The 72,089-nt window shown below is 45.5% G+C and overlaps 1 protein-coding gene and 1 pseudogene across 1 annotated transcript; one reads left to right on the top strand and one right to left on the bottom strand.

Annotated features, from left to right (window-relative positions):
• Window positions 1-17,161: 17,161 nt before the first annotated feature.
• LOC125508341 (chaperone protein ClpC2, chloroplastic) lies at window positions 17,162-41,498 on the bottom strand. Its single transcript, XM_048673035.2, has 10 exons — window positions 41,338-41,498; window positions 29,793-30,375; window positions 21,643-21,758; window positions 21,429-21,551; window positions 21,167-21,352; window positions 20,006-20,221; window positions 19,632-19,849; window positions 19,191-19,266; window positions 19,022-19,111; window positions 17,162-18,544 (listed from the first exon to the last, which is right to left on the bottom strand). The coding sequence occupies exons 2-10, from the start codon at window positions 30,349-30,351 to the stop codon at window positions 17,366-17,368; spliced, it is 2,763 nt and encodes a 920-aa protein (XP_048528992.1). The 5' UTR covers window positions 30,352-30,375; window positions 41,338-41,498; the 3' UTR covers window positions 17,162-17,365.
• Window positions 22,598-24,308, top strand: LOC147970943 (uncharacterized; annotated as a pseudogene).
• Window positions 41,499-72,089: the final 30,591 nt, after the last annotated feature.

Raw genomic sequence — 72,089 nt, 5'->3', positions numbered from 1 at the left:
TAGTTGCGGGACGATGCATTACAGAACGAGTAAAGAGACTTGCTGGTAATGAGATTGAACTAGGTATGGAGATACTGACGATCGAATCTCGGGCAAGTAACATACCGATGACAAAGGGAATAATGTATGTTGTCATTACGGTACGACCGATAAAGATCTTCGTAGAATATGTGGGAACCAATATGAGCATCCAGGTTCCGCTGTTGGTTATTGACCGGAGAGGTGTCTCGGTCATGTCTACATAGTTCTCGAACCCATAGGGTGCGCACGCTTAACATTCGATGACGATTTTGTATTATATGAGTTATGTGATTTCGTGACCGAATTTTTTTTGGAGTCCTGGATGAGATCACGGACATGACGAGGAGTCTCGAAATGGTCAAGAGGTAAATATTCATATATTGGATGATGATATTCGGACACCGGAAGTGTTCCATGGGTACCGAGTGCATATCGGGTCACCAGAAGGGGTTCCAGGCATCCCCCCGGCAACTATATGGACCTTAATGGGACAAGAGGGGGAAAGACCATCCTCTCAGGGGCTGGTGCACCCCTCCCATATGGGATGGCAAAATTGGAGTATAAAAGGGGAAGGAGGAAAGGGAAAATGGAATAGGATTCCCCCTTCCCCCTCTTCCCTTCCTACTCTGAATAGGAATAGGAAAGGGGGAGGCCGAATTGGGAGGACCCCAAACTTGGCAGGGTTATATTACCCATGTCATGCATGTTGTCTTGCATTGCTTAGTTTTTACATCATATATGGATTGCCATCTGCTTACTTGCTTACTATATAAATCATATATTTGAATTATATCATGCCATCATGTTTACATAGTACATACACATCATCTATCTGAATTATGGCATGGCAACCCATTTAATAAAGACATCATATAGTTATATCATCTCATCCTGTTTAGTGTTTACAGTCATCATATTTTGAATTATGGCATTCTATCCGTGAATGTATGTGAATTATGGCATGCCAGCCTATTTAATAAACACATTATATAGTTATGTCATGTCATCCTGTTTACATAGTCTCATAATTTGAACTATGTCTTTCCATCTTTTTTAGTTAGCCATCATAATATGAAATCGTGAGGACCCCCTGAGGTCTATGCTCAAACTTGGCAGGGTTATATTACCCATGTCATGCATGTTGTCTTGCATTGCTTAGTTTTTACATCATATATGGATTGCCATCTGCTTACTTGCTTACTATATAAATCATATATTTGAATTATATCATGCCATCATGTTTACATAGTACATACACATCATCTATCTGAATTATGGCATGGCAACCCATTTAATAAAGACATCATATAGTTATATCATCTCATCCTGTTTAGTGTTTACAGTCATTATATTTTGAATTATGGCATTCTATCCGTGAATGTATGTGAATTATGGCATGCCAACCTATTTAATAAACACATTATATAGTTATGTCATGTCATCCTGTTTACATAGTCTCATATTTTGAACTATGTCTTTCCATCTTTTTTAGTTAGCCATCATAATATGAAATTGTGTCATGCTATCCTATTTAGTTAGCCATCATATATGTGAAATGTGTCATGCTATCCTGTTTGGTTAGACAACATAAATATGAATTATTTCATGCCCTCTTTTATTCCCCACTATCCATTGCATCTGTCTATCATACAATGTCTATACTTTCAATTACTTTTCTTGTTTATCAGCCATTTGAATTGGAGAGCGTGATGGCAGTATCTAAGGGAGTAACAACACGGTCTTCAGAAAAGATAGTGCTACCAGTTGATGCAGATAGAACCACGGTTGTACTTGCCCAAGGACCAGATCCACCACACATAACCCAGACTCTCGCAGATTGTACCCCTACCCAGTTGGACAAAGAACCAGCTACACCCCTTCTAACCCCAACCCCGACAGATAGTAACCCAGTTCCAGTTGACACAGCACTGTCTCCACCACAGAGCACCCAAACACGAGCAGTTAGTAAGGGAGCTGCAGTGCCCAAAGCACGAGGACCACCACTCCGAATCCCAACTCAACGCTTAAAGGAGAAGAAGATTTGTTCTCAGGTCAGGTTCTGTAGCTATGGTTCATACTCCTTTGCTCTTGCATGACTGTATTTACTCATACCAACTATTTTCAAATTTGGAGGATGGAATTGAAACTCCAATGGCGCAACAGGTATGTTTTAAACCTGTTTCTTTAACTGGTTTGCTATTGTAACCTGCTCTATGTTGATTTCAGTTTCAATTGAATAAACAGTTCTCATGTCATGCACATACAAGTGTTGTTATTGTTCTATAGTTACCCACACTTATATTATGTCTATTCTGCTTTGTCTTGAACAAATATTATTTGAACTGTGTCTCTATCTTGATTTGGCAACAAAAACTAGAATGGTATAGACCATAAAGTGACCATGGTACATAGATATATGTTTGTTTCATGCTGTTATCCTGTCCACTTTACTACTGAACTCATTTACCAAAATGAGTTTCATATACAACATGGTAAACATGTGATGTGTCTGCTTGTTTCTCTTTTAGAATGCGGATAAAATATTGGAGAACAGTACCGCGTTATCCAATGGTAAAGGAAATAATGCAGATAAGGTTCAAGATAGTGAGACATCCCTGTTGGTCTCCAAGAAAGCTGATAAAAACTATCTTGACGACGGTGAGGGAACCCAAAAGTCCTGTCTTTATGTAGTGTTCGAGTTACTGGCCACTACTGCTGGCACAAGCTCTCCGAACTAGCTGCCTGAATCAGTTCGTTTTCTTGAGTCTCAACTTCAAGTTGAAAGACATCGATCAGATGTGCTGCGACAGGAAGCTGAAGGACTAAGGAAGTCCCTGCAGAATTCAGATGCATATTTTCTGGTGTAACAGCAAGCGCTGGAGGATTTAAGCGCCAAACAAGATAAAGTTAGTAAGCTTGCTAAGCATCTTGCCAGCATTATGGGTACCCAGTATATTGTTTCTTGAGATCTTCTGAAGTGGTTTCAGTTCTGGATTTGTTTTGCTGCGGCGTTTATTTGCGCTGGTCGCCAACTTTGACAACCAGTGTATATGATATGTTGCTTTGTTCCCTATATTTGCACTGGTGGCGAACTTTGATGCCCAGTGGATGTAATATGTGTAATAGCCGTGATAGCCTAGCGTTAGTTGCTTGCTTATTTATTTCCTTGTTGTCTTGTTTATTTGTTTGCTTGTAGTCATTGCAGTTCTTTTTCCACAGTTAGCTAGTGGCTGCAATAACCTATTTTTTAAAACTAGGCCACAATAACCATGGGCTAATATTTACTGTAGTGACACTGGGCCTCCTACTGGCCGTAGAAACAGTGGGCCTTCTACGGGCCATAGAAACAATGGGCCTTCTACGGGCCGTAGAAACAATGGGCCTTCTGCAGGTCGTATTATCAATGGGCCTTATACGGGCCGTATTATCGATTGGCCAAACATGGGCCAAACAGACTGCATTATGGCCATAAACGGGCTAGAGTTGGAATCGTCCGTTCATGGGCCGACCATAATGGGCCATTGTTAATAGGCCGTATTTGATGACGCTATGAAATCGGCCCAACGTATTAACGGACCACAAATGGGCCGACCGTAACCACGGGCTGAATTTGGCCCACAAGCAGAAAATGACAGTAACGGGCCATAAGTAAACGAAAGCTAGAAATGAGCCCAAGAATAAATGGGCTCTGAGAAGGCCGAAAGATAACATGGGCTGGAAACGGCCCAACGGAATAACGGGCCGTTAATGGGTATAAAGTGATACACTGTTCATTACGGGCCAGTTTCACCACGGGCCGTTAATGGGTGTAAAGTGATACACTGTTCATTATGGCCCAGTTTCACCACGGGCCATTAGTAGGCCAAGAGTTACATAGGGCCTCATATGGGCCAAAAGACGTCATGGGCCATACATGGGCCAGAAGTGAAAACGGGCTGGAATCATATTGGATGGCCTAGATGACGCTACTGGGCCTAATTCGGATAGGGTGTAACAGGCCTTGGGTTAGCGGGCTGTAAATGGGCTATATTCGAACAGGCCGTTAACAGGCTTTCCATGGGCCGGCCCGCCAGCTTTTGACCAAGTCAAACGGGCCGGCCTTTTCACAGGAATGGGCCTCTGTTGGGTCGTGCCACGTGTCGACGTATCATAGGCGCCTTCCGTCCAATGAGTGGTTGACATCTGTCCCAACGATGAGCCTACATGTGTTTCCTCCAGCCAATGATGATTTTACACGTGGAAAATCCCCATTGGTCAGGGCTGTTAACGGGTTATCAGATCCAAAACCCGACCCGATAGCTTAACGGCGTTCCGTTACAATCGATGCCACGTGCCGGTCACCCTTGACGAAAGCACTTCTGTGACGCGCGATTTATCGTCATGCAAGTGGACACTTCCGTGATGATAATTTTGGTAATTTCATGGAACACTTCTACGACAGCACAGGTATGACTATCTTGATTCTGTCATAAATTTGTCATGGATGTACATGCATGACAAAAAAGGGACCTACTGTGACAAACACGTATCATCACGGAAGTGTATTTTTTTGTAGTGTTTGCTTCTTTTTGTCTCTCTTTTGCTAGTTATTTGATTGCTTGTTTGGATGATACTCTATTTATGTGTGTGTGAGATACTTGTATGGTCATGTGCTTGATCATATCATACTTTAATGTTTGTGCTTGGATGATGATATTCTATATCTTTTATGTATGATCATTCACACTTTGTCTTGGTGATGAGTGTATATTCCACAATTTATCATTTGGAGCACTCCACCAAGATGTATGTGACATGTAAGAGTAACCCATAATCCTAATCGGTTGTACATTTGCATTCAAAAACAAATTTTAAATAATGCACAGATTTAGGGGGTGCTCTTACTTATCACATACTTCTCAAAGCGAAGATGTATTTCATTCTTATTATCATTTTTCGAAGCTTTGATCTATATGTTGTCATCAATTACCAAAAAGGGAGAGATTTAAAGTGCAACTAATCCCTGGGTGGTTTTGGTAATTCATAACAACATATAGCTCATTGAACTAATATTCTTTCAAGATAATCATTGCAGAAAGTTCAATGATTGGCATGGCATGGACTAGAGATGTGGACCCCTCAAAATGCTAAGGACACATATTGGCAAAAGCTCAAGACTCTATATTTTAATTTTACTGATCCAAGATCACACTGAGTCCATAGGAAAAGCCAATACTATTAAAAGGGGATGAGGTGTTGCTTAATGGCTTGCTTGCTCAAAATGCTTAGTGATATGCTCCAAAAGCCCTCAACCACTTTCTCATTCCCACATATGTACTAAACCTAAAGTCAAACTCGGCCCACCGATTTGATCCATCCGGCGCCACCGAGTTCACTTGACACAGCCATAGCCAGAAACCCTAATCAGTTCGGTCTCACCGATAGGGATCTCGGTCTCACCAAGATGGGATTGCAAACTCTCTGTTTCCATTCGTAAAGTTTCGATCCAACCGAGTGAAGGAAATATGCCCTAGAGGCAATAATAAAGTTATTATTTATTTCCTCATATCATGATAAATGTTTATTATTCATGCTAGAATTGTATTAACCGGAAACAAAATACATGTGTGAATACATAGACAAACATAGTGTCACTAGTATGCCTCTACTTGACTAGCTCGTTGATCAAAGATGGTTATGTTTCCTAACCATAGACATGAGTTGTCATTTGATAAACGGGATCACATCATTAGGAGAATGATGTGATTGACTTGACCCATTCCGTTAGCTTAACACTTGATCGTTTTAGTTTACTGCTATTGCTTTCTTCATGACTTATACATGTTCCTATGACTATGAGATTATGCAACTCCCGATTACCGGAGGAACACTTTGTGTGCTACCAAACGTCACAACGTAACTGGGTGATTATAAAGGTGCTCTACAGGTGTCTCCGATGGTACTTGTTGAGTTGGCATAGATCGAGATTAGGATTTGTCACTCCGATTGTCGGAGAGGTATCTCTGGGCCCTCTCGGTAATGCACATCACTACAAGCCTTGCAAGCAATGTGACTAATGACTTAGTTACGGGATGATGCATTACAGAACGAGTAAAGAGACTTGCCGGTAACGAGATTGAACTAGGTATTGAGATACCGACGATCAAATCTCAGGCAAGTAACATACCAATGACAAAGGGAACAACGTATATTGTTATGCGGTTTGACCGATAAAGATCTTCGTGGAATATGTAGGAGACAATATGGGCATCCAGGTTCCGCTATTGGTTATTGACCAGAGAAGTGTCTCGGTCATGTCTACATAGTTCTCGAACCCGTAGGGTCCGCATGCTTAACGTTCGTTAACGATATAGTATTTATGAGTTATGTATGTTGGTAACCGAATGTTGTTCAGAGTTCCGGATAAGATCACGGACATGACAAGGAACTCTAGAATGGTCCGGAAATAAAGTTTGATATATGGGATAATAGTGTTTGGTCTCCGGAAGGGTTCCGGAATTCACCGGAAGGGGTTCCGGATGTTTCCCGAAATGTTTGGGCACGAGAACACTTTATTTGGGCCAAAGGGGAAAGCCCACAGGGTTTTTGGAGAGGACAAAAGGAAGTTTTGCGGAGTCCAGGGGCCAGACGCTACGGTCCCTGGCGTCTGGGCCCAGACGCCGGGAACCCTGGCGTCAGGCCCTGGAGTCCAAGAAGGACTCTTGCCTTTCGGGTGAAACCGACTTTGTGGAGGCTTTTACTCCAAGTTTCAACCCCAAGGCTCAACATATAAATAGAGGGGCAGGGCTAGCACCCAAGACACATCAAGAAACACCAAGCCGTGTGCCCGTCCCCTCTAGTTTATCCTTCGTAATAGTTTTTGTAGTGCTTAGGCGAAGCCCTGTGGAGATTGTTCTTCACCAACACCGTCACCACGCCGTTGTGCTGCCGGAACTCATACACTACTTTGCCCCTCTTGCTGGATCAAGAAGGCGAGGACATCATCGAGCTGAACGTGTGCTGAACGCGGAGGTGCCGTACATTCGGTACTTGATCGGGACGGATCGTGAAGGTGTACGACTACATCAACCGCGTTGATAAACGCTTCCGCTTTCGGTCTACGAGGGTACGTAGACATACTCTCCCCTCTCGTTGCTATGCATCACCATGATCTTGCGTGTGCGTAGGAATTTTTTTTGAAATTACTACGTTCCCCAACAGTGGTATCAGAGCCAGGTTTATGCGTAGATGTTATATGCACGAGTAGAACACAAGTGAGTTGTGGGTGATACAAGTCATACTGCTTACCAACATGCCATACTTTAGTTTGGCGGTATTGTTGGATGAAGCGGCCTGGACCGACATTACGCGTACGCTTACGCGAGACTAGTTCTACTGACGTGCTTTGCACACAGGTGGCTGGCGGGTGTCAGTTTCTCCAACTTTGGTTGAACCAAGTGTGACTACGCCCGGTCCTTGAGAAGGTTAAAACAACACTAACTTGACGAACTATCGTTGCGGTTTTGATGCGTAGGTAAGAACGGTTCTTGCTCAGCCCGTAGCAGCCACGTAAAACTTGCAACAACAAAGTAGAAGACGTCTAACTTGTTTTTGCAGGGCATGTTGTGATGTGATATGGTCAAAACATGATGCTATATTTATTGTATGAGATGATCAGGTTTTGTAACGGAGTTATCGGCAACTGGCAAGAGCCATATGGTTGTCGCTTTATTGTATGCAATCGCCCTGTAATTGCTTTACTTTATCACTAAGCGGTAGCGATAGTCGTAGAAGCAACAGATGGCGAGACGACAACGATGCTACGATGGATATCAAGGTGTCGCGCCAGTGACAATGGTGATCATGACGGTGCTTTGGAGATGGAGATCAAAGGCACAAGATGATGATGGCCATATCATATCACTTATATTGATTGCATGTGATGATTATCCTTTATGCATCTTATTTTGCTTTGTTTGACGGTAGCATTATAAGATGATATCTCACTAAATTTCAAGGTAAAAGTGTTCTCCCTGAGTATGCACCGTTGCCAAAGTTCGTCATGCCGAGACACCACATGATGATCGGGTGTGATAAGCTCAATGTTCATCTACAATGGGTGTAAGACAGTTTTACACACGCAAAATACTCGGGTTAAACTTGACGAGCCTAACATATGCAGATATGGCCTCGAAACACTGAGACCGAAAGGTCGAGTGTGAATCATATAGTAGATATGATCAACATAGAGATGTTCACCGTTGAAAACTGATGACCCACAAGTGTAGGGGATCTATCGTGGCCTTTTCGATAAGTAAGAGTGTCGAACCCAACGAGGAGCAGAAGGAAATGATAAGCAGTTTTCAGTAAGGTATTCTCTGCAAGCATTGAAATTATCGGTAACAGATAGTTTTGTGATAAGGTAATTGGTAACAAGTAGCAAGTAATAAAAGTAAATAAGGTGCAGCAAGATGGCCCAATCCTTTTTGTAGCAAAGGACAAGCCTGGACAAACTCTTATATGAAGAAAAGCGCTCCCGAGGACACATGGGAATTATCGTCAAACTAGTTTTCATCACGATCATATGATTCGCGTTCGGTACTTTGATAATTTGATATGTGGGTGGACCGGTGCTTGGGCACTGTCCTTACTTGGAAAAGCATCCCACTTATGATTAACCCCTATTGCAAGCATCCGCAACTACAACAGGAGTATTAAGGTAAACCTAACCATAGCATGAAACATATGGATCCAAATCAGCCCCTTACGAAGCAACGCATAAACTAGGGTTTAAGCTTCTGTCACTCTAGCAGCCCATCATCTACTTATTACTTCCCAATACCTCCCTCTAGGCCCAAACAATGGTGAAGTGTCATGTAGTCGACACTCACATGACACCACTAGAGGGATGACAACATACATCTCATCAAAATATCGAACGAATACCAAATTCACATGACTACTAATAGCAAGACTTCTCCCATGTCCTCAGGAACAAACGTAACTACTCACAAAGCATATTCATGTTCATAATCAGAGGGGTATTAATATGCATATTGGATCTGAACATATGATCTTCCACCAAGTAAACCAACTAGCATCAACTACAAGGAGTAATCAACACTACTAGCAACCCACAGGTACCAATATGAGGTTTGGATACAAAGATTGGATACAAGAGATGAACTAGGGTTTGAGATGAGATGGTGCTGGTGAAGATGTTGATGGAGATTGACCCCCTCCCGATGAGAGGATCGTTGATGATGACGATGGTGATGATTTCCCCCTCCCAGAGGGAAGTTTCCCTGGCAGAACAGCTCCGCCGGAGCCCTAGATTGGTTCCGCCAAGGTTCCGCCTCGTGGTGGCGGAGTTTCTTCCCGAAAGCTTGCTTATGATTTTTTTTCTCAGACGAAATATCTCATATAGCAGAAGATGGGCATCGGAGGGCCACCAGGGGGCCCACGAGGCAGGGGGCGCGGCCGGGGGGTAGGGCGCGCCCCCCACCCTCGTGGCCAGGGTGTGGCCCCCCTCTGGAACTTTCTTTGCTCAGTATTTTTTATATATTCTGGAAAGAACTTCCATGAAGTTTCAGGACTTTTGGAGCTGTGCAGAATAGGTCTCTAATATTTGCTCCTTTTCCAGCCCAGAAACCCAGCTGCCGGCATTCCCCCTCTTCATGTAAACCTTGTAAAATAAGAGAGAAAAGGCATAAGTATTGTGACATAATGTGTAATAATAGTCCATAATGCAATAAATATCAATATAAAAGCATGATGCAAAATGGACGTATCAAAAACTACTCCATCTCACGTGATGATCGGTCATGGTTTAGTTGATATGGATCACGTGATCACTTAAATGATTAGAGGGATGTCTATCTAAGTGGGAGTTCTTAAGTAATATGATTAACTGAACTTAAATTTATCATGAACTTAGTACCTGATAGTATTTTGCTTGTCTATGTTATTGTAGATAGATGGCCCGTGTTGTTGTTCCGTTGAATTTTAATGCGTTCCTTGAGAAAGCAAAGTTGAAAGATGATGGTAGCAATTACACGGATTGGGTCCGTAACTTGAGGATTATCCTCATTGTTGCATAGAAGAATTACGTCCTGGAAGCACCACTGGGTGCCAGGCCTGCTGCAGATGCTACTGACGACGTTAAGAACGTCTGGTAGAGCAAAGCTGGTGACTACTTGATAGTTCAGTGTGCTATGCTTTACGGCTTAGAACCGGGACTTCAACGACGTTTTGAACGTCATGGAGCATATGAGATGTTCCAGGAGTTGAAGTTAATATTTCAAGCAAATGCCCGGATTGAGAGATATGAAGTCTCCAATAAGTTCTACAGCTGCAAGATGGAGGAGAATAGTTCCGTCAGTGAACATATACTCAAAATGTCTGGGTACCATAACCACTTGACTCAACTAGGAGTTAATCTTCCTGTTGATAGTGTCATTGACAAAGTTCTTCAATCACTGCCACCAAGCTACAAGAGCTTTGTGATGAACTATAATATGCAAGGGATGGATAAAACGATTCCCGAGCTCTTCGCTATGCTAAAAGTGGCGGAGGTAGAAATCAAGAAGGAGCATCAAGTGTTGATGGTTAACAAGACCACCAGTTTCAAGAAAAAGGGTAAAGGGAAGAAGAATGGTAAATTCAAAAAGAACGGCAAGCAAGTTGATGCTCAGGAGAAGAAACCCAAGTCTGGACCTAAGCCTGAGACTGAGTGCTTCTACTACAAACAGACTGGTCACTGGAAGCGGAACTGCCCCAAGTATTTGGCGGATAAGAAGGATGGCAAGGTGAACAAAGGTATATGTGATATACATGTTATTGATGTGTACCTTACTAGAGCTCGCAGTAGCACCTGGGTATTTGATACTGGTTTTGTTGCTAATATTTGCAACTCGAAACAGGGACTACAGATTAAGCGAAGACTAGCTAAGGACGAGGTGACGATGCGCGTGGGAAATGGTTCCAAAGTCGATGTGATCGTCGTCGGCACGCTACCTCTACATCTACCTTCGGGATTAATTTTATACCTAAATAATTGTTATTTGGTGCCAGCGTTAAGCATGAACATTATATCTGGATCTTGTTTGATGCGAGACGGTTATTCATTTAAATCTGAGAATAATGGTTGTTCTATTTATATGAGTAATATCTTTTATGGTCATGCATCCTTGAAGAGTGGTCTATTTATGTTGAATCTCGATAGTAGTGATACACATATTCATAATGTTGAAGCCAAAAGATGCAAAGTTGATAATGATAGTGCAACTTATTTGTGGCACTACCGTTTGGGTCATATTGGTGTAAAACGCATGAAGAAACTCCATACTGATGGACTTCTGGAATCACTTGATTATGAATCACTTGGTACTTGCGAACCATGCCTCATGGGCAAGATGACTAAAATGCCATTCTCCGGAACAATGGAGCGAGTGACAGATTTATTGGAAATCATACATACTGATGTATCTGGTCTGATGAATATTGAGGCTTGCGGCGGGTATCGTTATTTTCTCACCTTCACAGATGATTTGAGCAGATATGGGTATATCTACTTAATGAAACATAAGTCTAAAACATTTGAAAAGTTCCAAGAATTTTAGAGTGAAGTGGAAAATCATTGTAAAAGAAAATAAAGTTTCTACGATCTGATCGTGGAGGAGAATATTTGAGTTACGAGTTTGGTCTACATTTGAAACAATGCGGAATAGTTTCGCAACTCACGCCACCTGGAACACCACAGCGTAATGGTGTATCCGAACGTCGTAATCGTACTTTACTAGATATGGTACGATCTATGATGTCTCTTACTGATTTACCGCTATCATTTTGGGGTTATGCTTTACAGACGGCTGCATTCATGTTAAATAGGGCACCATTGAAATCCGTTGAGACGACGCCTTATGAACTGTGGTTTGGAAAGAAACCAAAGTTGTCATTTCTTAAAGTTTGGGGCTGTGATGCTTATGTGAAAAAGCTTCAACCTGATAAGCTCAAACCCAAATCGGAGAAATGTGTCTTCATAGGATACCCAAAGAGACTGTTGGGTACACCTTCTATCACAGATCCGAAGGCAAGACATTCGTTGCTAAGAATGAATCCTTTCTAGAGAAGGAGTTTCTCTCGAAAGAAGTGAGTGGGAGGAAAGTAGAACTTGATGAGGTAACTGTACCTGCTCCCTTATTGGAAAGTAGTTCATCACAGAAACCGATTCCTGTGACACCTACACCAATTAGTGAGGAAGCTAATGATGATCATGAAACTTCATATCAAGTTACTACCGAACCTCGTAGGTCAACCAGAGTAAGATCCGCACCAGAGTGGTATGGTAATCCTGTTCTGGAAGTCATGTTACTTGACCATGACGAACCTACGAACTATGAAGAAGCGATGGTGAGCCCAGATTCCACAAAATGGCTTGAGGCCATGAAATCTGAGATGGGATCCATGTATGAGACACAAAGTGTGGACTTTGGTTGACTCGCCCGATGATCGGCAAGCCATCGAGAATAAATGGATCTTCAAGAAGAAGACTGAGGCTGACGGTAATGTTACTGTCTACAAAGCTCGACTTGTTGCGAAAGGTTTTCGACAAGTTCAAGGGTTGACTACAATGAGACTTTCTCACCCGTAGCGATGCTTAAGTCTGTCCGAATCATGTTAGCAATTGTCGCGTTTTATAATTATGAAATTTGGCAAATGGATGTCAAAACTGCATTCCTGAATGGATTTCTGGAAGAAGAGTTGTATATGATGCAACCAGAAGGTTTTGTCGATCCAAAGTGTGCAAGCTCCAGCAATCCATTTATGGACTGGTGCAAGCCTCTCGGAGTTGGAATAAACGTTTTGATAGTGTGATCAAAGCATATGGTTTTATACAGATTTTTGGAGAAGCCTGTATTTACAAGAAAGTGAGTGGGAGCTCTGTAGCATTTCTAATATTATATGTGGATGACATATTGTTGATTGGAAATGATATAGAATTTCTGGATAGCATAAAAGGATACTTGAATAAGAGTCTTTCAATGAAAGACCTTGGAGAAGCTGCTTATATATTGGGCATCAAGATCTATAGAGATAGATCAAGATGCTTAATTGGACTTTCACAAAGCACATACCTTGATAAAGTTTTGAAGAAGTTCAAAATGGATCAAGCAAAGAAAGGGTTCTTGCCTGTGTTACAAGGTGTGAAGTTGAGTAAGACTTAATGCCCGACCACTGCAGAAGATAGAGAGAAAATGAAAATTGTTCCCTATGCTTCAGCCATAGGCTCTATCATGTATGCAATGCTGTGTACCAGACCTGATGTGTGCCTTGCTATTAGTTTAGCAGGGAGGTACCAAAGTAATCCAGGAGTGGATCACTGTACAGCGGTCAAGAACATCCTAAAATACCTGAAAAGGACTAAGGATATGTTTCTCGTTTATGGAGGTGACAAAGAGCTCGTCGTAAATGGTTACGTCGGTGCAAGATTTGACACTCATCCGGATGATTCTAAATCGCAAACCAAATACGTGTTTATATTGAACGGTGGAGCTGTTAGTTGGAGCAGTTCTAAACAAAGCGTCGTGGCAGGATCTACGTGTGAAGCGGAGTACATAGCTGCTTCAGAAGCAGCAAATGAAGGAGTCTAGATGAAGGAGTTCATATCCGATATAGGTGTCATACCTAGTGCATCGGGTCCAATGAAAATCTTTTGTGACAATACTGGTGCAATTGCCTTGGCAAAGGAATCCAGATTTCACAAGAGAACCAAGCACATCAAGAGATGCTTCAATTCCATCCGGGGTCAAGTCCAGGTGGGAGACATAGAGATTTGCAAGATACATACAGATCTGAATGTTGTAGGCCTGTTGACTAAGCCTCTTCCACGAGCAAAACATGATCAGCACCAAGACTCCATGGGTGTTAGAATCATTACTGTGTAATCTAGATTATTGACTCTAGTGCCAGTGGGAGACTGAAGGAAATATGCCCTAGAGGCAACAATAGTTATTATTTATTTTCTCATGTCATGATAAATGTTTATTATTCATGCTAGAATTGTATTAACCGGAAACAAAATACATGTGTGAATACATAGACAAACATAGTGTCATCAGTATGCCTCTACTTGACTAGCTCGTTGATCAAAGATGGTTATGTTTCCTAACCATAGACATGAGTTGTCATTAGATAAACGGGATCACATCATTAGGAGAATGATGTGATTGACTTGACCCATTCCGTTAGCTTAGCACTTGATCGTTTCAGTTTACTGCTATTGCTTTCTTCATGACTTATACATATTCCTATGACTATGAGATTATGCAACTCCCGATTATCGGAGGAATACTTTGTGTGCTACCAAACGTCACAACGTAACTGGGTGATTATAAAGGTGCTCTACAGGTGTCTCCGATGGTACTTGTTGAGTTGGCATAGATCGAGATTAGGATTTGTCACTCCGATTGTCGGAGAGGTATCTCTGGGCCCTCTCGGTAATGCACATCACTACAAGCCTTGCAAGCAATGTGACTAATGAGTTAGTTATGGGATGATGCATTACGGAACGAGTAAAGATACTTGCCGGTAACGAGATTGAACTAGGTATTGAGATACCAACGATCGAATCTCGGGCAAGTAACATACCGATGACAAAGGGAACAACGTATATTGTTATGCGGTTCGACCGATAAAGATCTTCGTAGAATATGTAGGAGCCAATATGAGCATCCAGGTTCCGCTATTGGTTATTGACCAGAGAAGTGTCTCGGTCATGTCTACATAGTTCTCGAACCCGTAGGGTCCGCATGCTTAACGTTCGTTGACGATATAGTATTTATGAGTTATGTATGTTGGTAACTGAATGTTGTTCGGAGTTCCGGATAAGATCATGGACATGACGAGGAACTCCGGAATGGTCCAGAGATAAAGTTTGATATATGGGATAATAGTGTTTGGTCTCCGGAAGGGTTCCGGAATTCAACGGAAGGGGTTCCGGATGTTTCCCGAAATGTTTGGGCACGAGAACACTTTATTTGGGCCAAAGGGGAAAGCCCACAAGGTTTTTGGAAAGGACAAAAGGAAGTTTTGCGGAGTCCAGGGGCCAGACGCTAGGGTCCCTGGCGTCTGGGCCCAGACGCCGGGAACCCTGGCGTTCGGCCCTGGAGTCCAAGAAGGACTCTTGCCTTTCGGGTGAAACCGACTTTGTGGAGGCTTTTACTCCAAGTTTCAACCCCAAGGCTCAATATATAAATAGAGGGGCAGGGCTAGCACCCAAGACACATTAAGAAACACCAAGCCGTGTGCCCGTCCCCTCTAGTTTATCCTTCGTAATAGTTTTCGTAGTGCTTAGGCGAAGCCCTGTGGAGATTGTTCTTCACCAACACCGTCACCACGCCGTTGTGCTGCCGGAACTCATACACTACTTTGCCCCTCTTGCTGGATCAAGAAGGCGAGGACATCATCGAGCTGAACGTGTGCTGAACGCGGAGGTGCCGTAATTTTACTTGATCGGGACGGATCGTGAAGGTGTACGACTACATCAACCGCGTTGATAAACGCTTCCGCTTTCAGTCTACGAGGGTACATAGACATACTCTCCCCTCTCGTTGCTATGCATCACCATGATCTTGCGTGTGCGTAGGAATTTTTCTTTAAAATTACTACATTCCCCAAAACTGAGATGAGCGATCGGTCCCACCGAGTTCGCAATGCAAACTCTCTGCTTCCTTTTCGTAACGTTTCAGTCTCACCGAAATGAGCGATCGGTCCCACCGAGTTTGCCTGACCAACTCTCTGTTTGCTTATTACTGAAATCGGTCTCACCGAGTTGAAGTAATCGGTCAAACCGAGATCAAGTTATGCCCTAACCCTAACATCGGTCCCACCGAGTTGATCTTGTCGGTCCTACCGAAAAGCCTAACGTTCACATTTTGAACCATATCGGTCTGACCGAGTTTCAGTATTTGGTCCCATCGAGTTTGGTAAATGGTGTGTAACTGTTAGATTTTGTGTGGAGGCTATATATACCTCTCCACCCTCCTCTCCATTAAAGAGACTATCAAAACGTGCCTACACTTCCAGCATTCATTTTCTGAGAGAGAACCACCTACTCATGTGTTGAGACCAAGACATTCCAATCCAACCACAAGAATCTTGATATCTAGCCTCCCCTAAGTTGTTTTCCACTCAAATCTTTTTTCCACCATATCCAAATCTATGAGAGAGTTGAGTGTTGGGGAGACTATTATTTGAAGTACAAGAGCAAGGAGTTCATCATCAACACACCATCTATTACCTTTTGGAGAGTGGTGTCTCCTAGATTGGTTAGGTGTCATTTGAGAGCCTCCGTCAAGATTGTGGAGTTGAACCAAGGAGTTTGTAAGGGCAAGGAGATCGCCTACTTCGTCAAAATCTACTCCAAATGAGGCAAGTCCTTCGTGGGCGATGGCCATGGTGGGATAGACAATGTTACTTTTCCATGGACCCTTCATGGGTGGAGCCCTCCATGGACCCGCGCAACCGTTACCCTTCGTGGGTTGAAGTCTCCATCAACATGGATGTATGATAGCATCACCTATCGAAACCACGCCAGAAATCTCAGTGTCTACATTGTGTTTGCTCCCTCCAAACTCCTCTCCTTTACCTTTATATGCAATGATTTACATTCCGCTGCTATACTCTTAGAATTACATGTGTAGGTTGATTGCTTGACTTGTGTTAAGTTGATAAAATCTACCAAGACTTAAAATTGAAAAAATGCTAGATTTTTATTTGATGAATAGTCTAATCAACCCCTCCTCCTCAAACATACTTTCGATCCTACACCGGGCCCAAAATAGCCTGACCCGGATTGAAAAATTGAATAATTATTTAGACTATGCAGGACCCCTATATAAAAAATTTGATTTACTCCCATCTTTACGCAGTTTACAATACAAAAAACTGTAGAGAGGATAAGAGCAAATGCACCCTATTTGAAGCACCTGGATTCCACGCAAGAAGCGGTTTCCAAGAACATCACTGGTGCCTACTCCCTCCGTCCCTTAATATAAGGGTGTTTTGACACAGAGGGAGTATTTCACAAAAAAGAAAAAGAAAAACTCGAGCAGGAATCAGTGTCTGAACTGCTCAGGAGCAATGCACTTGAGTGGATCAATCAAGAGCCAAAGCCAGCAATGTTTCCTTTCCCCTTAAATTATATATGCATATTACTGTATATTTTATACATACAGTTATAGAATTATATACACCTGACCTGACTGCCGCACCTATGAAGAGATATGTGCTGGAAGGAAATGAAAACGCTGTATTGTATATATATGCTTAACAATCTTCTACGTATTCTATACAGTACCAACAACTAAACAGCGACCGCCGGGGTTGGAAGCTCCGGCAGTCCGCTCTCGCCATTCAGCACAATGACTTTCCCCTCCGGGTCCACATCAACGATGACAGAGTCGCCCTCCTTGACCTCCCCGCCCAAAATCTTCTCCGCGAGGCTGTCCTCCAGGAGCCTCATGATGGCCCTCCTCAGCGGCCGCGCTCCGTAGCTAGGGTTGTACCCTTCGTCCACGACCCGCTCCTTGAACTTCTCCGTCACCTGCAGGTTGATGTCCTTGGTCTTGAGCCTGGTGAAAACCTCCTGCAGCATTATGTCCGCGATCTCTTTGACTTCCAGCTTGGTCAGCTGTCTGAAGACGATCATCTCGTCCAGACGGTTGAGAAACTCTGGTCGGAAGTACTGCTTCATCTCCTCGATCACCAAGCTCTTGATCCTGCCATAGCTGCTGTCCTTCTCGTCCGAGTCGAGGTCGAACCCGATCTTCCTCCCCCCCTTCTCAATCACGCTGCTCCCAACATTTGATGTCATTATCAGGAGCGTGTTCTTGAAGTCCACTGTTCTCCCCTTGCTGTCGGTTAACCTTCCGTCTTCCAGGATCTGGAGCATCATGTTGAACACATCCGGATGTGCCTTCTCAATCTCATCAAAAAGCACAACGCTGTATGGCCGCCGTCGAACCGCCTCCGTCAGCTGCCCACCTTCAGTGTATCCCACATAGCCTGGTGGTGAACCGATCAACTTGGACACAGTGTGCCTCTCCATGAACTCACTCATATCCAGCCGGATCATGGCTTCTTCAGAGCCGAAGTAATATGATGCCAGAGTCTTTGCAAGCTCTGATTTCCCAACACCAGTGGGACCTGCAAAAATGAAGCTCGCAATTGGTCTGTTGGGGCTCTTGAGGCCCACACGAGCACGGCGAACGGACCGACTTATTGCTTTCACAGCCTCGTCTTGGCCGATGACACGCTTATGCAATGTCTCTTCCATCTTAAGAAGTTTATCAGATTCGTCAGTCGAGACTTTCTCCACTGGAATACCAGTCCATGATGACACAATGTGCTGGATATCTGATTCATGCACCATCGGCCCCGTCTCTCCCGACTCAGTCTCTGCTTTGTTCATCTCCTTGCTCTTGTCAATCAAGGCTGTTATCTGGGCCTTCAATTCCATTTCACGATCTCGCAACTCTCCAGCCTAATGGCATAACATTGCAACAGGCACAGCAACCATTAGTTTTTTTTCGATAAAGGGAATATATTAATAGCAACTATTAGTTAGCATCTATATCAAAGAAAGTGCAGATATATGGTGGTTGGCATCCAGAAAGTTGAGATCATCAACCCACATGAATAGAATAAACATACACTAGTGCGGTTTTTATGCTAGAGAAAAGGCAGATTCAAGGACACTAGTAATAATTTACTTGCAGTGATAACTATTTAATGTCAGAAGTATGACAAACATTTTTTATCATCAACTGAGACCGACCGCACCGACAAGAACTCCTAGATCATACTATGAAATTACATGTCATCTTCCAATTATATCAATGAACACTCTAAACAAGTTAAATATGGTGGATTAACATCCCACATGAAGTTTTTAAACAGTTGGGTTGCTCTATCAGCATTAAGAGAATTCAAAATATAGTAGTCCACCATAGGCTGATACCTTCTCAAAATCCTGGCCACGGACAGCTTCATTTTTATCTTTCGTTATTTGCTTAAGCTCCTTGTCAAGCTCTCTGGCTTCCTCAGGAACCTACATAAGTGATTCTGTTTAGATTTTGTGCGGGGCGTGCAGAAAATAGAAAAGACCAACATTTAAACACATTCTCTACCTGGGCATGTCGAAGCCTAACACGTGAACCTGCTTCATCAATCAAATCAATTGCTTTATCTGGGAGGAAACGATCACTGCAAACAAAACAATTCGCCAGATATTAAAAGGATACAGGATAGCAGCCAAGTTGTATATGAGATTCGGACAAGAAACATAGTATAATTTTTCTCTGCAATGTTTTTGAAGCCTGAGAATATCATACATCACATCACAGAGCATATATGCTCCTCATTTGGTTTTCTAAGTATTGATGTTGTAGACTCTGATGGTTATGTTAAGCTATTAACTGTCAACAAAAATTTGACCTTTTAATTCGGAATCTCAGCCACATTTTGGTTGCAGCACAGGTTCATTTTGTATCATAAACTACTTGGTAAGTTGTATTGTAATATTAGCATGACCAGCTAAGGTGATAGACTCTATCTCATAGTTCACATACCTGATATATTGATAAGATAGCTTAGCAGCTGCAATCAAAGAATCATCAGTGTAACGAAGTTTATGATGGATCTCATATCGCTCCCGGAGCCCTCTGAGAATTTCTATGGTCTCATCAACTGATGGTTCCGGTACCTTTACTGGCTGGAAACGTCTTTCTAATGCTGGATCTTTCTCAACATGCTTCCTGTATTCATCAAGCGTGGTGGCTCCAATACACTGAGAAGGTTAGTTGTAAAAAAGGTTCAGTAAAATCAAAAGAAACTACAGATTCAGCTTGATGGAATAATACCAGGCACTAGAAATGTTTAGCATAAGAAAGCAGATTGTTAGCCCTGTGTCCCAATACGGTGCCAAGTAATCTCATCGACATACCTGTAGTTCTCCTCTTGCTAAAGCTGGCTTTAAAATATTAGCAGCATCAATAGCACCTTCGGCGGCTCCTGCTCCTATGAGGGTGTGAACTTCATCGATGAAGAGAATTATCTCATCGCTCTGTTTGATTTCTTCCATCAGTTTCTTCAACCGTTCTTCAAATTCTCCACGGTATTTCGTACCAGCAACAAGAAGTCCCATATCAAGGGTAATGACCTGTAGTAAATGGTTTCGAAGATGATCATTTCCTTCCAATCTTTTCAAAACAATGCGGGAACACACACACACACAAAAAGTGACAAGTATGAAGTATAGTACAAATAAGGATCGTAGTCTCAAAAGGTCCACATCTGACTGGTGCAGATTGCGGGGCATGGACCTTGGAAGTTGGGACTATGGCCCCTAATTTGCACACATAACAGATATCGCACGTAAGTAATTTTTGAACACATAATTATTTATAATTTTCCTTTGTGTCATTAACCAATTGTGAAGCTGATTTCATACGGTTTTTTGTGTGTGAAGAAAACAGTAGGTTTCCCTACTGTGATTAAAAGGAAATTGTAGTTTGTATGAATATACATAACTTAAAAAAGACCATCTACTATCTAGCTATGACAAGGCATTATGCCCAAAAGAAGAGAGTACAACTAAGGCATGTGCTTAAATGAAGGAGTTAAACCATGCTGGTAAGTCTTTTCTATCATTTCCTCTTAGCTCTATGAACCAGCCAGTGGAGTTGATTGCATACACTAGCCAGTGGGGTTGATTGCATACACCAGCCAGTGGAGTTAATTGCACATGTTACCCTTATTATTTGTCCAAAAGACGTGCACACAAGTTCTGCAATTTTGCTTGTAAGTCTGTGCATCAGCATAGATAATTAAAGAAATTGGACATACACTTGCTCGAAAATTATGTTTTCCACTAAAAGAAAAATATGATTTGTCATAGTAAGGTACAAGCTCAAGCAGAACAGCATGGATAAACCAAACACAAGGCAGTAATCAAACGTAGTAGAAATACAATGAGAGCCATACACCTAATCTACTGGGTGAACACTTCACAGGAATGCCAGAATCAATTAACAGAGCAAATATTAGGATCAACATATAAGAATTGCAACAAGGTATACAACTGCACTAAAGCACCAAGGTATACCTTCTTCCCCTCTATCGTCTCAGGCACATCGCCACTAGAAATGCGTTGAGCAAGCCCTTCTGCAATAGCTGTTTTCCCAACACCCGGTTCTCCAATTAAGCAGGGATTGTTCTTGGTTCTTCTGCCCAAAATTTGTACGACGCGTTCAATCTGTGGTTCCCTCCCAACAACAGGATCTAGCTTTCCCTACAGATATTATTGGACTTAACAATTAGAGGCCTGAACTAGCACCTATTGTGTCATAGTAAAATGAAAATATTACCTCCTCGGCTAATTTTGTTAAATTAGTCCCATACTCCTCAAGTGTTGGCATCTTGTTACCACTGCTCCCTCCCCCAACTCCAGCACCAACAGCTTCTGTTGTCTCACCAATCATCCGGACAACCTATAGATGCATAACATTTGTGAAAACAAGATAAAAGGAAGAAAAAAAAGACTTGCTTTTCAAAGAGACCGCAATCTCAGATATAGCTTACCTGGGTACGAATATTGCTGGGGTCAGCACCAAGAGACTCAAGTACGCGAGCTGCCACCCCTTCCCCCTCACGAAGCAATCCAAGAAGCAAGTGCTCGGACCCAATATAGTTGTGTCCTGGAAAGATGAGGGTATCAGCTCCAGTAAACAGGAACCTTCTAAGCAGTTTGTTCAAATGTAATGACAAAACAGATGCACCACTGTTATGAGCGGCATATATTACAGCCAGGCGGTTAGGGGCCTGGCCCAGTTATCTTATCGTGTTAGGGGCTTAGCCCAATTATATAAACTCATGTAAGGACCCGTTTTAAGATTAAGCAAGAAGCAATCATTATTTGCTCGGCTTCCCGAAGGGAGCCGGCAGACCTAACCCTAGCCGCCTCCTGCCAACGCCGCCACCTCTTCCCTCGCGCACGACGGCGCCCAGCCGCTAGCGACCGCGAGATCGCCCACATCCAGCCCCCTCCTTCCCCTACAATCTCCGCCCTAGACCCGGTAGAACCCTAGTTTCTACCAATTTGGTATTAGATAGCTCGGTTCCGATCATGTCTGCACCACCGCCCACCCCACCACTGCCCACATCACCACCGTGCCACCAATCCTCTCCACCGCGCCGCTGGCCCTCTCCACCGAGCCGCTGTCCTCCCCACCCGCGCCACTGGTCCCCACCTCCAGCGCCCCCACCGCCCAGCTGCCAGTGCCCTCCACCGCCATCTACACCCCGGAGGTCACCGGGGTCCTTCACGCCCTCGTTGCAGCGGTCCAGGAGATCCGGCTGTACTTGGCCAGCCCCTACAGGCCTCCGCCACCCCCGCTGCCGGCTGCCGCCACCAGTCCGCCGGCCCTGCCGTGTTACTCGCCGCACTCGGCAGCCTCCGCGGCGTTCGCTGGGCCGCTGCAGCCACCGCCCGCCACCACCCCGCAGTGGCCGTTGCCTTGCTCAGTTTTCCCCTTTAATGTCCCTCTCCATTATTATTCATAGTAATGTGCTCCTCGCTGAGCTTTATGATTTCCATTGTCATTCTTCCCTCCGCGTCGAACAGAAAGAAGCAAGCAGGGGGTGTTGCCGTAGCGCGCCGGTATGTATTTTAGTCACATGAATTTTGCGAATTGAAAATTTGGGCAAATTGACTCAGTTATATTGTCCGATAAAAGGTTTCCAAGGATACGGTGGTGTGTAGGGTCTTTCAAATCAATCAGGAAAGCGTGAGCTGAGAAGGAACACGGCTTTCCACGCCTTGACAAGTGGATCTACCAAGAATAGCTTTTTCCGGTTCTCATGACGCCCCCCATGCAGCAGCCGCTGCCGCTGCAGCCGCCCCCCGCCAGCACCCCCATCTAGCCGCAGTGGCCATCGACGGCCCTCGCGGCTCCCGCCACGCCCGTCGCCCACATGCAGCAGTAGCTGCAGCTTCATCCCGCCGCGTCCGTCACGCCCATGCAGCAGCCACTGCAGCCCCAGGCACCCCCGCCGCTCAGCACCGGGCTGGCGACGACCATGCCGGCGGGCGTTCCGATCCAGCAGATTCGGTTCCCACCCTCACCGTCACCGCTTCTGGCCTGGTTGGCCGGGTCGACGCCACAGCCGGCCTACACTATGGCCGGGGAACAGCCGGCGCCCACCCTGCAGTACGACGGGCCCTCCGGCTCTGCGGGTGCCTACGCTGGCCGCGCGGGACCGCCGTTTCACGGGGCACCCCCCGTGCCCACCAACCCGGCATCATTCTCTTCGCTGCCCCGTACCGCCGAGCCGCACGCCCACGGGGGTCCGACTCCGACCCCGCTGCGCTTCGCCAAGCTCGACTTCGCCACCTACGACGGCACCGAGGACCCCCTCAACTGGCTCAACCAATGCGAGCAGTTCTTCCGAGGGCAACGGACGCTCGTGTCGGACCGCACCTGGCTCTCTTATCACCTCCGCGGTGCCGCACAGACGTGGTACTACGCCCTCGAGCAGGACGAGGGCGGCATGCCCCCATGGGAGCGTTCTCGCGAGCTCTGCCTCCTTCGCTTCGGACGCCGATATGCGGGAGCCGGCTGGCGGAGTTGGGCCGCCTCCCCTTCACCTCTACGGTGCAGGACTTCACCGACCGCTTTCAGGCCCTGGCGTGCCACGCGCCCGACGTGACGTCTCGCCAGCGGGCCAAGCTCTTTGTTGGCGGTCTGCCAGATCATATCCACGTGGACGTGGAACTGCAGGGACCCCAGGACCTTCAGACGGCCATGTATTACGCACGCGTGTTCGAGCGTCGCGCGGTGGCCATCCAGCAGGCATCACCGTACAGGGCCGCTGGATCGCCACCCTGGCCGGATGTTCCCGCGCAGGGTTGGCCTGCTCAGGCTTCCGCGGCACCCCTCGCCGCGACCGCGGCGCGCCCGTTCCGCCGGCTCACCTCGGCCGAGCTGCTCGAGCGTCGCCGCCAAGGGTTGTGCTTCAACTGAGACGAGCCCTACGTGCCCGGCCACGTCTACTCGCGTCTCTTCTACCTGGAGGTTGCGGACTACATGGAGGAGGAAGCCGCCGCCGCCGGGCTCGGCGACCTGCACGCCCCAGTTGCCGCGAAGGTGTTTGGTGACGGCTGTTCACCTCGAGGAGTTCCGCAAAGCGCTTTCCCGCCTTCCAGCTCGAGGATGAGCTGTTTGTGCAGGCGGGGAGAAATGTTATGAGCGGCATATATTACAGCCAGGCAGTTAGGGGCCCGACCCAGTTATCTTATCGTGTTAGGGGCTTAGCCCAATTATATCATTAGGAGGATTATATAAACTCATGTAAGGACCCGTTTTGAGATTAAGCAAGAAGCAATCATTATTTGCTCGGCTTCCCGAAGGGAGCCGATAGACCTAACCCTAGCCGCCTCCTGCCAACGCCAACGCCTCTTCCCTCGCGCACGACGGCGCCTAGCCGCCGGCGACCGCGAGATCGCCCACGTCCAGCCCCCTCCTTCCCTTACAATCTCCGCCCTAGACCCGGTAGAACCCTAGTTTCTACCAACCACATCATGAAAACAGAGGGAAGAATTCACATAAGGAATACAAGGATGTCCATTATTGAAAAACTATATATTGGGAAACCAAAATAATGAAGTGCATGATAAAAGTACATCCATGTATCCCCTTATAAATTCAAAATTTAGACTTTTAGTTCATGTAGAAGAACGATGAAATGGCACTTTAGCAAGTGCAAGTGTCAACATAATACGATGCACTAAAGCATATGTTGGTGAGTTCAACTACAATCCCTTCAGAAAACAGCATAATGGGAATGAGGAGAGTGTGAATTCATAGAATGGCTGCTGTAGCAAAAATTAAATTATGAGTCACAGTCATTGTGGTGTCTGTTCCAGCTGGATCAGCCTGGATCACTTAACCAATGGCAAATCCTACAGATTGTCCAAGACTTGTATGTTTACTGATAGCTGGAGACAACTTCGTTGGCTGGTGGCGACTCAGTAACTGGCCGTTGACTGCACTACGCCATGCCTAATGCTCATAGTTGGTGGATTTTAGAAGCAGCAAAATGCTGCCATCCTCAACAGGGAGAGGCCCTGCATCACCTTGCTGCCCAATACCATCCTGCAGAAGCATAGTTACGGGCTACAGCGGGAGAGGCTAGCTCCAAGCGTCACTACGGGCAGAAGATAGCTCATAGGGGTGTGGTGCTTGTTGAGTTGTTGTGCTTGTCATAGGCCTAGTCATAGGCTTGTAAATAACCTCTTGTATCTATCGAGACGAAAGGCTTTCAGATTTTCTCAAAACAAAAATACTTTTAAGTTGTAACTGAAATGTGATGCCCCAAGACCGGAGCTTCAGATGCCTTCCAGGGTTTCCGAGATTCATTGTGTGATTTTTTTTTGCTTGTTGCATTCATCATTGCATCATGTGCATTGCATCATGTCATCATGCCATCATGTCTTTTTTTTAACTCAACTAAATAAATGGCATGGATCTTTGATCCATTTAAATCAAGGGAATTCACATGGTGAGTTCTCTTCATAACATATCCTCCTAATATTTAGGGAGCTATTATAAAATATTCCGTTAACTTGGAATCACCCATAACACAATTGCACTACTCTTCAACTCTTCCCTTACCCGACTCAACCTCCTATCCTTTCTTTTCGACCTTTTAAGTTAAATTGCAAATTGGGTTGCAATTTTACTTTCTCCATTAATGTCCCAAATCTGCCCATAAATCACATCTATTGTGTAGGGTCACCTCCTATAATTTCAACCCATTTGGAGTTCATTCGAATGGGTTTCAAAATTCAAACTTGCCGAGTTAAATCCAACGTGTGTGGATTTTACTTCCTCTAAAAATCCTCAGGCCATTTTTGTCAAATTCCTCGTATTTTTGCGAGTCCGGGAAATTTATCTGCGTACTCAAATTCTTTCCCTAACCTCCCTCTTTCCTTTTCTTCTCCTTAATTGTTTTCTGCTAAGAAAATAAAAAGAGAAGAGAGAAAGAGAGAAGGGAGCCCGCAGCCCAATTTGGCCCAAGGCCCACTCCCCCGTAACCCTAGCGCCAGGGGGAGAGCCCATCTGATCGATCCCCAACTTCCCCTGCCTCCTCCTAGCACCGTCACCAGGGAACCGCACGCCCGATCCCCATCTCCCTCGCAACCCCCATCTCCCCGATCCCCTCGTCCTCTCCCTCGTTCCCACACAGCGCCGCCACGCCCAGGAGAGGAGCTCCTCGTCCTCGATCCCCTTGCCGCCACCACCGCGAGTTACCCTCGCCGCCGCGCGTCCCATGCCTCTACCGCCGCCGAGCTCCATCAGGAAGGCCACCCCACGCGCGACCCAGCGCCTTGCTGCCTCCCCGTGCCTGGGGCTGCCTCCTCGCCCTCGCTGCTTGCCCACGGGCCACACGGCCTGATGCCGGCGGCCAGCGCCGCCGTGGCCGTCGCCTCACCCGTCCGCCTCAACGCCTCCTCCTGCCTGCGCCTCCCTCTCCTACATGGCCGCCCTAGGCTCCTCAGGAAGCCGCGCCGCCCGCCTCTGGCCATGTCTCCGACGAGATCCCGGCAGCCCCACGCCGGAGCCGCCGTTCCTGCGCTGCCGCCGCACCATCTTGCCTCCTCGCGCGCCCATGGTCCTCCAGAAGTCTGCGCTGCCCCGCCCGCCTATCAGGAACGCCATGGCTGGCCCCTCCGAGACCTTGGCATGAACCGAGCTTCTTCCTTCCCGAGGTCTCCTGACCCGTCAAGTTCCGCACACGAGACTACATCTCCGGGGACTACCGTGACCGTGTTTTTTTGCCTACTACCACTTCGGTTCGTCAAGGCCACCAAGTTCGACTACGGGGATTCACCCAGTACCATTCGGATGCACCAAGTTCGACTACATGGACCGCCAAGTTCCTCCACCGATGACTCGAACGGCTACAAAACGTGAACCACTACCGTCGACCCGCAAAGACCCCGTGGACGTCAAGTTCCGTGTCGTTGACCCCGAACCTCTACGAAAACGTGTACGACTACTTCCGTGGCCGAAGACCCGTGTACAACTACCGTCGTCGAAGGCCGTCGAGTGAACGTCTACCCACATCGTGTATTTGACCAAGTTCGATGACGACCTCCGAAGAACTTGGATTCGCGAAGTTCTACTACCGTCGCCCCCGGAAACCTTGGATTCGTCAAGTACCTCTCCCAAAGCGAACGTGAACCACTACTTCCCTCGACGACCCATGAACGACTACTTCCACTACAAACTCGTTCCGCCCGAAATGCACGCTTCAAAGGTATAACCACCGAGACGACGCGCGTGAACGAATGTTGTGTGTTGTATGAAATGCTCGCGTGTGCACCGTGTCCGACGTGTTTCTTGCATGTTCCCTTTTGCCATACCGTCGTCTCGTGGGACACCCGGTTACCGGGACCACCCCACCATCTTTTGACACGCTTCCGTCACTTTTCCTTTTGCACCGGTATCTCCATGAGCTACCGGAACCGACATGTTGCCGTGGCATCATTTTCGGATTCGTCGCCGTGGCACACTTTCTTTCCACCACGGTGACAAATGCTTCATAATGCTCTTATCAATATTTTCATAAAACTTGCATAAACTTGCGTATGTCATCCGCATCATGATAACAACACCAAGAATGTTTAAATTGTTGTTTGCGGCCTCATTTAAATTGTTGTTTGCTAAATGCATATGGGGATTTACCAGAATTGTTGTTTGATGTTTCCGGCCTCATTTAAAATGCCTAGCGGTGTATTTTACTCATGCTTCACCTCTTGCCATGTTAATCAACATTTAATATTGTTGGGTACATAAACGAGATCGAACTAAATAACTTGAATGTGGTGTTAGTATTGTTTGTGCACTTTGCCATGCCATGCCTCATTAAACCGGACATGCATCATACTTGGTTGTGCATCATGCCATGCTTATGCGATGGTTGTTTACTATGTTGTTTGCTTCTTTCCGGTGTTGCTTCTTCGGGTTGCTTATGCGATGGTTGTTTCCGGTGTTACCATTTGCCACCTAAGCCTTTTTCCCTTGGATTCTGCAGACTCGAGGGTCATTTTTATTTTGAACCCCCGGGCCAGTGCTCCTCCGAGTGTTGGTTCAAACTGGGCGATGTCCGGCGCCCCCTGGGCAACCAGGGTCTATGCCAACCCGACGTCTTGCCCATCCGGTGTGCCCTGAGAACGAGATACGTGCGACTCCTATCGGGATTTGTCGGCACATCGGGTGGCTTTGCTGGTCTTGTTTTACCATTGTCGAATGTCTTGTAACCGGGATTCCGAGTCTGATCGGGTCTTCCTGGGAGAAGGAATATCCTTCGTTGACCGTGAGAGCTTGTGATGGGCTAAGTTGGGACACCCCTGCAGGGTTTGAACTTTCGAAAGCCATGCCCGCGGTTATGGGCAGATGAGAATTAGTTAATATCCAGTTGTAGAAAACTTGACACTTATAACTTAATTAAAATGAATCAACCGCGTGTGTAGCTGTGATGATCTCTTCTCGGCAGAGTTCGGGAAGTGAACATGGTTCTTGTGTTATGCTTGAACGTAAGTAGTTTCAGGATCACTTCTTGATCACTTGTAGTTTCTCGACTGTGCGTTGCTTCTCTTCTCGCTCTTATTTGCGTATGGTAGCCACTATATATGCTAGTGCTTGCCGCAGCTCCACCTCACTACCCTTTCCTACCCATAAGCTTAAATAGTCATGATCTCGCGGGTGTGAGATTGCTGAGTCCTCGTGGCTCACAGATACTTCCAAATAGTTGCAGGTGCCGATGATACCAGTGCAGGTGAAGCAACCCAGCTCAAGTGGGAGCTCAATGAAGATCTTGATCGTTGTTTTGTTTCATTTCCTGTTGATCAGTAGTGGAGCCCAGTTGGGACGATCGGGGATCTAGCATTTGGAGTTGTCTTCTTTTATTTTGATTCCGTAGTCGGACATTTGTTTGTACCTTGGATGATGTATGAATATGTATGTATTGTGTGAAGTGGCAACTGTAAGCCAACTCTTTATCTTTTTCTTATTCAGTACATGAGATGTGTAAAGATTACCCCTCTTGTGACATGCCTACCATGCGGCTATGCCTCTAAGTCGTGCCCCAACACGTGGGAGATATAGCCGCATTGTGGGTGTTACATGAAAGTAGTCAGGTAGCTAGCCAATTGTGTGGGCGAACCGGCCAACGGATAAAATTTAGACTTATAGTTGGTGAGGAACATGAAAAAGCGCAGTAGCAATTAGAAGTGTGAAGAGAACATGCTTTACCTTCGCTTCAATCATCCTGGATGGAAGCATAATGGAAAGAGTGATGGTCACCATAATCAAATATGCATTATCAGTCACAAATTCAACCCTAGTGATATCAATTGCCGCTAGTTCAACTTGGAACACTTAGTGATGGAACGAATTCATGTTTTGGTTGCTGAAAACTTTTAAGTTGTACTCCCTCCGTAAAGAAATATAAAAGCATTTAGATGACTAAAATAGTAATCTAAACGCTCTTATATTTGTTTACAGAGAGAGTAACTGATAGCTAGCTAAGAAAAAGGCATCAATCGTTCCAGTAACAGAGATGTAACTATCCCTTTGTTAGGTTTCAGTTTGTCTGGCAGTAACCTAGGAACCATAGAAATAAAATAAAATGGATCAAACTATAGAAAGACCTCTTGACTGACATACCTAGCTGCCGAGCTTCCTCCAATGAAAGCTCTAAAACACGTTTTGCACGTGGTGTGAATGGTATTTCGACAGCAACAAAACCATTGCCCCTCCCAATGATCTTCTCCACTTCCACACGGGCATCCTTCAGATTTATACCCATGGACTTAAGCACCTTTGCCGCAATACCAGTGCCTTCTCCAACCAGACCCAATAGAACTTGCTCGGTTCCGACAAAGTTGTGGCCCAGGCGCCTCGCTTCCTCTTGCGCAAGCATTATGACCTTTATAGCTTTCTCAGTAAACCTCTCGAACATTGCTCTGGTTACAAAAGAAGCACGCCTTCCCCGTCTAGAGAATCTGTAAGATGCAACTGTTGACCTGAAGTTGGACGAGCGCACGGCTGAGAAGCTATGTACCGATCTCAGACCGACAAATGCTGCCATCCTTACAGGACGGTTCAATGACATTGCCAACATTGAGGGAGTCCTCCTGGTTCCATGAGACTTGCAGTGCCGACCGCCTGTACGGCCTGCAAAAGTTGTCTCAAGAGCAACCGGCAGGACTAAGGTCCCTGCCATGGTCAAAAGTAAGTTGTCCCAAACCTGTGCAAGATGTTAGCATAGAAGTAGTTAGAAACCATTCTAGATACTTGATCCTCAAAGAGAAATAAGCTGAATGCTCAGAGAAAAACACAATAGAAATACTTTAGTACAACAACGATACAAGTCAATGTTTATTTAGCTTTAACCTCTTCGTCTTGCGTCCCTAAGTCTTTTTTTCTTTTGTTTTTGAGAAACACATGTAACTTCATTCATACTCGACAACCATCACAGGTACAATCCTCTGGATCCAAAGTCCAAGAAACTACACAGTAACACCTACAACTAAGAATTATAATGTAATCTCTTAAGAGACATCTTCTCCGTGGTATCAGTCTTTGCAAGATGAACTATAGTCAAGGTTTTATTAAAGATACTGCAATTGGACCGGAGCAGCGACACTGCCACTCGTTTACCCGCACAAGCTTGATTGCCAATAAATGCTTTTGGAAGCCCCTTGAGTCGATCATCAAAGATGATAGGAAGCCGTAAGTTATGAATGGATTTGGGCCTGGATGATCCCCTAGAAGTGCAGGTTGTCAATCTAAAAAAAGGTGCAGGTTTTCGAATTGCAAGATCTTTGCCAAAACGTCAAGGAAGGGCTCCGACTCTAGAAAGAAAGCCAACAAAAACAACACAAATCAATAACATAAACTCATCACATGGCACCGCCACGATAGAGAAAGAACCACGGTACCTTTATTCACAAAAACACCACATCCACCACTAGAGAGACCCTAACGAAGACCACAAAACGAAGGAGCTGAGGTCCCGCCATCTCTCAATGCCAAGATGGCAGCCACAAAACTCTGAGGCCAAGATGGCAGCCAGAGGCGAGGGGACTCAAATTTTTTTCAAGTGGCGGCTGTTGTTCTTTCCTAAAACCCTAAACCACACTCCCTTTCTGCCTCACACCCCTAGTGGAAGAAATAAAATAAGACATGCACTTCATCATGGACTTTATTTTGCACTGTAAATGAAAATACTAGTCCACCATTCCATACTTTTTTTTCTTGGAAAAGGAGGAAGACCCCCGGCCTCTGCATCTGGGCGATGCATGCAGCCACTTTATTAATTATTCACAAAAGATCTTACAAAGTAATATATCAGTAAGACTGAAGCCACCGTCTAGGCAAAATCTGTCGCTACTCCAATTGATGAAGGGATGCTGATAGTCTGAGCCTAATACCAAACAGACCTCGCAGCCAAACCTAACATCTAAGACAAACCTAACATCTAAGACCTGAGGCCCCAACCAAGCCACCTGCCGGGTATGGAGCACCCACCGGTCCGGCGCACACTCAGAGGCCGCCGCCGCCAACTGCCACCAATCCATCTTCAGAGCTGTACTGACGCATCAACCTTGCCCGGTCTAGCTGTCGTCGACGCCGCCATGACGCGAGACAACACCGCCATTCTGCGCTCGTCCATCAACACACGCCCAGCAGTGAAACCCCGCTGCTCCATGCCGCTGGGAACCGCCATTGTCGACGTGTCAGATGCAACGCCACACCTCCTTCGCGAACACCACCTGCTGCCACTGGTCCCATCCCCTTCACTTGCAATTCCTCTGCACTCCCAACCAAGCCCCAAGACCCCTGACGACACCTCCAGGAAGGTCACGACGTGAAGCGCCACTGCCGCCAAAACCGAAGAGGATTGTAGGTTTTCACCCGGCATGAGATCAGGGTGGGTAGATTGGGCCCTCAGCTGCGCCTTTATGAAGGAAAGTGATGCCCATGGACACCGCCGCCGCTGGAACAGTCAAACCGGCCAAGGTTTCCCCCGGACCCAAGGTACACCACCAGGGCTCACCATCACCGGAGCCTACAGCCGCAAACCAGCGGGACGACAAGAAAGGCAACAGGAGGGAGGGGAACCACCAGATCTGACGCCGCGGAAACCGACGGAGGAACACCGGCCGCCCAATCCGATCCCCGGCAGCCCACCTGCCCCGCCGCGCTCGGACGAGGAGGCCAGCCTAGGGGCCGTCGCCCCGGATCCAGCAGCCTCCGCCCCAGATCAGGCAGAGCATCGCCAGGCTGCCGCCACGAGCGCCCCTAGGAACCGGCTGGCCGCCACGCTGCCGCGCTCATGGAGACGTATAACGCCCTCGATGCGGCTATATCTCCCACGTGTCGAAGCACGACTTAGAGGCATAACCGCATTGAAAGCAATGTCGCAAGAGAGGTAATCTTCACACAACCCATGTAATACATAAGGGAAAGAGATACATAGTTGGCTTACAATCGCCACTTCACACAATAAATGAATCGCCACTTCAGGTTTTCTTCTCAACGTTGTTTGTTTCATCCGTCTCCAAGTTGCCTTTGTTTTTCCCATCCTCCCTCCCTTTGTTTCTTTAAGGACTCAGATGTCTTAATCAAGTATCTTTCATTCTTGTGAAGTCTCTCCATCCTTTCCTGTCAATATTCTTATCCGGTGATTCTCATGAAGATTCTAACGGAGCTTCTAGTTCATCATTCTTCGTTTCTTTTATCTTCTCCGGTGGTTTCAAGTCAAGCTTTGTTAACCTTACCCTTTTTCCTCATTTCAATGCCTTCTCATACCGGTGTACTTCATAATAATTCACTTCTTGCTATTCATTTATTCCGGCATGCTCAAATTTTCTAAAAAGGCTCGTCTTGTCATTCAAGATTCTTTCAAGATCTTTCGAGGATGTTATCTCATTCAAGTCATTTAATTCAACCGGTGCAACCTCTCTTTTAAATCATTTCAACGGTGTTTCTTTTGAGTGGGCACTAACCCACAGGTCTTTTCCCAGGATCTTACCTGACTCTTCTTATTTTCCCGGAGCTATCCTAAATTCCTTTTAAAGTTTGACGTAAGAATGAGTTATCATCAGTCAAATGCCATCTCCTAGATCTTTCACAATTCTTTTCATCGTTGGCTCAACCTCTTCGTTTTGATTCTTCCGGAGTGTCTAAATAATTCTTGGTGATGTTTCTCGTCGTCATTCTCGAATTTTGAAGACCGAAGAAGAGTTTCTCTTTAATCTTGCTCCATTCTCTTCAAGATTCGTGATTCTAGCTTGTTGCCATCCTCTCGTAATTGTTTTGATCGTGAGAATTCTTTTCACCTATCCGGAGTAATTCAAGAGTTTTCTCAGTTTGTTATCCGGAGTCCATCAATTCAGGTTTATTCATTCTCAGCTGTCAGTTATCATTCTCCTATCTTGCCGGTGCATCAATCAAATATCCTCTAATCAGTTCTTGATCTCTTCGTTCTCATGTATCTAGTTTGTCTCAAGCACCTTCGTTCATTTGCTAATTCTTACCGGTGATGCACCCCTACTTCGATCATTTTCAATTCTTACGGTGGTCCGTTCAAGAGTTCTCTTCCTTGGTCACCATATCAATTTATTCGTTGTTTCAACCCTTCCGGTGGTTCGTTCAATACCTTCTCAAGTTTGCGCTATATCTCTCTTAATCCTTTCTACGAGAATAAGTAGGGTGCCAAATGCATTGTTTGTCATCAATTTAATTGATGAAGGACGAGCATAATATAATTCTTATTCTTGTTTCATCGAGTTTGTTCAATTCCTATTTTTCCGGAGTGGTTCATCATACTTATTCTGGGTTTCAAGTGCTCTTCTTTCTTTCCCGGAGTTCCAAGTTCTCTCAATTATTTCATCGCGAGATCCATTTAAATCATTACAAGGCTTCAATCTTATTCTTTTCATCCTCCATTTCGATTGATCATTTCTTTTACTACCGGAGTTCTTCATGGAGGTTCTACATGATGGTTCATCAAGGATTTGATTCCTTCTCGAAGTGTTCATCGAGATTCTTTTCAGAGGAGCTCTAGCATTCTTCATCTTGCATTCCTGAGTGCGATTTCTTTCTACCGTATCTTTGGAGGTGGTATTATGTCATTCTTGATAATTTGAGTTCATGCTTCATGATTCACATATTGTTAAGAATGAGGTATTTTAAGTCCATCAATCTCTTCATTGGAGTTATATAGGGTTATATTTCACCTAAAGCCTTCCCTGAGGATTGTTGCTATCATGGTGTTTATATTTGACCCAAGCTCTTCTTTATCCTTCCGGTGAAATACTTTCTCGTCTCCTTGTCCATATCAATTCAATTCTTCTTCCCATGAGTGGCAGGTTGTCACCTCATAATTTGAGATGTATTCCATAAGACCATATCAAGCTTATTCTTTTCGTTGTTGGTTTTCAACAACTCCGTTCTAGCATTTGTTGTAACCGTGCTCTCTCAAGATCTTGTTTCCCTTCGTTCCGGAGACATTGTGATGTTGCTCTCCTCAACCCATCTTCTCGGATTATCAGGACCATGTTTTGATCGTGCTTATCCTTTTAACCGGAGTATTGTGTCCCTTTTCTCAAGCTCTTTCATGTTATCTAGTTTTTTTTTCATCTCTTTTGAACCGGAGTGCTGTCCGAGATCTTTCTTACTCCCTTGCCCCATTCATTCAATAGTTACGGAGGTAGTGTGTTGTTGATTTCATCAAGTATCCTCTCATCTTACCAAGTTCTTATTCAATTCCTTTTCTTTTCAATCGGAGTGCTGCTCGAAGTTGTTCTTCCTTGTTCTTCTTTTCTAACGGAGTGTTCTCAGCTTCGTCATCTCCCTTGTATTCTTTTCTGGATATGGCTTAATCTTTTTCAGGGTTCTTTGGTTTCACTCGTTTGGCAAAGGAGCAACTTAGTTTTACCTCTTCTCTTTCTCTTCCGTTTTCCCTCCGGTGCCATTCTAGATCTCGGGACAAGATCCTCTCGTAGTGGTGGAGTGTTGTAACGCCCCGAGACCGATGTGCCAGGTGTCGTCCAGTTATTCGCTGTTGTTGCCTTGTCATTGCTTGTGTGTCATGCATTGCATATCATGTCATCATGTGCATTTCATTTGCATACATGTTCTTCTCATGCATCCGAGCATTTTTCCCGTTGTCCGTTTTGCAATCCGGCACTCCGTTCTCCTCCGGTGGTCATTTCTACCTTCTTCTCGTGTGTGGGGATTAAGCATTTTCGGTTTGGACCGAGACTTGCCAAGCGGCCTTAGTTTACTACCGGTAGACCGCCTGTCAAGTTCCGTACCGTTTGGACTTCGTTTGATGCTCCAACGGTTAACCGAGGGACCGAAAAGGCCTCGTGTGTGTTGCAGCCCAACACCCTTCCAAAGTGGCCAAAAACCCACCTAAACCTGCTCCATCATCTCGGTCGTTCGATCACGATCGCGTGGCCGCAAACCGCACCTCATTTGGACTCCCCTAGCTCCCTCTACCTATAAATATGTGTCTCCCTCCGAAATTCTCGCGCAGACGAAACCCTAATCCTTCCCCTCGCGCCGCCGGACGCGTCCACGCGCCGCCCGAACATGTCCGCTCCGCCGGCCACCTCACCTCCACCAATCAGAGGACGCCACCTTAGCTCCGCCGCCGACTCCAGCGAATCCGCCGCCGCCATGTGTCGCCCGCACCCTCCTCTCTCTTCCCCCGCGCCGCCGCGGCCCTGCGGGCCCGAGGCCGGCCCGCCCGGCCCATCTCTGCGCCGCCGCCCACGCCCGGCTCTCCTCCCGCCCGAGCCGCGGCTCCTTCCACCGGCCGCCAGCTTGCTTCGCCGCCGCCTTCCTTCGCGCCGCGCGCCACCCGAGGCACCTCGCCGCCCCTCGCCCCTTGCCGCTGCGCTCGCCGCCGGCCACAGCGCCACCCGCGCCGGTCGCCGCACCCTCCGGTCTCGCCCGCCGCCTCCGGCGAACTCCGGCCGCAGCTCCTCCCCAAACTCCGGCGCCCTGTTCCGGCGATTCACCGGCGAGCCCGGCGCCACCTCGAGAAGCGTGCAGATCCAGATCCGCCCCGGTGGATCGAGATGAACCAAACGGCGCCATCCCGAACCGGATCCACCCCATCCCGGATATCCTCATCCCGCATTGACTTTTTCGCGGAGGTATAATTTCACTAAGTCCCCGAGATTTCCATGTTTCATATGCCCATATTCATCATGTCGTAACTCCGCATCCGTAGCTCCGTTTTGGGCATATAGCATATCAAAATGTTCGTCTCAGAGAGTACATCATTTCATTCCATTGCATCATTTTCATTTGAGTTCATCTTAATGCCCGAAATTTTGTTGAAAGTATGCTAGTTGAGATAATTGTCAGATCTGCTGCTCCATTTAGATATTTTTCATTTTTGCCATGATTATTGTGTGCATGATATGCCCTTGAGCTCTACATGTGTTTTGTTATATGTTTTGCCATCTATCCAGAGGTGCAACCCATGTATTTTTGTGATGTGTGTGGTGACTAGCACAAGCTTGCCAAGTGAGGCACTTGGTAATGCTGTTTTCAGGGACTTAGCATTTCCACTAAAGTCCTTGGACTGTTTATCTCATTTGGCCATATGTTCATGTTGTTTCCTAGTGATCCGTGCCTCTTTTGAGGATGATCAGTAAGGATGTTTTATTAATCTTGTAATGCTCTATCCATCCATGTCTTTGTTTGCAATTATGGATCACCCTAGCTTGAGTCAATCGAGCTCTACTTTTGTCATTTCGTGAATCCTGGCAGATTGTCTACTTGTTAGCGATTTTGCCAAGGATGTTGTAGTTGATCTGTGCATTCTATGTTATTGTTCTTGCCATGTCTAGCTTGTATTTTGTGTATTCTTAATGGGTGCATGCTTAGATTGTCATGACTTGCTCTGTAGTGAGTGCATCGAGCTTGTAAACATGCCTACTTGATATCTGTTTTCAGCATGCTCCAGTTTTCACTAAGTCTGTGAACTGATTATGTTTTTGCCATGTTCGCATGCTTGCAATTGTATTTTCTGATCCCTTTTGGCTCAAGGTCACTAAAGGACTTTTGTTAAGCTCTTTGAGTAGCTCCATGCCATGCTTTACTTTGACATGTTCAGGCCCTGTAGCATATAGTTTTCATGCTCCAAAGTGTGTTACCTGATCTGAAATTCCAGACAAGTGTTAATTTCACTAAGTCTGAAATCTGTTTACCATATGCATTTTTGCCATACTTGTTTGAACCTGTTAATGGATGAATTGGCCGTAGCTCAGTGTTCATCTTTTGTTAAGCATCATGAGTGGATCGCTGCCATGTATTTTGTTGCCATGTTTGGGTGCTATAGCATGTTCATCTTGTTGCATTTAGAAGGCTACTTGCTGTATATCGCAGACCGGTGCCATATTTGAATTGCTCGCCATTTCCAAACCGTGTCTCCGATTCCGGCGTTCTTTATATCGTTTTCAAGCGATTTCATCTCATCTTTCCAGTGGCACACTTGGATTTACAAGTTGAGGCCAGGTTCTTTCATTCCCTTGCAAATCATGCATATGCATCGCATACCGCATCCCGCATCTCATACCATGTTCTTGTGTTGGTTGTTTACTATGTTGTGTGCTTCTTTCCGGTGTTTGCCTCTTCGGGTTGGTTCTGGTAACGTCACGTTTGTGACGATTCGTTCGACTACGTCCGTTTGTCTTTTTCATGGACTCGTTCTTCTTCCTTGCGGGATTTCAGGCAAGATGATCATACCCTTAAAATCACTTCTATCTTTGCTTGCTAGTTACTCGCTCTTTTGCTATGCCTATGCTGCGATACCTACCACTTGCTTATCATGCCTCCCATATTGTTGAACCAAGCCTCTAACCCACCTTGTCCTAGCAAACCGTCGTTTGGCTATGTTACCGCTTTGCTCAGCCCCTCTTATAGCGTTGCTAGTTGCAGGTGAAGATTGGAGCTTGTTCCATGTTTGGAACATGGGTATTTTGTTGGGATATCACAATATCTCTTATTTAATTAATGTATCTATATACTTGGTAAAGGGTGGAAGGCTCGGCCTTATGCCTGGTGTTTTGTTCCACTCTTGCCGCCCTAGTTTCCGTCATATCGGTGTTATGTTTCCGGATTTTGCGTTCCTTACGCGGTTGGGTTATAATGGGAACCCCTTGACAGTTCGCTTTAAATAAAACTCTTTCAGCAAGGCCCAACCTTGGTTTTACCATTCGCCACCTAGCCTTTTCCCTTGGGAGTCGTGCATCCCGAGGGTCATCTTATTTTAACCCTCCCCCCGGGGCCAGTGCTTGTCTAAGTGTTGGTCCAACCCAGAGCACCGTGCAGGGCTGTCCCTTGGCAACTTGGGTTACGTTGGCTCCCATACGCTTAGCTTATCCGGTGTGCCCTGAGAACGAGATATGTGCAGCTCCTATCGGGATGTTGGCGCATCGGGTGGTCTTGCTGGACTTGTTTTACCATTGTCGAGGATGTCTTGAAAAACCGGGATACCGAGTCTGATCGGAATGTCTCGGGAGGAGGTCTATTCCTTCGTTGACCGTGAGAGCTTGTCGTGGGCTAAGTTGGGACACCCCTGCAGGGACTTGAACTTTCGAAAGCCGTGCCCGCGGTTATGGGCAGATGGGAATTTGTTAATGTCCGGTTGTAGAAAACCTGAAGTTGACCTTAATTAAAATGCATCTACCGCGTGTGTAACCGTGATGGTCTCTTTCCGGCGGAGTCCGGAAAGTGAACACGATGTTAGAGTTATGCTTGACGTAAATTGTTTTAGGATCACTTCTTAATCATACTTTTATCGACCGTGCTTTGCTTTCTCTTCTCGCTCTCATTTGCGTATATTAGCCACCATATATGCTAGTCGCTTGCTGCAGCTCCACCTCATACCTTTACCTTACCCATAAGCTTAAATAGTCTTGATCGCGAGGGTGCGAGATCGCTGAGTCTCTGTGGCTCACAGATACTTCCAAAACCAGCTTGCAGGTGCCGATGAGACCGTGCAGATGACGCCACCAAGCTCAGGAGGAGCTCGATGAAGATCTTGTCCTTTGTGTTGCTTCGTTCTAGTTGATTAGTAGTGGAGCCCAGTTGGGGTCGATCGGGGACCTTTGTCGCATTTGGGGTTCTTCTTTTATTTTGGTTCTGTAGTCGGACCTTGATTGTATTTGTATGTTGTAATGCTTTATTCATGTATTGTGTGAAGTGGCGACTGTAAGCCAACTATGTATCTCTTTCCCTTATGTATTACATGGGTTGTATGAAGATTACCTCTCTTGCGACATTGCTTTCAATGCGGTTATGCCTCTAAGTCGTGCTTCGACACGTGGGAGATATAGCCGCATCGAGGGCGTTATAAGACCGCCCTGGACCAGATCGGCGTCGCTGCCATAGATCGGGGCCTCATCCTCCGCGCTCATGGAGACAGCCCTGGACTAGATCGGCGTCGCTGCCATAGATCGGGGCCTCATCCTTGAGATCGGGGATCTCACGCATCCCTAGCCCGGGGTGAGAGGGCGATGCCTCCGCCGCCTCCATCGCACGCGCGGGCTTAGCCCGGCGCCGACCACCGACGACGAGGGAGGGGAGAGCAGGAAGGAGGGGCCCAATGGCGGAGGGTTGGGACCCCATGGTCTCCCGCGCGGGGGCGACGGAGGGGGAGGGGGAGATGATGTTAGATGATGGCCTCCGTTCCATACTCTTAAAGCAACTCTAGCAGTATCGGGCCAATTGGCATAATAACCGTCAATATGACTAGGCTGGGGACGTTGGTTTGGAGCACGTGCCATCCGCTCATGCGGGAGGGAAGTTTCACCTCCCTCCTCAACCTCCCGCGCTGGCTCATGGCAATTTTACCGCCACTTTTCCCACTGTCACAGCTCGCAGCTATGAAAAGCCCCGCAGCCTCCACTCCCCTTCTCGCCGATCACAACCTCCACTATAACAGCCGGCGGACTAGGTGCTGTTCTCGGAGGAGAAGTGGTGGTAAAATTTATGTCAGCCATTTTGGGAGACACATAAGGATTTCCACAAGGATCACCATATGTGTCCCAAAAATGGTTAGCATAATTTTTCCACCAGATGGGAAGAAATCGACGACTCTACGGCGAGAAGCGTGGAGGAATGAAATCGACGATGATGTTTGAAATTTTAAGAAGCGGGGAATCTATGGAGATTTTGAGCATCGCCATCGGAATCGAGTTGCCGCCATCGGAACTGACACCCTGAAGCTGAAATCAGTACTGGAAACGGGTCGCCAACGACCAAATCACAGTCGCAATTGGTACCCCGTTGTAAAGCCCTCGCTGTCGTGCTACTGGCCATCCAAGCCCTCGTCGCCATGCTCAGGTTTAACTGAATATATATGTATCAGAGATTGGGAAAAAAATATGTCCCACTGACGAATGGGTCCCATGATATGAAGGAAGCTCTTATGCTGATTCTATGTGTGCACTTGGCTCGGCAGCCTCATATTGCTCCATATGTGATATGGAGGCTGCCAATATGGCAACACTGCTAGAGTTGCTCTTTTGTAAGGCATCTTTGGCAAAATAAGGGGCTGCCTCAGGAAAAAAATTGCTAGATTGGAGTATTGTCAATCTTGTCCAACATCGTCTGAAATGGCTTGGGCATATACAATGCAGGCCTCCAGAAGCGTCAGTGCATGGCGAATGGTTAAGCCATGCTGATAATATCAAGAAAGATAAGGATAGACCAAACTTGACACGAGAGAAGTCCATAATGAGAGATCTAAAGAACTGAAATATCACCAAAGATTGGACAGGGTGCGTGGAAGGTAGCTATTGCACCCACAAAACTCTAGCCTACACCAACTTATTTGGGATTGAAAGGCTTTGTTGTTGTTGGAGTAGTGTCAAGCGGAAGAAAAGAACATTTCCGTCGGTTCGCCCGTCCGTTTAAAGATAAGGATCGCTGGCGCACTTGAACTTTCTGCCGCATCAATCAACTAATGCTGCCGCGAGATCGCCCAGGGCAACCTTAACCAGAATATAAGAACTAAAAACAAAGGGGAAGAGAACATCCCAGGGGCTTCATGACCAATAATCACTCCAAAGGTGAAATATTGGCGTTGAAGAATCAAGCCCTCGCCCGAGAACAAGCGATTACCGGAACCAAGAGCGAGGAAATCGAGAGAGGGAAGCCACGAGGATGAACTACTCACCTGCGATGAGAGACCGAGAGAGGGAGAGAAAGGAGCGCGGCCCTGTTTGTTTCTCCTCCAAGGAGAAGGAGATAAGAAGGGAGAAGAGGAGTCGCTTGGTTGGGGGTGCCCAACAAGCAACCAGAGAAGAGAATTGCTCTTTCCTTTCTTTGTTTTGGCCTCATGCTCATTCTGGCTGATTCTTTTCTCTCTCTCCTTTAGTTTCCACAAGTATCTTTTTTTTCTGAATTATTATGAGGGCTGGGGATTTGGACAAGTCACCAATTTACCCGCCAAGCATGGTGGCAGATATTTCTTTGGCGGTTTAGATTTTTTTTTTTCATCTCATGAGAAGAGAATCTGCAGCTGTTCATACGATGCACGTAAAATGTTGGGACGGAAGAAAAAGACTTGGGTTCAACAAAATTTGAGACATTAACAGCTAGCACAAGTCTTGGTGCAGAGATGATGCTAATGAAGATTTGAATATACTCCTACATTGTCTTCCTTTTAATGAACACTAGCAAGGATCATGAAGGCCCACATGCTTCATTAATTACCGAAAATGATAAAAATCTGGCGTCGGACTTTTAGGTTTCTAGGGCTAACACATCGATTGCCGTCAGATTATTTGCACGGATATTGAAGCACATTTGGTTGCTAGGTCATGTTTCCAGTTCGTATGTCGTAGGGACGCGTCCGCGCGAACGCGCGTTCACGACAAGTCAACCGCCACCTTATTCACTCCCCCTTGACACTATCATTTCCGTTCCATTTTTTGTCGCCATCCTCGCATAGAGGGAGAGACGAGCTGCTCGCTGATGGGTTTCCTCCGTCGCCGCACCAAGCCTCCCGATGGACATATGGAGCAGCCGCAACTCATTGGTGAGGCCTTGTTGCACTCATATTCTTCCTTTCCCCTCCTCCTTCCGCATCTCCACACCCGGCGGCAGCAAGATTTCGAAGGAGAAATTATTGACGGCGAACGACATGGAGAGAAGCAGCTCGAGGGCGGCGCTCGATTGTTGTCGCCGTCGTGGTGGCGCTATGCCTCCTCTGTTTTCTTATCATTGCTCCACCTGCTCTCTCACCTTCTCTCTATCTCGTACACACGCCACCATGGAGCTTTGATCCGGTGCTTCCCGCCACAGTCTGTCACCGGGAACGCCGCGCCCCGCCAGCTATCCTCTAGATCAACCTTCTCCACCACGTTCCAGTGGCAGACGTCGGTAACCGTCTTCCCCAGCCGTTGCGCCGCCCGCTGCCACACCTAGTGTGCGAGCTTCATCGGCAACGACTCCTTGTATGGTCTGTGCATCGCCGATTCGGCCTGGTGAGGTGTTATTTGTAGCACATATTATTTCAGAGTGATTGAGCCACCCGATTTTTCTAGTTATGTACATGTACTGAATTTTGTCTAATTAAGGTTCTATTTGACACAATGGCAACCTAAATTGTGTTCACATGGCAAATTTGCCATGATTTTGTGTTTTGTGGAAAAACAAAACAAATCATGCTAAATTTTCCATGTGTCCAGTATAATTTTTGCCTTCGTCACTTGCAATATGTCTTTTCTCTACATTTTGCCACGATATAGATCGCAATTTTTTCATACATTTGCCATGTGACCATCACATTAAAACTCTAGTTTTGCCATGATTCATGAATCAAAAAAATTCTAGAAATTGCCATGTATGTAAAGATGCCATGGCCTAGAACAGAAAATATCATAAACTTTTTCCATGTGATTTGTACAAATATTTGTAATTTTGTCATGCGTTAGAAAGCCGCCATTTTATGGGCAAATTTTTAAAATACTTTTGCACATGGTAAATATATTGCAATTTATATCTTTTTCAATCTGTTGCAATGGCAACAATCTTAAAACTTTTGCAATGTCTAGAATTCAGTTTTTGCCATGTTACGAATACACTTTTTTGCCATGGCAAAATATCACTGTAATACACAATTTGGTAATTCATTTTGCATGGCAACAATATTTTAATCCTCTTGCAATGCCTTGAATCCCATTTTACCATCTCGCCAATACACATTTTGCCATCGCAAAAATCTTCATAACATTTGCCATGTCACCATACAATTTTTGCCATTACGAATACAAATTTTGCTGATGGGACTTTTGCCATGGCCAAATATCATTGCAATACACAATTTGTTAAATGTTTTTGCATGGCAACAATCTTTCTATACCTCTTGCAATGTCTTGAATCCTATTTTTGCCATATAACTAATACACATTTTGTCATGGCAAAAATATTCATAACTTTGCCATGTCATGATACGTCTCCAACGAATCTACTTTTCCAAACACTTTTGCTATTGTTTTGGCCTCTAATTTCTATGATTTGAGTGAAACTAATCCGGACTAACGTTGTTTTCAGCAAACTATCATGATGTTGTTTTCTATAGAAATAAAAAATAGAATTGGGTGGGGATAGTTGGGGACTTACTTTGGATTATATAATGAATTATGGAGTGAGAAGTGATAGAGGGGGCCACCGGGCCGCCACACGGGCTGGTGGCTCGTTACCCCCCAGGGCGTGCCACCTGGCTGTGCGGGCCTCCTGTCCAGCGCCTTCTGATGATTCCATCGCCATAAATTCCCATATATGTGCAAAAACACAAAAAAAATATCATCACGTTTTATGATACGGAGATGTCGCCACCTCATGTTCTTCATCTGGAGACCTAATATGGAGTTCGTTTCTTGCTCCGAAGAAGCTTGTCCAACATCATCTGAGATGGTTTTGGCATATTCAGCGTAGGCTCCAGAAGCTGCGGTGCATAGCGGACGACAAAAGCATGCAGATAATGTCAAGAGAGGTCGGGGTAGACCGAATTTGACATGGGAGGAGTCCGTAAAGAGAGATCTGAAGGATTGGAGTATCACCAAAGAACTAACCATGGACAGGGGTGCGTGGAAGCTTGCTATGCATGTGCCAGAACCATGAGTTGGTTGCAAGATCTTAAGGGTTTCACCTCTAGTCTACCCCAACTTGTTTCGGACTAAAGGCTTCTGCTACCTCTTGAGCATGTGTTGGTTTTCCCTTGAAGAGGAAAGGGTGATGCAACAAAGCAGCATAAGTATTTCCCTCAGTTTTTGAGAACTAAGGTATCAATCCAGTAGGAGACCATGCGCGAGTCACCGCGTACCTACACAAAGAAATAAGAACCTCGCAACCAACGCGATAAAGGGGTTGTCAATGCCTTCACGGCCACTTGCAAGAGTGAGATCTGATAGAGATAATAATAATAAGATAAATATTTTTGGTATTTTTATGATGTAGATTGAAAGTAAAGATTGCAAAATAAAATAGATTGGAAACTTGTATGATGAAAAATAGACCCGGGGGGCATAGGTTTCACTAGTGGCTTCTCTCAAGATAGCATAAGTATTACAATGGGTGAACAAATTACTCTCGAGCAATTGATAGAAAAGCGAATAATTATGAGAATATCTAGGTATGATCATGTATATAGGCATCACGTCCATGACAAGTAGACCGACTCCTGCCTGCATCTACTACTATTACTCCACACATCGACTGCTATCCATCATGCATCTAGAGTATTAAGTTCATAAGAACGGAGTAACGCCTTAAGCAAGATGACATGATGTTGAGGGATAAACTCATGCAATATGATATAAACTCCATCTTTTTATCCTCGATGTCAACAATAGAATACGTGTCGTTTCCCTTTTTGTCACTGGGATCGAGCACCGCAAGATTGAACCCAAAGCTAAGCACTTCTCCCATTGCAAGAAAGATCAATCTAGTAGGCCAAATCAAACTGATAATTTCGAAGAGAATTGCAAAGATAACCAATCATACATAAAAGAATTCAGAGAAGATTCAAATATTGTTCATAGATAGTCTTGATCATAAACCCACAATTCATCAGATCTCGGCAAACACACTGCAAAAGAAGATTACATCGAATAGATCTCCAAGAGAATCGAGGAGAAATTTGTATTGAGATCCAAAGAGTGAGAAGAATCCATCTAGCTAATAACTATGGACCTGAAGGTCTGAAGTAAACTACTCACACATCACCAGAGGGCCCATGGAGTTGATGTAGAGGCCCTCCATGATCAATGCCCCCTCCGGCGGAGCTCCGAAAAAGGCCCCAAGATGGGATCTCTTGGGTACAGAAGGTTGCGGCGGTGGAAATAGGGTTTCGTGGTGCTCCTGGATGTTTTCAGGGTACGTAGGTATATATAGGAGGAAGAAGTAGGTCGGTGGAGCCACGAGGGGGGAGGGCGCGCCCAGGGGTAGGCGCGCCCCCCTGCCTTGTGGCCTCCTCGTTGGTTGCTTGACGTCCACTCCAAGTCCTCTGGATCATGTTTGTTCCAAAAATCACGCTCCAGAAGGTTTCATTCTGTTTGGGCTCAGTTTGATATTCCTTTTCTGCGAAACACTAAAATAGGCAAAAAAACAGCAATTTGGGCTGGACCTCCGGTTAATAGGTTAGTCCCAAAAGTAATATAAAAGTGTATAAATAAGCCCATTAAACATCCAAAACAGAATATATAATAGCATGGAACAATCAAAAATTATAGATACATTGGAGACGTATCAGCTTCTTATGGGTTTCTTGCTCCGAAGAGAGGGATTTGTCGTTGTCATCACCAACCCTTCTCCATCAACAATTTCATGATGCTCACATCCATGTGTGAGTAATTCTTCTGTAGGATACGGAGGTAGATTGGATTTGGATGAGATTTGTTATGTAATCGTTGTCAGATTTGATAGGGCTTGATCCCTAGTATCCATTATGTTTTGAGATTGATGTTGCTATGACTTTGTTATGCTTAATACTTGTCACTAGGGCCCGAGTGCCATGATTTCATATATGAACCTATTATGTTTTCATGAATATATTTGTGTTCTTGATCCTATCTTGCAGGTTGTAGACACCTATTATGAGTTATGATTCGCATACCCCAAGGTGACAATAATTAGGATTCTTTCCAGTGATTACCGTAGTTTGAGGAGTTCATGTATTCACTAACACTACTATAGGATGCTGCTAACGCAACACTACAATCAGAGACCCTTAGACGAAACTATGTGCGATGCATTGATCGCAAACGGTGATATAAAAAAATGTCAAAAAGATGCAAAACATTTGCGGTGGCGGATACATCAAACACGGTTTAGATTTTAGTTGTGTGTGATGTGGGGCATACAGTTCAGTTCAATGAACTATTTGCGATGAAGCAGAAGAACGGAAACGGGCAGCCAGATGAAGGTGTGTGCGATATACGATATACAGTTAACTCGGATTAACTGTTTGTGATTAGGCAATACAACAGAAACGGACAACCAAATCAAGGTCTCTGCGATTGTGGGCATACACTTCAGACGGATGAACTGTTTGCGATTAGGCAACACAACAGAAATGGTTAGCCAGATCAAGGTATCTACGATTGACGGCATACACTTCACACGGATGAACTGTTTGCGATTAGCCACAACAAACATAAACAGTTAGACAGATCAACGTGTGTGCGCTATACAGGCACACATTCTAATCAAAAGAAGCGTGCGTGATAGTAATAACGAGTGCGCACGGTTGATGGAACAAGACGTGGGCTGACATCGCCTATTGCGGTGCACCCTATGGTGCAAACGCCACGTTACGCCATCCGGGAATAGTGTCGCACTTAGATATTATAGAACCGTCAATAAATTTTGGGCATGCGTCCCGTACAATCCAAATTACTACCACACTATATTTAATTGCAAATTTGTTCACACCGATCAAAACCTAAATGATTTCCCACTTAGGAGCGTATTAGTACTCGGTTATAAATACTACCTACTCCAAGATGACTGCACATTTCTCCTCAATTCCTCATCCAAAAAAACAAACAAGTCATTCATCATCGTTCCCTTGTGTCTGCCATGGCCCGCCTGAGTTCTGGGTCAAGAGATTACTACCAGGGACAGGCGAGCATGGAAGCGCAAGAACGAGAGATGTCCCGCCTCGCCGCGAAAGCAGACGACATGTCCCGATGTGCCGCCATAGCCGCACAGAGGTCCCGCCGCGCCACTGAAGCAGCACCGAGGTCCCGCCGCATCGTCGATGTGGCAGACTGGTCCGGTCGCGCCACGGAAGCAGCAAAGATGTCCCGCCGTGCTGCGAATGCAGCAGAGATGTCCTCCCGTGCCGCGGTGGCCTGGGAAAATGTCTCGTGGGCAGACGAGGACTCTCACAGGCGCATGCGCGCTATGCTCGATGACCTAATGGGTCGGATCTCCGACTGGACGAAGCTGCAGGACAAGATGAATGCCTCGTTTAAAAATGCTACCAAAGTCATCCGGGGACTAGGGGAGGACAAGGCGAAGCTCGACACCGAGTGGGGTCTGCTAAGGGAGAAGATTGTCAGAACGAAGAAGCAGCACGAGGATACCACTGCCTTGTTGAAGAGGATCGGCGTCATTGTCAAGAAACTTATTGACGAGAATGTGATGTGATGTCTACTATGCAACCTTCTTCTTGTAGACTCGTGTTGGGCCTCCAAGCGCAGAGTTTTGTAGGACATTAGCAAATTTCCCTCAAGTGGATGACCTAAGGTTTATCAATCCGTGGGAGGCGTAGGATGAAGATGGTCTCTCCCAAACAATCTTGCAACCAAATGATAAAGAGTCTCTTGTGTCCCCAACACACCTAATATAATGGTAAATTGTATAGGTGCACTAGTTCAGTGAAGAGATGGTGATACAAGTGTAATATGGATGGTTAGATTTTTGTAATCTGAAAATATAAAAACAGCAATGTAGCTAATAATAAAAGTGAGCAAAAATGGTATTGCAATGCTTAGAAACAAGGCTTAGGGTTCATACTTTCACTAGTGCAAGTTCTCTCGACAATGATAACATAATTAGATCATATAACAATCCCTCAACGTGCAACAAAGAGTCACTCCAAAGTCACTAATAGCGGAGAATAAACGAAGAGATTATTGTAGGGTATGAAACCACCTCAAAGTTATTCTTTCTGATCGATCTATTGGGCTATTCCAATAAGTGTCACAAACAGCCCTAGAGTTCGTACTAAAATAACACCTTAAGACACACATCAACCAAAACCCTAATGCCACCTAGATACTCCAATGTCACCACAAGTATCCGCGGGTTTGATTATACGATATGCATCACACAATCTGAGATTCATCTATTCAAACCAACACAAAAAACTTCAAAGAGTGCCTCAAAGTTTCTACCGGGAAGTCAAGACGAAAAAGTGTGCCAACCCCTATGCGTAAGTTCACAAGGTCATAGAACCCGCAAGTTGATCACCAAAACATACATCAAGTGTTCTCAAAACCCTTAAAAACTCAATCTGATAAGATAACTTCAAAGGGAAAAGTCAATCCATTACAAGAAGGTAGAGGGGGAGAAGCATCATAAGATCCAACTATAATAGCAAAGCTCGCGGTACATCAAGATCATGCCAAATAAAGAATACGAGAGAGAGAGATCAAACACATAGCTACTGGTACATACCCTCAGCCCCGAGGGTGAACTACTCCCTCCTCGTCACGGAGAGCGCCGGGATGATGAAGATGGGCACCGATAATGGTTTGCCCCCTCCGGGAGGGCGCCAGAACAGGCTCCCGATTGGTTTTTCATGGCTACAGAGGCTTGCGGCGGCGGAACTCCCGATCTAGGTTTTGTTCTGAAGTTTTTGGGATTTATAAGAGGTGTTGGCGCCGGGAACAAGTCAGGGGGGCCCACGAGGCGACGAAAAGGACGGGCCACGCGCCCTCCACCCTTATGGTGGCCTCGGGACTCCTCTCCGATAACTTTTTGTTCCAATATTTTTTTATATTTTCCAAAAATATTCTCCGTGAATTTTCAGGTCAATTGGACTCCGTTCGAAATTCCTTTTCTGGGAAACTCAAAAACAAGGAAAAACAAAAACCGGCACTGGGCTCTAGGTTAATAGGATAGTCCCAAAAATCATATAAAATAGCATATAAATGTATATAAAACATCCAAGATGGATAATATAATAGCATGGAACAATCAAAAATTATAGATCGTTGGAGACGTATCACGATGCTTCGCATCGAGCGCCAAAGGTTGGTGGAGGAAATCATGGATGCTCTCAAGCAGCGTCTTGAGCACACGAAAGAGCTCATCACCGCTCACCACGAGAACTAGTCTCCGCGGCCTGTAGCAACGCATCAAGAATGTAGAGATCAGCGAGCCAGATCGTTGTCTACGTCTTCCTTCTTCTTTTGCCCTTTGTGTATTCCGGGCGTTGCCACATGTTGCTTTTTTAATTATCCTCCTAAATATGTAAGACAATTATTATCCACTGTCATCGTCCTTATATTCATCAGTCTTGCTATAAGACGCAGTCGATGCTGTATAGGTCCGTCGGATCTTACATCAAGATCCGTGCAAAACTTTCTTTTTAGACTTCCTTTTTTCTCTCTTAAATCTCAGTTGAGTGAGACATAGCCACGCTATTAAACAGGGGCTCGGGCGCCATTAGTGGAGACGTTGGGAGAGAGGTGGGCGATGGGTAGAGGTCAAAGGGCTCTCCTCCTGATAAACACGTGCAGGGGTTTGATCGCATGCCTCCCGTACTCAAATAGCTACCCTGCATGGCACCTCCTAGCCAATAAAAAATTGGACGCGTGGCGGCACGTAAATGGTAAGTAGAACGCCCATGATTTCAATAATACTTGTGTTTCCAATTGTAAAGTGATAACACTTGTTCCAAAATGACTTTGTTCATTGTTAATGTGTGTGTCTTCGCAAATCGAACAAAAAATTTACCACAACATGTTGGTGCCATGTCATGACACCATGCCAAGTTTCATGACTTTCAGGCGAGTTTTGGATTTACGGGAATTTTAAAACCAAGTTTCTCGATGTTTCCGGCCGAGCCAAGATGCCCAGATGTTTGTATTTCATTTCCATTTCTTGCATGGGACCTAAAAATTCACCCAAGTACACATAAATGATTTTTCAACTAACTTTGGCACACTGGAGCATGTGCTTGTAGTTCAAATTTGAATTATGTGCATTAAATGACTGGAAACTCAATTAATTTATAAAAAAGGCCAAACAAACCCAGAATAATTCCAAAATTTAGCACGAAACTCCTATTGGTCTAAGCTACCTGTGTAAAAAAATCAAGGCGGGAGAAGGCAGTGTATGTCGTTTCGCACACGGAGGTGATACGTTGCCTCTCGGAACCACGAGCCTTCTTGAGAGAAGCTCCGTTTTGTTAATGTGTGCATCTTCGCAAATCGAACAAAAAATTTACCACAACATGTTGGTGCCATGTCATGACACCATGCCAAGTTTCATGATTTTCAGGCGAGTTTTGGATTTACGGGAATTTTAAAACCAAGTTTCTCGATGTTTCCGGCCGAGCCAAGATGCCAAGATGTTTGTATTTCATTTCCATTTCTTGCATGGGACCTAAAAATTCACCCAAGTACACATAAATGATTTTTCAACTAACTTTGGCACACTGGAGCATGTGCTTGTAGTTCAAATTTGAATTATGTGCATTAAATGACTGGAAACTCAATTAATTTATAAAAAAGGCCAAACAAACCCAGAATAATTCCAAAATTTAGCACGAAACTCCTATTGGTCTAAGCTACCTGTGTAAAAAAATCAAGGCGGGAGAAGGCAGTGTATGTCGTTTCGCACACGGAGGTGATACGTTGCCTCTCGGAACCACGAGCCTTCTTGAGAGAAGCTCCGTTTTGTTAATGTGTGCATCTTCGCAAATCGAACAAAAAATTTACCACAACATGTTGGTGCCATGTCATGACACCATGCCAAGTTTCATGATTTTCAGGCGAGTTTTGGATTTACGGGAATTTTAAAACCAAGTTTCTCGATGTTTCCGGCCAAGCCAAGACGCCCAGATGTTTGTATTTCATTTCCATTTCTTGCATGGGACCTAAAAATTCACCCAAGTACACATAAATGATTTTTCAACTAACTTTGGCACACTGGAGCATGTGCTTGTAGTTCAAATTTGAATTATGTGCATTAAATGACTGGAAACTCAATTAATTTATAAAAAAGGCCAAACAAACCCAGAATAATTCCAAAATTTAGCACGAAACTCCTATTGGTCTAAGCTACCTGTGTAAAAAAATCAAGGCGGGAGAAGGCAGTGTATGTCGTTTCGCACACGGAGGTGATACGTTGCCTCTCGGAACCACGAGCCTTCTTGAGAGAAGCTCCGTTTTGCAAGAAGCTTATACCAAAGCTTGTCCCAATTCGGCCGAAAAATTTACCACAACATGTTGGTGCCATGTCATGACACCATGCCAAGTTTCATTATTTTCATGCGTGTTTTGGATTTGCAGGAACTAAAATACCAAGTTTCTCAATATTTTTGGCCGAGCCACGACGCCCAGATGTTTGAATTTCATCCCTATTTCTTGCATGCGACCTAGAAATTCACCCAAGGACACACATGTGATTTTTCAACCAACTTTGGTGCATTGGAGCATGTTCTTGTAGTTCAAATTTGAATTATGCACATTAAATGCCCAGAAACTCAATTAATGTATAAAAAAGCCAAACGAACCCGAAATAATTCCAAATTTTAACACGGCACTCATATAGTTCTATGTTGCCTCTGTAAAAAATCAAGGGGGGGGAGACAGTGTATATCGTTTCACAGACAAAGGTGACACGTTCCCTCTCGGAACCACGAGTCTTCTTGAGAGAAGCTTCGGTTTGCAAGAAGCTTATACCAAAACGTGTCCCAATTCGACGATTTTTTACCACAGTGATGTCTACTACACAACCTTATTCTTGTAGATGTTGTTGGGCCTCCAAGTGCAGAGGTTTGTAGGACAGTAGCAAATTTCCCTCAAGTGGATGACCTAAGGTTTATCAGTCCGTGGGAGGCGTAGGATGAAGATGGTCTCTCTCAAACAACCCTGCAACCAAATAACAAAGAGTCTCTTGTGTCCCCAACACACCCAATACAATGGTAAATTGTATAGGTGCACTAGTTCGGCGAAGAGATGGTGATACAAGTGCAATATGGATAGTAGATATAGGTTTTTCTAATCTGAAAATATAAAAACAGCAAGGTAACTAATGATAAAAGTGAGCACAAACGGTATTGCAATGCGTTGAAACAAGGCCTAGGGTTCATACTTTCACTAGTGCAAGTTCTCTCAACAATAATAACATAATTGGATCATATAACTATCCCTCAACATGCAACCAAGAGTCACTCCAAAGTCACTAATAGCGGAGAACAAACGAATAGATTATGGTAGGGTACGAAACCACCTCAAAGTTATCCTTTCTGATCGATCTATTCAAGAGTATGTAGTAAAATAACACGGAGCTATTCTTTCCGTTCAATCTATCATAGAGTTCGTACTAGAATAACACCTTAAGACACAAATCAACCAAAACCCTAATGTCACTAGATACTCCAATGTCACCTCAAGTATCCGTGGGTATGATTATAGGATATGCATCACACAATCTCAGATTCATCTATTCAACCAACACAAAGAACTTCAAAGAGTGCCCCAAAGTTTCTACCGGAGAGTCAAGACGAAAATGTGTGCCAACCCCTATGCATAGGTTCATGGGAGGAACCCGCAAGTTGATCACCAAAACATACATCAAGTGGATCACGTGATATCCCATTGTCACCACAGATAAGCACATGCAAGACATACATCAAGTGTTCTCAAATCCTTAAAGACTCAATCCGATAAGACAACTTGAAAGGGAAAACTCAATTCATCACAAGAGAGTAGAGGGGGAGAAACATCATAAGATCCAACTATAATAGCAAAGCTCGCGATACATCAAGATCGTATCACCTCAAGAACACGAGAGAGATAGATCAAACACATAGCTACTAGTACATACCCTCAGCCCCGAGAGAGAACTACTCCCTCCTCGTCATGGAGAGCACCGGGATGATGAAGATGGCCACCGGAGAGGGATTCCCCCTCCGGCAGGGTGCCGGAACGGGTCTAGATTGGTTTTCGGTGGCTACGGAGGCTTCTGGCGGCGGAACTCCCGATCTATTGTGTTCTCCGAAGTTTTTAGGGTATATGGATATATATATAGGAGGAAGAAGTACGTCAGTGGATCTCCGGGCTGTCCACGAGGCAGGGAGGACGCCCAAGGGGGGTGGGCGTGCCCCCACCCTCGTGGGCAGCCCGGGACTCTTCTGGTCCATCTCCGATACTCCGTGGGCTTCTTCTGGTCCAAAAATAAGTTTCGTGAAGTTTCAGGTCAATTGGACTCTGCTTGATTTTCCTTTTCTGCGATACTCTAAAACATGGAAAAAACAGAAATTGGCACTGGGCTCTAGGTTAATAGGTTAGTCCCAAAAATCATATAAAATAGCATATTAATGCATATAAAACATCCAAGGTTGATAATATAATAGCATGGAACAATAAAAATTATAGATACGTTGGAGACGTATCAGCATCCCCAAGCTTAATTCCTGCTCGTCCTCGAGTAGGTAAATGATAAAACATAATTTTTGATGTGGTATGCTACCTAACATATTTATCCATGTAATTTTCTTTATTGTGGAAAGAATATTCAGATCCATAAGATTCAAGACAAAAGTTTAATATTGACATAAAAATAATAATACTTCAAGCATACTAACAAAGTAATCATGTCTTCTAAAAATAACATGGCCAAAGAAAGTTGTCCCCACAAAATCATATAGTTTGGCTATGCTCTATCTTCACCACACAAAATATTTAAATCATGCACAACCCCGATGATAAGCCAAGCAATTGTTTCATACTTTTGGTGTTCTCAAACCTTTTCAATCTTCACGCAATATATGAGCGTGAGCCATGGATATAGCACTATGGTGGAATAGAATGGTGGTTGTGGAGAAGACAAAAAAAGGGAGAAGGTAGTCTCACATCAACTAGGCGTATCAATGGGCTATGGAGATGCCCATCAATAGATATCAATGTGAGTGAGTAGGGATTGCCATGCAACGGATGCACTAGAGCTATAAGTATATGAAAGCTCAACAAAAGAAACTAAGTGGGTGTGCATCCAACTTGCTTGCTCACGAAGACCTAGGGCATTTTGAGGAAGCCCATCATTGGAATATACAAGCCAAGTTCTATAATGAAAAATTCCCACTAGTATATGAAAGCGATATCATAGGAGACTCTCTATATGAAGAACATTGTGCTACTTTGAAGCACAAGTGTGGAAAAAGGATAGTAACATTGTCCCTTCTCTCTTTTTCTCTCATTTTTATTTTTATTTTATTTTTTGGGCCTTCCTTTTTTTATGGCCTTTCTCTTTCTTTTTTTCGTCCGGGGTCTCATGCCGACTTGTGGGGGAATCATAGTCTCCATCATCCTTTCCTCACTTGGGACAATGCTCTAATAATGATGATCATCACACTTTATTTACTTACAACTCAATAATTACAACTCAATACTTAGAACAAAATATGACTCTATGTGAATGCCTCCGGCGGTGTACCGGGATGTGCAATGATGCATGAGTGACATGTATGAAGAATTATGAACGATGGCTTTGCCACAAATACGATATCAACTACATGATCATGCAAGCAATATGACAATGATGAAGCGTGTCATAATAATTGAACGATGGAAAGTTGCATGGCAATACATCTCGGAATGGCTATGGAAATGCCATAATAGGTAGGTATGGTGGCTGTTTTGAGGAAGATATATGGTGGGTTTATGGTACCGGCGAAAGTTGCGCGATACTAGAGAGGCTAGCAATAATAGGTATGGTGGCTGTTTTGAGGAAGGTATATGGTACCGGCGAAAGTTGCGCGATACTAGAGAGGCTAGCAATGGTGGAAGGGTGAGAGTGCGTATATGGACTCAACATTAGTCATAAAGAACTCACATACTTATTGCAAAAATCTGTTAGTTATCGAAAAAAAGTATTACACACATGCTCCTAGGGGGATAGATTGGTAGGAAAAGACCATCGCTCGTCCCCGACTGCCACTCATAAGGAAGACAATCAATAAATACATCATGCTCCAACTTCATCACATAACTCATACGTGCATGCTATGGGAATCACAAACTTCAACACAAGTATTTCTCAAATTCACAACTACTCAACTAGCATGACTCTAATATCATCATCTCCATATCTCAAAACAATTATCAAGTATCAAGCTTCTCATAGTATTCAATGCACTTATAAGAAAGTTTTTATTATTGCCATGTTGTTCTAAAGGACTCTCAAAATAATATAAGTGAAGCATGAGAGATCAATTATTTCTATAAAATAAAACCACGGCCGTGCTCTAAAAGATATAAGTGAAGCACTAGAGCAAAAACTATATGGCTCAAAAGATATAAGTGAAGCACATAGAGTATTCTAATAAATTTCAAATCATGTGAGTCTCTCTCAAAAGGTGTGTAGATCAAGGATGATTGTGGTAAACTAAAAAGCAAAGACTCAAATCATACAAGACGCTCCAAGCAAAACACATATCATGTGGTGAATAAAAATATAGCTCCAAGTAAAGTTACCGATAGATGAAGACGAAAGAGGGGATGCCTTCCGGGGCATCCCCAAGCTTAGGCTCTTGGTTGTCATTGAATATTACCATGGGGTACCTTGGGCATCCCCGAGCTTAGGCTCTTGCCACTCCTTATTCCATAGTCCATCGAATCTTTATCCAAAACTTGAAAACTTCACAACACAAAACTTAACAGAAAACTCGTAAGCTCCGTTAGTATAAGAAAATAAATCACCACTTAGGTACTGTTGTGAACTCATTACAAATTCATATTGGTGTAATATCTACTGTATTCCAACTTCTCTATGGTTCATACCCTCCGATACTACTCATAGATTTATCAAAATAAGCAAACAACACATAGAAAACAGAATCTGTCAAAGACAGAACAGTCTGTAGTAATCTATAGGTTTTGAATACTTATGTAACTCCAAAAATCCTGAGAAATTAGGAAGTCCTAGGAAATTTGTTTATTAATCTAATTCAAGTGTAATTGGTATTTTATCGCTCTCTGGTAAAAAATGAAAATTATTCTCGTGAGCGCATACTTTCTGTTTTTTATAGCAAGATCAAATAACAATCACCCAAGAAGATCCTAGAGGCTTTACTTGGTACAAACACTAATTAAAACATAAAACCACATCTAACCAGAGTCTATATGAATTATTTATTACTAAACATGAGCAAAAAGCAAAGAACAAAAATAAAGTTGGGTTGCCTCCCAACAAGCGCTAACGTTTAACGCCCCTAGCTAGGCATGATGATTTCAATGATGCTCACATAAAAGATAAGAATTGAAACATAAAGAGAGCATCATGAATAATATGACTAGCACATTTAAGTCTAACCCACTTCTTATGCATAGGGATTTTGTGAGCAAACAACTTATGGGGACAATAATCAACTAGCATAGGAAGGCAAAACAAGCATAACTTCAAAACTTTAAGCACATGGAGAGGAAACTTGGTATTATTGCAATTCCTACTAGCATATATTCCTCCCTCATAATAATTTTCAGTAGCATCATGAATGAATTAAACAATATAACCAGCACCTAAAGCATTCTTTTCATGATCTACAAGCATAGAAAATTTACTACTCTCTACATAAGCAAAATTCTTCTCAATCGGAATAGTGGGAGTATCATAAGAGGCTCGAATACTATAAATTGTTTCCACATAAAAAGAGTAATGTTCAGAAAAAGGGTAATCATAATCATGACAAGTTTTATAAATATAACCATCACTAATTTTTATAGCATATGTATCATCACAATAATTATCATAAGTAGCAACTTTGTTCTCATCATAATCGATTGAAACCTCTTCCAAGGTAGTGGAATCATCACTAAATAAAGTCATGACCTCTCCAAATCCACTTTCATAATTATCATAATAAGATTCAACATCCTCCAAAATAGTGGGATCATTACTTCCTAAAGTTGACACTATTCCAAACCCACTTTCATCAATATAATCATCATAAGTAGGAGGCATGCTATCATCATAATAAATTTGCATATCAAAACTTGGGAGACTACAAATATCATCTTCATTAAACATAGCTTCCCCAAGCTTGGGACTAACATTAATTGCATTGAATACATTCTCAAAAACATCATCTTCATCAAACATGGCATCCCCAATCTTGGGCCTTTTCATATCATAAGCATAATCACTCTCATCATTAATAGTATGGATAGCACCGATAGTATAGCAATTATCATCATCACAAGGAGTAATAGGAGCAACATCATTTGGGAGAGATACCTTTTTACCGTTGCTTCTCCGTCTTCTCTTTTTCTTCTTCACATCATGTGTGGGTTTAATCCTCTTTTCGGGGCTCCTTATTAATGAGATTGGTTGAATAGGAGGCTCCTCCTCGTTACCTGATTCATCATAAGAAATAATAGGAGGATATTGGGAAGTCTCTTCCCTTTCATTAGTATTCTCTTCATCCTCTATTTGTCTTCTTTTCTTTATGTAATTGGCAATATAAGGATTTTCAATGCAATTCACCGCACAATACATATAAATTTCCTCTAGATCAAAATTAAGAACTCTATAAAGGGCAAATTCTGGAATAACCTTAGATATACATTTCATTTCTTCATAACCCAAGAGCAAACTAAGTTCATTATGATGTGCAAGGGAAATCAAGTCATCACAATTTTTGGACACGATACGATCATGAAACAATTTGCATTGGGTACTGAAATGATCACGTTCATTGCAAAGTTCACAAGTAGGGCCAAGAAAGTTTAAATTTTCAGCACAAACATCTAGCCTTTCTTGCAACCATTTAGTTTCCAAATACTTATGCCTCTTGCAAAATCTATCTCCCCTGTTTGGTATGTAATTGCAAACTCTATGCACTCCACAAAAATCGACATGCTTATAAGAGATATTTTCATCATGACTAGTGCAATCATCATTAGTACTATGGATATTCAAGGAGTTCATACTAACAACATTGCAATCATGCTCATCATTCAAAGATTTAGTGCCAAACATTTTATAGAATTCTTCTTCTAGCATTTGAGCGCAATTTTCCTTTCCATCATTCTCACAAAAGATATTAAAAAGATGAAGCGTATGAGGCAAACTCAATTCCAGTTTTTTTGTAGTTTTGTTTTATAAACTAAACTAGTGGTAAAATAAGAAACAAAAAGATTCGATTGCAAGATCTAAAGATATACCTTCAAGCGCTAACCTCCCCGGCAACGGCGCCAGAAAAGAGCTTGATGTCTACTATACAACCTTCTTCTTGTAGACGTTGTTGGGCCTCCAAGTGCAGAGGTTTGTAGGACAGTAGCAAATTTCCCTCAAGTGGATGACCTAAGGTTTATCAATCCGTGGGAGGCGTAGGATGAAGATGGTCTCTCTCAAACAACCCTGCAACCAAATAACAAAGAGTCTCTTGTGTCCCCAACACACCCAATACAATGGTAAATTGTATAGGTGCACTAGTTCGGCGAAGAGATAGTGATACAAGTGCAATATGGGTAGTAGATATAGGTTTTTGTAATCTGAAAATACAAAAACAGCAAGGTAACTAATGATAAAAGTGAGCACAAATGGTATTGCAATGTGTTGAAACAAGGCCTAGGGTTCATACTTTCACTAGTGCAAGTTCTCTCAACAATAATAACATAATTGGATCATATAACTATCCCTCAACATGCAACCAAGAGTCACTCCAAAGTCACTAATAGCGGAGAACAAACGAAGAGATTATGGTAGGGTACGAAACCACCTCAAAGTTATCCTTTCTGATCGATCTATTCAAGAGTCCATAGTAAAATAACACGAAGCTATTCTTTCCGTTCAATCTATCATAGAGTTCGTACTAGAATAACACCTTAAGACACAAATCAACCAAAACCCTAATGTCACCTAGATACTCCAATGTCACCTCAAGTATCCGTGGGTATGATTATACGATATGCATCACACAATCTCAGATTCATCTATTCAACCAACACAAAGAACTTCAAAGAGTGCCCCAAAGTTTCTACCGGAGAGTCAAGACGAAAACATGTGCCAACCCCTATGCATAGGTTCATGGGCGGAACCCGTAAGTTGATCACCAAAACATACATCAAGTGGATCACGTGATATCCCATTGTCACCGCAGATAAGCACATGCAAGACATACATCAAGTGTTCTCAAATCCTTAAAGACTCAATCCGATAAGACAACTTGAAAGGGAAAACTCAATTCATCACAAGAGAGTAGAGGGGGAGAAACATCATAAGATCCAACTATAATAGCAAAGATCGTGATACATCAAGATCGTATCACCTCAAGAACACGAGAGAGAGAGAGAGAGAGATCAAACACATAGCTACTGGTACATATCCTCATCCCCGAGGGAGAACTACTCCCTCCTCATCATGGAGAGCACCGAGATGATGAAGATGGCCACCGGAGAGGGATTCCCCCTCCGGCAGGGTGCCGGAATGGGTCTAGATTGGTTTTCGGTGGCTACGGAGGCTTCTGGCGGCGGAACTCCCAATCTATTGTGTTCTCCGAAGTTTTTAGGGTATATGGATATATATAGGAGGAAGAAGTACGTCGGTGGATCTCCGGGTTGTCCACGAGGCAGGGGGGTGTGCCCCGGGGGGTGGGCGCGCCCCCACCCTCGTGGGCAGCCCGGGACTCTTCTGGTCCATCTCCGATACTCTGTGGGCTTCTTCTGGTCCAAAAATAAGTTCCGTGAAGTTTCAGGTCAATTGGACTCCGTTTGATTTTCCTTTTCTGCGATACTCTAAAACAAGGAAAAAACAGAAACTAGCACTGGGCTCTAGGTTAATAGGTTAGTCCCAAAAATCATATAAAATAGCATATTAATGCATATAAAACATCCAAGGTTGATAATATAATTGCATGGAACAATAAAAAATTATAGATACATTGGAGACGTATCACACAACATGTTGGTGCCATAAAATGACACCATGCCAAGTTTCATGATTTTCAGGTGACTTTTGAATTTACAGGAATTTAAACAACCTAGTTTCTCAATGTTACTGGCTGAGCCACGACACCCAGATGCTTGAATCATTCCCATTTCTTGCATGGGACCTAGAAATTTACCCAAGGACACACATGTGATTTTTCAACCAACCTTGGTGCACTGGAGCATGTGCTTGTAGTTCATATTTGAATTATTCATGTCAAATGCGCAGAAACTCAATTAATGCATAAAAAGGGGCAAACGAACCTGAAATAATTCCAAATTTTAACACGACACTCATATAGTTCTATGCTTGCTTTGTAAAAAATCAAGAGGGGGGCAGCGTATGCCGTTTCGCACACAAAGGTGTCGATGCAACAAACCTTCGCGTGTGTTGCCCAGACTGTACATAGGCACAACATCAAGGAAGCAAGCTACATCAAGCATGCTAGCCAAGAACCAAGCCTGAGAAGAAGCTATTTGAGAAATCAAAGTGCAGATCAAGAAGACCAAGACAGGCCAAGACATCACCAAGAAGAAACCTCCCTTGCCGAGTAGGCGAGACTGGTCAGGTCGAGGCTACCTCGAGAACAAGTCCCAAGACTTCCCCGGCAAGGGTTGCCAGGGCTGCTGATAGTCTGCGTCCCCGCCAGGACTCCACCGCTCCACCGCATCACGAGCATGTCATCCATCGATGCGGTGTCGAGCCCCCAGATATCTAAGTGTCCATCATTTGGCGCGTGGTAGCCACTTGGAAGGAAGATTATCTCCATGTGACACCCGTCTAGAGGCATGTCAAGCAGATGTGAGAGAGATGGCTAAAACAGTGCGGCAAGGCTTTCCGGGCTACACCCACGACGTGACACTAAGCGGTGCGTTTAATGCACCTTGTCCCGTCTGCAGAGTTCGGTATGATAGCATTGTTGGCTATCTAATCACTAGATAATGACTGTTTTGCCATTGTGGTAACCCCTTGACCTATAAAAGGAGGGACGTGGCAACCTTAGAAAGGTTCGGACCCCTATACACTCATATATCCGTAGCTGCTCTCGTCCCGAGGTGACCTTGCCAGGCTTGGGCGCTGTGCCTTCACCACAGTCCTCCCATCAATCCACCAAAGCATGAGTATGGTTTTACACCTGACGGCGGCCCGAACCTGGGTAAAAATCGCCAGCGTCACCACTGTCATGCTGTTCCACGGCCTCTGCTCTTTGTGCAACACGCCCTTCCCCATTGCCGAACCACAAGGGATCGATGGCCCCATAGGTGATCATGTTCTGCCACGACATCTTTGGCACGCCAGGTAGGGGGAACGCTTGCGCGAACCTGAGGTCGTAAGCAGCGCATCGATCCTCATCATCATTGTCTCCATCAGTTGCTTCATAATCCATGGCGCCCAAGAAGAAGCCCGGCGCGACAGCTCACCCCTCCACCTCGATGACCCCCTCACATGTAGCCACTGTTACTGTGGGGACTACGGTGGTGTCGGGGGACGCGACCGCCACGGGGAACATGACCGGCGCAGGCAGTGCTGTCATCGTTCCCTCGACGGCCAAGTGATGACCCACAAGTGTTGGGGATCTATCATAGCCTTTTCGATAAGTAAGAGTGTCTAACCCAACGAGGAGCAGAAGGAAATGATAAGCGGTTTTTAGCAAGGTATTCCCTACAAGCACTGAAATTATCGGTAACAGATAGTTTTGTGATAAGGTAATTTGTAACGAGTAACAAGTAATAAAAGTAAATAAGGTGCAGCAAGATAGCCCAATCCTTTTAGTAGCAAAGGACAAGCCTGGACAAACTCTTATATAAAGGAAAGCGCTCCCGAGGACACATGGGAATTATCATCAAGCTAGTTTTCATCACGCTCATATGATTCGCGTTCGGTACTTTGATAATTTGATATGTGGGTGGACCGGTGCTTGGGTACTGTCCTTCCTTGGACAAGCATCCCACTTATGATTGACCCCTATTGTAAGCATCCACAACTACAACAGAAGTATTAAGGTAAACCTAACCATATCATGAAACATGTGGATCGAAATCAGCCCCTTACGAAGCAACGCATAAACTAGGGTTTAAGCTTCTGTCACTCTAGCAACCCATCATCTACTTATTACTTCCCAATGCCCTCCTTTAGGCCCAAACAATGGTGAATTGTCATGTAGTCGATGTTCACATGACACCACTAGAGGAAAGACAACATACATCTCATCAAAATATCAAACGAGTACCAAATTCACATGACTACTTATAGCAAGACTTCTCCCATGTCCTCAGGAACAAACATAACTACTCACAAAGCATATTCATGTTCACAATTAGAGGGGTATTAATATGCATAATGTATCTGAACATATGATCTTCCACCAAGTAAACCAACTAGCATCAACTACAAGGAGTAATCAACACTACTAGCAACCCACAGGTACCAATCTGAGGTTTGGATACAAAGATTGGATACAAGAGATGAACTAGGGTTTGAGATGAGATGGTGCTGGTGAAGATGTTGATGGAGATTGACCCCCTCCCGATGAGAGGATCGTTGGTGATGACGATGGTGGTGATTTCCCCCTCCCGGAGGGAAGTTTCCCCGGCAGAACAGCTCCGCCGAAGCCCTAGATTGGTTCCGCCAAGGTTCCGCCTCGTGGCGGCGGAGTTTCGTCCCGTGAGCTTGCTTATGATTTTTTCCTCGACGAAAGACTCCACATAGCCAAAGATGGGCATCAGAGGGCCACCAGGGGGCCCACGAGGCAGGGTGGCGCGCCTCCCACCCTCGTGGACGGTGGGTGGCCCCCCTCTGGTACTTCTTTCGCCCAATATTTTTTATATATTCTGAAAATAATTCCCATGGAGTTTCAGGACTTTTGGAGATGTGCATAATAGGTCTCTAATATTTGCTCCTTTTCCAGTCCAGAATTCCAGCTGTCGGCATTCCCCCTCTTCATGTAAACCTTGTAAAATAAGAGAGAAAAAGCATAAGTATTGTGACACAATGTGTAATAACAACCCATAATGCAATAAATATTGATATAAAAGCATGATGCAAAATGGACGTATCACCAAGGTAGGAGCAGAAAACGTCGGAGGAGGGCAGCGCCAGCAACACCCCTGCGCTCACATTCCGCAAGGCGCAGGTGTGGAGAATATTCAGTCTCCGCTCTCCACCTTGCTGAAGGACACAACCGCAGTGATGGCGCTCGCTCTGGCGTGAATCGCAACTCCCTAGCTGTCCCTGCCATGGGCGCGGATATGGGACGCGCGCCTTCACCAGGGCAAGATAATCAAGACGAAGCGCCGAATGTGGTCGTCAATCCCCAGGCACATCCCTCTCGTCGTCATGCCACCATGGCGACCGGCTCGCGGCCGCGAGAGCACAGAGCCGCCACCACCGGCCCCGTCGAAAGCCGGGCAACATCACGGTCTGCATCATCGTCAATGCTAAGCACTGCTTAGGAAGCCATGGCGCGAGCCTAGCTCCTGTTGAGATTCCCGTCAGCAGCCGATCAAATGGATGAGTGGAGAGCCACCATCCAAAGTTTGATTGGCTTCACTGAGGTGGAAGGATCACAGCAGGTAGGTCCGCCACGACACCCGCCAGCGGAAACAATGGCCGGAGCTACTGACCGTATGGAAGGGGTCCCTCCGACGGTGCAGTCCCTTCCACGGTAGCTAGCATAGAGGCTGCAGCCAGTACCACGCGACCGAGAGCCTGATGAGGTGTCGATGGCTTCATTTGGCCCTCGAGCCCGTCGAGACCAACAACAGGTCCTGGAGGATCGGTGGGGGGGGGGGGGAGGACGCGCGCGTCACCATAGAGCAACGCCGTGAAACTCGCCGCTAGTCCGACAGGCGTAATTTCCTAGACGTCGACGAACCCGCGCCCACTGAGGGCGGGTACTTACCTTTCGAGGTTGGGTGCCCCGCCTTCACTCACGAGTTGCGGCAAGTCCGCTGGCCATCTGCCCGCGTTTTCAAGCCAGAAATACCAGAGAAGTATGACGGAAGACTGAACCCGACAGAATTCTTGAGCATCTACACCATCATTGTTCATTCCGCCGGGGGAAGAGATGAGAAGGTGTTTTCCAATTACTTCCCTTTGGCACTCAAGCCAAATGTGAGGTCATGGCTGATGCACCTTCCAGAGAACTCCATTTCATCATGGGTTGACCTGTGCAACGAGTTTGTTGGCGCCTTCACGGGTGGCCATCAAGAACCAGGATGGCCCAATGATCTACAACTCCTCCCACAAAAGGAATGGGAGAGCTTGCGGAAGTACATGCAGAGGTTTAGCCGGGTGCACAGAAACATTCCAGACATCCACCCGGTAGCTGTGATTGCCGTGTTCCAGTCCAACATGCACAATAGGAGGATACGTTCCAAGATGAACGTCCGGTTTCCCAAGACCTTGAATGAGCTGTACACCCTAGCAGATAAGTGTGCCCGCATAGAGGAGGGGGGCGACTCCCCAAAGAAGAATATGGCATCAAAGCTGACTCATAAGATGACGACGATGCAATCAACCAGAAGAAGAAGAACAAGAAGCGCAAGGAGAAGGCAGTATTGGTTGTGGAAGGCTCAAGCACTCCTAGTACTGGCAAGAAGGCCAAGATCGAAGCTCCTGGCAAGGAAGTTGCTGTGTGCACTGGCTGCTGGGAAGCAGTGGCGGCCGAGAAGGCTAGCGGCCCATACTAGAAGATCCATCAGACCAAGGGCCATGATCTCCAAGAGTGTCCTCAAGTTGATCAACTCATCAAGAAGTAGAAAGCCGAGTACGAGAAGTGTGACAAAGAGAGAGACCAAGAAGGCATTGGCGGGAAGGGCCGAGGTGGCAGAGGAGGTCGCCCCGGCAAGGTCCCTCAGCATCAAGGGAAACCTTCTAAAGGCCGTGAGAAGAAGGAAGGTGATGATGAAAGTGATGAAGGGGATGAATAGGAAAATGGTGAGCAAGAGTTTCAGAAAGCCACGGACGCCCGTGCGTTGACGGAGGTGCATCTTCGCACTCCTCTCACCGCCAACTTAAACAGTGGGCACGTGAGGTCAATGTTGTGGAGCCAGCGGCAGATTCTCGGAAACCACTCAAGTGGTCTCGCACACCCATCATCATTGACAAAGAGGATCACCCTGACCGCACCACCGTGGTAGGGTGCTTGCCGTTGTTGGTCTCGCCAATAATCCACAATCTCAAAGTCACAAATGTGTTGGTTGACGACGGGGTCGGGTTGAATCTGATTTCCCCTAAGGTGATCACCAGGCTGCAGATATCAGATGAAGAGCTCAAGGTTACTGGCATGTTCCAAGGGATCAACCCCGACAGGAGTCGTCCAAAGGGAAAGGTTACCTTGTCGGTAACGTTTGGGGGCGAATTGAACTACTGGACTGAGAAAATTGTGTTCGACGTGGTTGATCTCCCCCTGCCCTACAATGGAATCCTTGGTCGTCCAGCCCTGGCAAAATTCATGGCGGCTACCCACTATGCCTACAACACACTGAAGATGCCAGGGCCGATGGGCGTCATTTCCATTCCGTCAGACAAGAAGGATGCCATCATATGCGTGGATAAGATGTACCGAGATGTAGTCGGTGCCAAGGCCGTGGAAGCAGCAACTCCCGCCAAGGAAAATAAGAAAGGGAAGAAAGCTAGCAAGGATACCAGCAAGGAATCCGGGAAGCGCACCTCTCCGGAGTGTGCTGCACCCATCGATGATCTATCGGAATGCCCCACTAGCAAAAGATCAAAGGTTCTTGCACCTGCTGTGTAGAAGGTCCCGACAGGGCTGGGAGGCGCTGATGGTACGTTCACCATTAGCTCCACCCTTGACGACAAATTGGAAAGCACGCTCGTTGCCTTCCTGCGGGCGAATGTCAATGTGTTTTCTTGGCAACCATCCGACATCCCCGGTGTTCCTAGGGAGGTAATCGAGCACCACCTTGCTGTCTGCCCGCACGCCCGACCCGTCAAGCAAAAGGTCAGAAAACAAGCTCTGGAGCGGCAATAGTTCATTGCCGAGGAGATCAAGAAACTCAAAGCAGCTGGTTTGGTTAGAGGTGTAATGCACCCAACATGGTTGGCAAACCCAGTGGTAGTGCACAAGGCGAATGGGAAATGGAGGCTTTGCATAGATTTCACAGATCTAAATAAAGCATGCCCGAAGGACCCGTTCCCCTTGCCGCACATCGATCAGATCATGGACTCCACTTCCGGGTGTGATCTTCTTTCCTTCTTGGATGCTTACTCCGGGTATCACCAGATATTCATGTCCAAGGAAGACGAGGAGAAGAACACATTCGTAACTCCATGTGGCATGTACTGCTTTGTACGGATGCCCTTCGGGTTAAAGAGCGCCAGGTCTACCTTTGCGAGAGTAGTGCAAATTGGTTTTGAGTCTCAGTTGCATAGGAATATCGAAGCTTATATGGATGCCATAGTGGCCAAGACCAAGGAAAGATCAACACTCATCCAAGATCTAGAAGAAACCTTTGCAAATCTGCGTAGAGTCAACTTGAAGCTGAATCGAGAGAAGCGTGTATTTGGTGTTCCCTATGGCAAGCTACTTGGCTTTTTCATGTCTCACCGAGGGATAGAGGCCAACCCCGACAAGATTAGAGCAAGTGAACAGATTCAAGCACCCAAGACAGTCAAGGACGTGAGGCGCTTGACCGAATGTGTTGCCTTGCTGAGTAGGTTCATTTCCAAGTATGCTGAGCATGCCTTATCATTCTTCAAAATTTTGAAGAAGGCAGGGCCAATGAAGTGGACCCCAGAAGCAGAAGCAGCGCTGTGAGACTTGAAGGCCTATCTTTCCTCTACTCCCACCTTGGTTGCTCCTAAACCACAAGAGCCGTTGCTGCTATACTTAGCGGCAACCAATCAAGTGGTTAGTGCAGCATTGGTGGCGCAACACGAAGTAGATGAGGAAGCAGCTGCAGCTACTGTCCCCTCCGAAGAAGGAAATGAACCTATCCCGGTAGGACCCAGTGCAGATCAAGAAAAAGAACATCAGAATGACAGAGATGATTCCAAGACCGCGGCAAGGAAGAAGGTGGTGCAGCGGCCGATATACTTTGTCATCTCCCTATTATAGGGGCTAGATCAAGGTACTCTGGCATGCAAAAGTTGATTTTTTGGCCTCATTACGGCCTCAAGGAAACTGCACCACTACTTCCAAGCCCATGAGATCATAGTTGTCACCCGCTTCCCTTTGCAACGCATACTGAGGAACTCGGAAGCCACTGGCAGAATAGTGGAATGGGCTTTGGAGTTATCAAGCTTTGGTTTGAAGTTTGAGAGCAGGTCAACCATTCAGAGTAGAGCACTGGAGGAATTCATTACAGAATGGATACCCATTCTAGATGAAGACACGCCGAAAACAGTTATCCCCGGAAAGGAAGCGCCCCAAGAATGGATCATGTACTTTGACGGTTCCTTTTCACTACAGGTTGCGGGAGCTGGCGTGCTCCTTGTCGCACCTACATGAGAGCACCTCAAGTACGTGGTCCAAATGCATTCTCCATGAGAGAAAGCTACCAATAACACTACAGAATATGAAGGACTCCTCGTCGGGCTCAAAATCGCAACAGAGTTGGGAATTAAGAAGTTAATCATTTGTGGAGATTCACAGCTAGAGGTGAGACAAGTAAACAAGGATTACCATAGTCCATTGATGGAGGCATACATAGAGGAAGTGAGAAAATTGGAGGAGCGTTTTGACGGATTGCAAATAGAGCACATACCATGTGCGGAAAACAACATTGCTGATCATCTGTCAAAACGTGTTGCGCAAAAGCTTCCTGTGGAACCAGGGACCTTTGTTCTCCACCTAACTCAATCCTTAATATCCCCAACGACAAAGGTCAGAAATAGGAGGAAACTGGACTCCGCCAAGCCTCTCCTGGCGGAGCTTCCCGAAGCTCCTGGAAGAGAGGTTGGCGTCAACAACTCCACTTCGTCTGATGAGAAGCACCCTCCTGCCGAACTATCAGTTCTTGCGGTTTAGACATGCGCTCCCACAAACGAGGAGGTGTTGTTGATCCTTGTTGCCGAGCCCTAGGCTCCAACTTGGGCACGACACAGTCCATTTCCTCCAAATAGGAGAACTTCCCGAAGAGCAAGAGGAAGCTGAAAGAATAGCCTAGAGGGCCAGTATGTATCAGTTTGTCGATGACACGCTGTATAGAAGGAGGGCCAATGGAGTGAAATTGAAGTCCATTTGCTAGGAAGAGGGAAAGGAACTATTGGCAGAGATACACAAGGGCATGTACAACTCCCATATTGGGTCAAGAGCCTTGGTTGGAAAAGCTTTTCGGTAAGGTTTCTATTGGCCCACGGCCCTCCAAGACGCAGTTGAGCTAGTCACCAGCTGTGAAGCCTCCCAGTTCCACTCCAAGAATATCCATCATCCTTCCCAAGCTCTCCAGACGACCCCTTTGTCATGGCCCTTTTCGGTCCAGTGGCTCGACATCCTGGGCCCCTTCCCCCATGCTACTGAGGGCTTTGAATTCTTGTATGTGGCAATCGACAAGTTTACAAAGTGGCCAGAAGTGGAGCCCGTGAGGAAGGTGACCGCACAATCAACTATCAAGTTCTTGAAAGGATTGGTGTGCCGCTTCGGAGTACCCGCCAGAGTCATCACTGATAACGACACCCAGTTCACAAGCCGCGCCTTCATGCAATATGTTCAAGCCCTCGGAAGCAAAGTTTCATTCACCTCTGTCACCCATCCCAGAAGCAATGGACAAGCTGTGAGGGCGAATGCTGAAGTGCTGTGAGGACTCAAGAAAAGAACTTTTAACAAGCTATAGAAGTGCGGCAGGCGCTAGATTGACGAGCTACCGGTGGTTCTTTGGTCCCTCTGTACGACACCAAATCGAGCTACTAGCCAGACTCCCTTCTCCCTAGTCTATGGGGCTGAAGCAGTGATCCCCATGGAACTCATATACGGGTCACCTCGAGTATTTGCCTACGATGAAGTAGAGCAAGAGCGGCACCAGCATGACGATGCCGTGCTCCTTGAGGAGAACCGTCTCCGGGCTGCTACGCGTGCTGCATGCTATCAACAAGCCCTGTGCCGCTATCATAGCCGCAGGGTTCATGCCCGGAGCCTTGAGGAAGGCGACCTTGTCCTTAGGTGTGTTCAGTCCGCCAAGGGCACAAACAAGTTGACGCCAAAGTGGGAAGGCCCTTACCGGGTAGTACGAGTCACTAGACCTGGCGCAATCCGTCTGGAGACCGGAGATGACATTCAATTGCAAAACTCATGGAATATTGAGCATCTCCGTAAGTTCTACCCATAAGGTGCGGCTATCGGGCCCTGCCCGGCAGCTGCCCTTTTGTACAAGCCTTGCCAATGTTGCATGTAACCCTTTGTACAAAGCCAGGCGCAGACCCTGAGCAACTGATAAATAAACGAAGAGCTTCCCCCCCTAAAACTTGTGTCGGTGCAATAGACCCTGGGTCCATTTCCCAGACCGTGCACATGCACAAGAGCAGAATTGAAGCATCAGCTGGAGTCAGAGATTGATGAACCAAGAGATTTGAAGAACCAACATGAAGCTCAGAGGGATGATAGAGGCAAAGGTGTCCCGATGTTTCGATGAGATGGTGGCTATCGTTTTCTGTGGGAGTCGACCTTGACGATCCGACTACGAACGTGCGAGACGTCGCGCCTTAGCAATCGCTAAACCAACTTCCGAGGGGTTATTGACCACGCCGGAGCACGATCAACCTGACCACGAGGGCCTGTTTCCTGCGAGCAAACGAAGAACAAGCAAGAAGCTGAGATTGCAATCTGGATATTGCGAATATAAGATGAAAGCTTTATTGATCAAGGTGGGGTTCTGTGACGTCTTGGTCTGGTCGTTGGACACAAACGAAGTACGCGAAGTTGCAGCTATGGCGAACTTTTAATCTAAACAAAACCCAAGTCTAAACGACGCCCTAAGGGCTGTATATATGGAGGAAGAGAGGGGAATTTCGTGGCCCTTGAGGGTGGGGTCCGAAACCAACCCTAACTCTTGTTTCCCCACACATACGGACTCTAAAAAATAGCCTATACTTAAGTATTTCGAAATTACATGGGCCTGGCCCATTAATAAGGTGACGCAGCACCTAGAATAGCCTATGGACGAATATTATGAAGTGGCATCTTGTATATTTCGTCCAAGGCTTCATGCACTCCTTATGGCGGCTTCAAAGTCCTGAAATCATCACTTGTAACTCCGTTCTTGATCCCCTTGCGCATGCCATCAACTCCATTCGTGTTCTTGCTCCAATGTTCATCCTTCTCCAAGCTAGGACCTTCATTTGTAAGCAAAACAAATGTATCCAATTTAGGCAGCATCATAATCTCATGAACATTAGAATCATTACCAAGAAATGAAAGTACCTGGTAATTTAATTGGCGTGCGCGAGCTCTAGTAATTGGTCCAGTATATGTAACAGTAGGGGCTGTGGGTGTAACAATGGTATTGATGTCCTCATCAAGGGATCAAGATCAAGCCAGAGGAGCAGTATATCGGCAAGAGAAGGGCCTTCCTTGCTGGGCAGGCGAGCACGGCAAGGGGCAGGGCCACCACCAGAAGCAAGCAACCAAGGCGCCCCGGCAGGGCCTGCCGGGGCTCGCGAGGGTGAAACCACCCCACCAACCACTCAAGCGTGACCCATCTCGTCAATCAGTGCGGTGTCAAACCGCAAGGTGATTAAGTGGCAACCATTCGCCACATGGCGGCCGTTTCCTACAGAAGGAACATACATATGACACCCATCCTACGACGTGGTAATAGAACAAGCGCGGAGCTGGCGAGATAGCCCGACAAGCCTTGCCGGGCAACCAGTGATGTGACACTAAGCAGTGCATTTAATGCACCCTGTCAGCCCGCAGAGTTAGGTATGATAGCAATATTTGCTATCATATTAGTGGATAATGACCACTTTGCCATTGTGGTGACCCCTTAATCTATAAAAGGAGGCCCATGGCACTCGTAGGAGGGGTTGGAAAGTTGAGGAACCCGCACCCCATACGCGCGTAGTTGCCGCTGCCATGCAACGACCCCTGCCGGGCAAGTGTAATGCGTTGCATTATCCACATCCCACCATCAATTCACCATATCAGAAGTAGGGTTTTACGCCGCATGGCGGCCCGAACCTGTGTAAGTTGCTTGTGTGCTCTCTGTCGTGCTGCCGCACACTGGTCTGCTCTTTGTGCAACGCGATGTCCCCCTACTGAACCAGCAAGGGACCTCCTAGTCCCACAGGTGGCCGTGGATATCCCGTGACATCTTTGGCGCGCCAGGTAGGGGGCTCGCTTGCGCGAACCTGAAAGTGTGCGCAACACGTCATCTTCATCACCATCTTTGTCATCGACGGCGCCCTCGACCATGGCGCCTAAGAAGAAGAAGTCCGGTCCTTCGGCCCATCCGTCCAGAGGATGCGGAGGCGAGCGAAGACGTGAACGCTGCCGCCGGCGTGGTTGGAGCAGGTGGCGCCATCGCCACTCCCCCTGCAGCCAACACGGGGGCTGGAGATGTCGGAGGAGAACTGCATCAACAACACCTTGACGGTCGTGCTCTGCAAGGTGTGGGCGAGGGGGTCGCTTCGCCTGCACCCTCTCCCCCCAATGACGGGTACAACCGCAACAATGGCGCTCGGTGGGGGTGAGCCATTGCCCTCCGGCCGCCCCCATCGCAGGAGCGACTACGGCCTCTCGGATGATTCGACCAAACTGCTGCGCTCGGCGGAGCTGCTGACCCTCGAGCACCA

Source organism: Triticum urartu, chromosome 5A (assembly GCF_056163025.1).
Source record: "Triticum urartu cultivar PI428250 chromosome 5A, HENAU_Tu73, whole genome shotgun sequence".
Classification (NCBI taxonomy): Eukaryota; Viridiplantae; Streptophyta; class Magnoliopsida; order Poales; family Poaceae; genus Triticum; species Triticum urartu.
The sequence above is the reverse complement of the archived record's forward strand: the minus strand, read 5'-3'. Positions and strand labels throughout refer to the sequence as shown.

Excerpts from the sequence above, each read along its gene's own strand:
- LOC125508341 (XM_048673035.2), bottom strand. The coding sequence starts at position 30,351 with ATGGCAGGGACCTTAGTCCTGCCGGTTGCTCTTGAGACAACTTTTGCA. Across the intron at positions 21,759-29,792 it reads GGAGGAAGCTCGGCAGCTAG|GACACAACTATATTGGGTCC; the intron begins GTATGTCAGTCA and ends TCATCTTTCCAG. Across the intron at positions 18,545-19,021 it reads GTGGCCAGGATTTTGAGAAG|GCTGGAGAGTTGCGAGATCG; the intron begins GTATCAGCCTAT and ends TTATGCCATTAG.